Source organism: Heterodontus francisci, chromosome 1 (assembly GCF_036365525.1).
Source record: "Heterodontus francisci isolate sHetFra1 chromosome 1, sHetFra1.hap1, whole genome shotgun sequence".
Classification (NCBI taxonomy): Eukaryota; Metazoa; Chordata; class Chondrichthyes; order Heterodontiformes; family Heterodontidae; genus Heterodontus; species Heterodontus francisci.
This window is the reverse complement of record NC_090371.1, coordinates 29,530,503-29,602,591: the sequence shown is the minus strand read 5'-3', so window position 1 is coordinate 29,602,591 and position 72,089 is coordinate 29,530,503.

Genomic DNA, 72,089 nt, shown 5'->3' with positions numbered 1-72,089 from the left:
TGTTCCCATGCATCTGCTGCCCTTGAGATAGAGGTCACAGGTTTGGAAGATGCTGTCGCAGTAGGCTTGGTGAGTTGCTGCAGTGCATCTTGTTTATCTTGTTGGAGATGGTCATTGTCTTACACTTGTGTGGCGCAAATGTTACTTGCCATTTATCAGCCCAAGCCTGAATATTGTCTAGATCTTGCTGCATTCAGGCATGAACTCTGCAGATTAACACTGGCAAATGGAGCTTGACTTTTTACCATTTGAAATAATGATTCAAAAGTGCTGTGCCTTAAAGATATCACAGTCATTACCTTGCAGAACTTGCTACGACGTGTAGTTGAGGCGAATGGCGAATGGATACATTTAAGGGGAAGCTAGGTAAGTACCTGATGGGGAAATAAATACAAGGTTATACTGATACTATTAGATGAAGGAGGCTTCTATGGAACATAAACACTGGCACAGACCTGTTGCACAAAATGGTTCCTTCTGTGCTGTAAATTTTATATACCTCATTCAGTTCTTTCTATCGTAACACCAAAGTGACCTTAGTATGTTAGAAACAGTGTACAGGAAAGTCACAGAGAATGCTCTTGCAAAGGAAAGACAACCACACTCACAGTCATGCAGGCCCCCATCTGCCAAGAATGAGGCACATTGGTTTCATCATACGAAACATTGATTTTGAACTGTTGCTGGAGCGAGGAAATGACTTGTTGAACAGATCAGCCGTGGCTAGGAAAAACATTTGCATACAAACAGACAGTGCTTGTGTAGACAAAGGACCATTCCCTGACATATTCAACCCACAATGGATGTTGATCACTGGACTGTGAGGAGGTGGGGAAGTGCATTCCAAGGCCTGCTGGAGTGATGCAATCCACAGGGGCCAGAAGTGGTTGGACCAGCTGGTCATATGACTAACTGGCTATTCCAGGGTTTTTTGAACTAGCCACAGAGAGTTTGGGCAGAAAGAATGTTTGCTCCTGGACTGAGAAGATCTCTCCTGTCTGCTCCCATATCTTTCTCACAAGCCTCTAAATCCACTGAAGACACATAAACCCCAAAAGAGAAAAGTCTCCTACAGTGAACAAGGTTTAGGAAGAATACTGGGCTCCAACGAAAAGCAAGATCTATCTACAATCAAGGTGATCTTGAAGACCCATAACAAAAATTCTTCAGATCTTGCCTCGAACTTTTCCACTTTAGTTTTCTTCTGCATTTTTCTGTCTCTATTTGTATGTGTATATCACGTATTCATGCTAGCGTGGGCGTGTCGTCTAGCCGTAGTTGTCTTCCGAATTAGAGTTTAAGTTTTTTAAATTTCAACTTTTCTTTGAACCTGAGAAAACCTGTTTGTGCTGGTTTCTTTGTCTTATAAGTGAAAAGCGGTGAACAAGGATTCACCAAGGGGGAGCTAAAAACACAGTGTGTTTAAAATTAAACCCTGTTACGGTAAGACCAGGTGAAGGCTGAGAGGGACCCCGAGACACCTTTCCCACCAGGTCATGAAAGTCACCAATGAAAAAAAGAGTCAGAGCAGATTTTATCGTGACTTTGAAACTAATGAGAGAAGACGATCAAGCAGAAGTGAATAAATTCTTTAATTAGAGAGGGAATTCAGGACATGGCACTATGCTTTTAGAAATAAGAATCTATAAATTAATCACGCATTCAGAAAGAATTTCCTCTTTATGTTGGTTTATTAACTGTTTAATGAGTTGTACCATGTCTAGATCTGTGTGTTCCCTCAGGAAAGGGCCTCTTCAAGTTTCTGTACATAAAACCATAAGAAAAAGGAACAGGAGTAGGCCATTCATCCCTTGAACCTGCTCCACCATTCAACAAGATCATGGCTAATCTGATGGTGGCCTTAACTCCACTTTCCTGTCTGTCCCCATAACCCTTTGACTCCCTCAGAGATCAAAAATCAGTCCAACTCAGCCTTGAATATATTCAATGATCCAGCCTCCACTGCTCTCCGGGGAAGAGAATTTCAAAGATTAGAATCACAGAATTGTTACAGCGCAGAAGACCATTCGGTCCATCATATCTGCACCAGCTGTCTGAAATTAGCGACCCACTGAGCTAAGAAATTCCTCCTCATCTCTGTCTTAAATGGGAGATCCCATATTTTGAAACTGTATCCTCTAGTTCTAGAGTCCCCCACAAGGGGAAACATCCTATTAGCATCAACCCTATCAAGCCCCCTCAGAATCTTATATGTTTCAATAAGTTCACCCCTCATTCTTCGAAACTCCAATGAGTATAGGCCCAACTGCTCAGCCTTTTCTAATAAGACAACCCCTTCATTCCAGGAATCAGCTTCGTGAACCTTCTCTGAACCACTTCCAATGCATTGTTTTAAAATTATTTCCTCCTTTCTTACCTAGAGTTTGGAGCCCCATATAAGAACTGCACTGTGGACTTCTCTTTCCCTTCCCTACATACTGGTATTAAAGGGCTCAGGTTTTTATTTCATAGGCTGGGGGTGAGGCTGAGTACATGCATGCAACTGCTACATGCCCTGTTTTATTTATTACATTTACTTTTTCCTGAGTTCCCATTCCTCTTCTGTCATCATCACCGTTTGCTCCTCCTCACCTCTACATGTGACTCACCCTGGTACCACCTGCTGAAGCTTACTGACTTCACCTTATGGCATACGCATAGCCTTGTTTGTGTTCACAGGATGCTGTGAGGTGTTGTCTTGCCTTGTCTACTGCTGGAAGACTTCTGTTAGCTGTGACTCAGCTGATCGGATGCTTGCCTCTGAGTCAGAAGGTGTAGTTCCACTCCAGAGACTTGGATACAAAAAATTTAGACTGGCATTTGAGTGCAATACTGAAGTAGAGCTGCATTGTTGGAAGAAGATCATGGGAGTTCTCTCCAGTGTTCTGGCTAATGTTTATCCTTCAAACAATATTGTTTAAAAAAAGATGATCTAGTCAGATTGATATTTGTGGAATCTTGCTGTGCATTACAACAGTGACGACGCTTCAAAAGTATTTCATTGGTTGTAAAGTACTTTAGGACACCCTGAGGTTGTGAAAGGCACTATAAAATTGCAAGTCTTTCTTTTCTCCAGACTTATAATAAGAGTAACAGTACAAAACACACCTTCCAACAGCCTTGCATTACAAGTTACTGACTATCTGTGGTGTTTATGTGATTTTTTGTGGGAGTGAGTGAGAAAGAACTGGATGATGTTATCCCTGACCTTATGGGAGACCTGCAGCCTCACCTTTTCCATCCTTTGATGTACAACAATGAGCAACATGACCTTCCCCAAGTAAATATGAGCTTTGTCATTTCTGAGCCCTCCTTCAGTTTGGGTCCATACTGTCATGCAGGCATAAAGATAGTTCTGAGGTGTTATATCCTGAAGAACATGCACAGTGACAATCCTGCATCCAAACTCCAGCTCATCCTGCCTCATGCTGCTAGTTTTCAATTCTCTCGTTTTATGTGTGAATCTTTTAGAAGGTGAAATGTATCAAGGACTTCAATTGTAAGTCGCAGCTTGAATGTCTTTCCTGTTGAATTACAGTCAGCAATAAAAGAGCTGCAAAGTTGCATGAGGGTATAACTTGGGCGAGCAGTAAATGGAAGCAGGTTGGCAGATAACGCTTGTGCCATGCATACTTGGAAGAGGAACATGTTAAATGTTCCTTAAGACGCACACGGCCATAGACGTAACTCCAGGATGGTATGTTGGCTCCCTGGTGCCAGGAGGATGTCACAGAGAGGCTGCACGACATTCTTAAGGGACAGGATAAACAGCCAGAGGTTGTGGTTCATATTGGTAGGAACAACATAGTAGAAAGAGGGATGAGGTCCAGAAAGCAGGTTTTAGGAAGCTAGGTAACATATTATAAAGCAGAACCTCAGAGGTAGTAATCTCTGGATTACTTTCAGTGCCACATGCTGGTGAACATAGACATAGGAGGTTAGAGCTGATGAATGTGCTGCTGGAGAGATAGTGCAGGAGGGAGGGCTTTAGATTCCTGGGGCATTGGGATTGGTTCTGGGGGGAGGTGGGTCCTGTACAAGTAGGACGGTTTGTACCTCAATGGGGCCTGGACCAATATCCTTGCCGGGAGGTTTGCTAGTGCTTTGGGCAGGGAGATGGGAACATGAGGATAGACTCAGATGAGGCAAAATCAGAAATAGAAATGGAAGGCAGAAAATTAATGCGTAATTCTGGAAGGCAGAGGAAACAGAGGATAGAACATTTTTAAAAAAGAGTTTGGCAGTGCTCAAGGGTATATACTTCAATGCAAGGAGTATAGCAAATAATGCAGACAAGTTGAGGCAAAGATAGAAACATGACAGTATGATATCAAAGTTATTACAGAAACATGGCTGAAAGAGGTTCGGGAATGGCATCTGAATGTTCCTGATTACAGGGTTTTCAGACAAGATAGAGAGGAGGATAAAAAGAGATCGGGGTGGTAATTTTGGTTAGTGAAGCAATTACAGCTATGAGGAAGGGTGATATGTTCGGAGGATCATTAATTGAGGCCATATGGGTTGAGATAAAGAACAAAAAAAGGGGCAATCACACTACTGGGAGTGTACAATAGACCCCCGAACAGTCAGAGGGAGATAGAAGAATATAGGAGAATATGTAGGCAAATCTTTGAGAAGTGCAAAAATAGTGTAGTAATAGTAGTGGTTTTAACTACCCCAATATAGGGTGGCACAGTGGTGCAGTGGCTAGCACCACAGCCTCACAGCTCCAGTGACCTGAGTTCGATTCTAGGTGCTGTCTGTGTGGAGTTTGCAAGTCCTCCCTGTGACCATGTGGGTTTCTGTTGGTGATCCAGTTTCCTCCCACGGCCAAAGACTTGCAAGTTGATAGGTAAATCAGCCATTGTAAATTGTCTCTAGTGTAGGTAGGTGGCAGGAGAATTGTGGGGATGTGGTAGGGCATATGGGTTTAATGTAGAATTGGTATAAAATGGGGGGTTGATGGTTCACACAGACTTGGTGGGCTGAAAGGCCTATTTCAGTGCTGTATCTCTAAATAAATATTAACAGGGATAGTTTTAGTGTGAAAGGAATGGAGTGAACATTATTCTTAAGGGGCATTCAAGAGATCTATTTTGGCCAGTATTTAGCAAATCCAACAAGAGAGGGCACAGTTCTTGACTTGGTTTTAGGTAATGCAGCTGGGCAGGTGGAAAGAGTGGCACTGGGATAGCATTTTGGTGGTCATAGAAAGATACAGCACTGAAACAGGCCCTTTGGCCCACTGAGTCAGTGCTGACCAACAACCACCCATTTATACTAATCCTACATTAATTCCATATCCCCTACCACTTCCCCACCATTCTCCTACCACTTACCTACACTAGGGGCAATTGACAATGGCCAATTTACCTATCAACCTGCAAGTCTTTGGCTGTGGGAGAAAACCGAAGCACCTGGTGGAAACCCATGCAATCACAGGGAGAACTTGCAAACTCTGCACAGGCAGTACCCAGAACTGAACCCAGTCAACTGGAGCTGTGAGGCTGCAGTGCGAACCACTGCACCACTGTGCCACCATGTGCCATGCCACTATGCCACCCCACTGTGGCAGTGATCATAATTCAGTTAGTTATAACATAATTATGGAAAAGGACAGATAGAAGTTAAAGTTCTCAATTGGGGCAAGGCCAATTTTACTAAGCTGAGAAGTGATTTAGTGAAAGTGGACTGGAAACAGCTACTTGAAGGTAAATCAGTGTCAGAGCAGTGGGAAGCATTCAAAGGGGAGATTCAAGGGGTTCAGAGTAAACATCTTCCCACAAAGAAAGAGGGTGGTAAGGCCAAATCTAGAGCCCCATGGATGTCAAGGATCTTACAGGGTAAGATAAAGCAGAAAAGGAAAGTTTATGTCAGACACTGAGAACTCAATACTGCAGAAAGCCAAGAGAAGTATAGAAAGTGAAGGGGTGAAACCAAAAAGGAAATTAGGAAAGCAACGAGAGTGCATGAAAGGATATCGGCAAGTAAAATCAAGGTGATTCCAAAGATGTTTTAACAATACATTAAGATTAAGAGGATAACTAAGGAGAGAGTAGGGCCCGTAAAAGACCAAAAAGGTAACCTATGTGTGGAGGTGGAAGATATTGGTATGGTTCTTAATGAATACTTTGCATCTGTCTTCACAAAAGAGGGAGACAATGCAAACATTGTAGTTAAGGAGGAGACGTGTGAAGTATTGGATGTGATAAACATAAGGAGAGAGGGAGTATTAAGAGGATTAGCATCCTTGAAAGTTGATAAATTGCCAGGGCCGGTTGAAATGTTCCCCAGGCTGTTAAAAGAAGCCAGAGAGGAAATAGAAGAATGTCTAACCATCATTTTCCAATCCTGGATACAGGTGTGGTGCTGGAGGCTGAAGGTCTGCTAACGTTGTACCTCTATTTAAAAAGAGAGCAAAGGATTGACCAAATAATTACAGGCCAGTCAGTCTAACCTCAGTAGTGGGCAAATTATTGGAATCAATTCTGAGAGACAGGATAAACAGTTACTTAGAAAGGCATGGATTAATCAAGGACAATCAGCATGGATTTGTTAAGGGAAGGTCATTTCTGACTAACCTCATTAATTTTTTGAGGAAGTAATAAGGAGGATTTATGAGGGTAGCGCAGTTGATGTGATCTACATGGATTTTAGCAAGGCTTTTGACAAGGTCCCACATGGCAGACTGATTAAAAAAATAAAAGCCTGTGGGATCTAGGGGAATGTCGCAAGCTGGATACAAAATTGGCTCATTGGCAGGAAACAAAAGGTCATTGTTGACGAGTGTTTTTGCAATGGAAGGCTGTTTCCAGTGGTGTTCCACAGGGCTGCTTTTTGTGGTAGACATTAATGATTTGGACATTAATGTAGGGGGCATGATCAAGGAGTTTGCAGCTGATACAAAAATTGGCCGTATGGTTCATAGTGAGGAGGATAGCTGTAGACTGCAGGAAGATATCAATGGGTCGGTCAGGTGTGCAGAAAAGTGGCAAATGGAATTTAACCCAGAGCAGTATGAGATGATGCATTTGGGGAGGTCAAACAAGGTAAGGAATACACAATAAATGGAAGGATATTGAGAAGTGTAGAGAAAGTGAGGGACCTTGGAGTGAATGTAAACAGATCCCTGAAGGTAGCAAGACAGGTCCAAAAGGTGGCTAAGAAGGCCAATGGAATTCTTTCCTTTATTAGCCGAGGTATAGAATATAAGAGTAGGGAGGTTATGCTGGAACTGTATAAAACATGAGTTAGGCAACAACTTGAGTATTGTGTGCAGTTCTGGTCATCTCATTACAGAAAGGATGTAGTTGTACTAGGGAGATTACGGAAGAGATTTATGAGGGTGTTTCCAGGACTGGAATTTTGCAGCTATGATGAAAGATTGTACAGGCCGGGTTGTTCTCCTTGGAACAGAGAAGGCTGAGGGGAGATCTGGCTGAGATGTACAAAATTGTGAGGGACCTGGATCGAGTGGCTATGAAGGACCTATTCATCTTAGCAGTGGGGTTAGTGACTGTTCTTTAACCTCCTTGTCTCGAGAGACAATGGGTAAGCGCCTAGAGGTGGTCAGTGGCTTGTGGAGCAGCGCCTGAAGTGGCTAAAAAGGCCAAATCTAGAGCGACAGACTCTTCCACAGGCGCTGAAGATAAAATTGGTTGTCGGGGCTGTTACACAGTTGGCTCTCTCCTTGAACTTCTGTCTTTTTTCCTGCCAACTGCTAAGTCTCTTCAACTCGCCACTCTTTAGCCATACCTTTATGGCTGTCCGCCAGCTCTGGCAATCACTGGCAACTGACTCTCACGACTTGTGCTGAATGTCACAGGACTTTCTGTCGCGTTTGCAGACGTCTTTAAAGCGAAGATATGGATGGCCGCTGGGTCTGATACTGGTGACGAGCTCGCTGTACGATATGTCCTTGGGGATCCTGCCATCTTCCATGCGGTTCACATGGCCAAACCACCTCAAGTGCCGCTGGCTCAGTAGGGTGTATATGCTGGGGATGTTGGCCGCCTCAAGGACTTTTGCGTTGGAGATACGGTCCTGTCACCTGATGCCGAGGATTCTCTGAAGGTAGCGAAGATGGAATGAGTTGAGACGTCGCTCTTGGCTGACATACGTTGTCCAGGCCTCGCTGCCATAGAGCAAGGTACTGAGGACACAGGCTTGAAATACTCAGACTTTTGTGTTCCGTGTCAGTGCGCCATTTCCCACACTCACTTGGCCAGTCTGGACATAGCAGTGGAAGCCTTTCCCATGTGCATGTTGATTTCTGCAGCGAGAGACAGGTTACTGGTGATAGTTGAGCCTAGGTAGGTGAACTCTTGAACTACTTCCAGAGCGCGGTCGCCGATATGGATGGATGGAGCATTTTTGACGTCCTGTCCCACGATGTTTGTTTTCTTGAGGCTGATGGTTAGGCCAAATTCGTTGCAAGCAGCCGCAATCCTGTCGCTGAGTCTCTGCAGACACTCGTCTGTGTGTGATGTTAATGCAGCATCGTCAGCAAAAAGAAGTTCCCTGATGAGGACCTTCCGTACTTTGGTCTTCGTTGTTAGATGGGCAAGGTTGAACAACCTGCCATCTGACCTTGTGTGGAGGAAAATTTCTTCTTCTGCAGACTTGAATGCATGAGAGAGCAGCAGGGAGAAGATCCCAAACAGTGTAGGTGCGAGAACAGACCCCTGTTTCACGCCACTCAGGATAGGAAAGGGGTCTGATGAGGCGCCGCGATGCTGAATTGTGCCTTTCATATTGTCATGGAATGAGGTGATGATACTTAGTAGCTTTGGTGGACATCCGATCTTTGCTAGTAGTCTGAAGAGACCACGTCTGCTGACGAGGTCAAAGGCTTTGGTGAGATCAATGAAAGCAATGTACAGGAGCATCTGTTGTTCAAGGCTTTTCTCCTGTAGCTGGCAAAGGGAGAACAGCATGTTAATGGTGGATCTCTCTGCTCGAAAGCCGCACTGTGCCTCAGGGTAGACATGCTCAGCCAGCTTCTGGAGTCTGTTTAAAACAACTCGAGCGAAGACTTTCCCCACTATGCTGAGCAGGGAGTTTCCACGGTAGTTGTTGCAGTCACCGCGGTCATCTTTGTTTTTGTAGAGGGTGATGATATTGGAATCGTGCATGTCCTGTGGTACTGCTCCCTCATCCCAGCACAGGCAAAGCAGTTCATGGAGTTCTGAGAGTATAGCAGGCTTGGCACTCTTGATTATTTCAGGGGTAATGCCGTCCTTTCCAGGCGCTTTTCCACTGGCTAGAGAATCAATGCTATCACTGAGTTCCGATTTTGTTGGCTGTTCGTCCAGCTCATCCATGACTGGCAGAGACTGGGCTGCATTGAGGGCGGTATCAGTGAAACATTTTCCCTGGAGTACAGTTCAAGGTAGTACTCCACCCAGCGGTCCATTTGCTTGCGTTGGTCAATGATCGTTTCTCCTGATTTAAACTTGAAGGAAGCGATCTTCTTGATGGTTGGCCCAAAAGCTCTCTTAGTGCCATCATACATTCCTCTGATGTTTCCGGTGTCGGAGGCTAGCTGAGTACGACTGTATAGGTGTTGCCAGTAGTCATTTGCACAGCGCCTGGCTGTTCTTTGCGCAGCGCTTCTGGCTACTTAAAGTGCTATGGATGTTAACTCGCTGGGGGCTTTCTTGTCGTTCAACAGTGCAGTGCGCTTAACGGCTATGACAGGTTCCAGCTCTTCAAAGTGAGATTGAAACTAGTCTGCATTCTGCTTCTCACGTTTGCCAAAGGTGGTCATTGATGAGTCATAGATGGTGTCTCTGATGGGGGCCCACTTGGTATCTGCATCCCATGTGGGAGTGTTTTGAAGGCCTTTTTCAAGTGAATTTAGAAACTTATGTAACAGCTGTGGATAAGAAATTCTGTTAGTGTTGATGGGCGAGTGGCCCTTCTGCTTGGAGTGATGTAGCTTCTTTGTTTTGAGTCTAACTTTACTGCACACCAGGGAGTGGTCAGTGTCGCAGTCCGCACCGTGGAAGCTGCGTGTGATTTGGACACTGTTTGTAGAGGCTCGCCTTGTGATGATGAGTTCCAGCTGGTGCTAACACATGATCTTGGGTGTCTCCATGAAACCTGGTGACAGGGTTTAGTATGAAAGAACGAGTTGGTGAAGCAGAGGTTGTGATAGATACACAACTCCAGCAGTCTCTGTCTATTCTCATTCATCCTTCCAATGCCATAGCGCCCAAGGCAGAAGGGGCCATGAGTCATGGTCGGCCCCAAACCTGGCGTTAAAGTCCCCCAGCAGGAACAAATGTTCGGTATTAGGAATGCTACTAATGATATTATGGAGTTCCTCGTAGAACTGGTCTTTCACTTCCGGTGGGGAGCAGAGTGTTGGAGCATAGATGCTGAGTAGGTGTACTGGGCCAGAGGCAGTGAACAGTCGGATGGACAGTATGCGTTCTGAGCTATTTGAAGATGGCTCTATCATGCTGAGCAAAGAGTTTCTGATGGCGAAGCCCACTCCATGCTGTTTTGGTTCTTCAGGATCCCTACCCTGCCAGTAGAAGGTGTAGTCTTGCTCGCTTAGAGATCTGCTCACAGGGAGGCGTGTCTCCTGAAGTGCTGCAATGTCCAAATTGAGTCTACTGAGCTCGTTGTTAATGATGGCAGTCTTCTGAGAATCATTGATTTGTGTAAGGTCTTCTGACAGGCCAGGACTCATAGTTCTGATGTTCCAGCTTGCAAAACGAAGGGCTGGTACCTTCTTTCCTTTTTTTATCATGCTGTTTGGTGCGGTGTTGCAGTCCACTTGCTGGGCAATGACCCTGAGCTCCAAGCACCCATTGAAGTAGGTGGACTGTGGCGGGACAGAACCTTTCTGACCGGAGGCTGCCCGGTTTGAGGCAGGTGGTAGCTGTCCAGTGAGATGTGATGACCTCTTCCACAAACAAAAACAACCCATGGCACCCAATCTCTACGCCAATTGAGCTGGACTTATAACGCGTAACTGCTGCCTTCCGTGCTGTTTTGGTCGCTGTGAGGCGACTATGGTGTGACCTCTCCATGGCACATGCCTGGGTGGAGTGTATGGGCATTGTGAGTTGCCCAAGCGTCAAAACTCCCCTCTCGGCCTTCCTAGTGGGGTCCAAAGGAGTGCAGAACATGACGTTTGGCACTGATGTGGTTGCAGAAACTGCTGGAAACATGCCAAAGATGACACATGACCGCCTTAGTGGTTCTGCTCTCGATTTTCTGTTAGGGTTTACTCCCTTAGCCATGGTGTCTCCCGGGATGCCCACAAGGCAGTTGGGTTGTTAGCTCCTATCCCTGAGCAGGGGCCCTAACAAATAAATTGTGCCACTACATGGAGGGCGAGGGAAGGGGGGAGGGGGTGTGAGGAGGGAGGAGGAGCGGGGGGGGGGGGGGTGGTGGGTGTGAGGGGGAGGGGGTGGGGGGAAGGGGGTGCGAAGCAGAGGGGTGCTGGGGGAGGGGCTGTGGGTGGAAGGGGGTGCAGAGTGGAAGAGGGTGTGGAGGGGTGCGAGGGGGGAAGGAGGTGCGAGGGGGGAAGAAGGTGTAGGGGGAAGGGGGAGGGGTTGGGGGGAAGGTGGTTGGAGGGGGGAGGGGCTATGGCCGGTTGCGATGTGGAGCTTCTTCTCACGGGATCCGATCAAGGATTTTCTGTAAGAGACTTGTGGGGGCGGGGGGTGGGGGGGTGGGGGGGTTCGAGGCCTCGCTGGGCCTTTGGCATGCGCTCTCCGTCGCCCCAGTCATGAAGGATCTATTTATCTTAGCAGTGAGGTTAGTGACTAGGGAGCATAGACTTAAAGTGATTGGTAGAAGGATTAGGGTGTTGGGGGCCTGGAACTCGTGGCCTGAAAGGGTGGTAGAGGCAGAAAACCTCATCTCATTTCAAGGTTGCCTGGATGTGCACCTGAAGTGCTGTAACCTGCAGGGCTAGGAACCAAAAGCTGGAAAGCAGGATTAGGCTGGCTGGCTTTTCTTTTGGCCAGCAGGATGCGCCAAGTGGCCTCCTTCTGTGCCATAACTTTCTATGATTCTACGTGTCATTGTCTTTTGCCTCTGATTCCAGGTCATGCCAATAATGCATAGAGCTTTGAATTAGACCACTTGCTGAGGATACACCACTGCTGTCACCTAAGAGGGTGCTGTGGACAGAGACACCAGACAGAGCAATCCTCCTCACTCTAACCTTAAGGAGCAATGCCTATACTTTGCTACCCATCAGCAGGAGATTTAGGGACTGTGATACTCACAGACACAATTTTTTGCCTCCATGTTATCAATGGAGTTTGGAACAGACTTTTCCACCCCTCCAGCCTTTTTACAGCAAAAACAAAACTATGTGTATGCTGGAAATTTGAAATTAAAACAGAAAATGCTGGAAACACAGTCAGCAGGTCAGGCAGCACCTGTGGGGAGAGAAACAATTAATGGGCTGAATTTTATAAAATCGGCGGTGGGTGAAAAAATGGCGAAAAGTGTTCTGCCTTGTTTCCCCAGACGGGGATCCGAATGTGCGGCAATGCCAGCTGCCAGGCTGAAGATCGCGACTGGACATCAGGAGGCAATGTGAGATTAATTAATTCACTTACTTTAATTTATTTGAATATTTAAATTGCAGTCCTGTCACCGAGCGGTGGTGGGGGGGCCACCATGAGGCCTCACCGCCACCGGCAATATCAGGTCGGACCTTTCCGACGTCGAGATCCGTGGTGGGCCTCATCCGAGGAAATCGTCAAGCCCCCCGTTTCCATGGATCCCGAAATCGAGGGCTCCTTAAAATCCAGCTCAATGTTTCAGGTTGTCAGAACTGAAGACCTTGGATCTTGGGTTTGGCATATTCTTCTGGGAAGCTCTTCAGCTTGTGTAGACCACAGGCCTGTTGACAGGACTACAGCAGAAATCGTACATGAGCTTTTGTTTTCAGATGACTGAGTGACAGAGGCATACACTTAGGAAGGTGTGCAGTACATTACCAAATATTTTGTCACAGCACCAAATGACTATTGCCTCGTCATAATTCTGAAAGATGAGTTTCTGTATCAGCCATCCCCAGGAAAGTGATACACCAAATCAACCATCATCATTGATAAGTAAATAATCTTAGTTTATATATCTGGGTAGAATGCATCAAACAGTATAAATGTTGAAGTGCGAGTTGAAATCAGGAGCATTAGCTCTGCCATTTGAAAAAGTAAAAAAGACATGTTTGGACCAGTTCAAGCTCCCAATATCAAGGCCTTGGAGAGGGTGCAGAACAGATTTGCAGTTACGGTATCTGGGAAGAGGGACTTCAGATATGTGGAGAGACTGGAGAAACTGGGATTGCTCTTGTTAAAGCAGAGAAGCTTAAGGGGTGATTTAATAGAGATCTCAACATTATGAGGGTCAGTTACCAGAAGCCACAGATTTAAGGTAATTGTCAAAAGAACCAAAGAGGGGAGATGAGAATTTTTATGCAGTGAGTTATTATGATCAGGAATGCAGTACCTGAAAGGGTGGTGGAGGCAGATCCAAAAGTAGCTTTCAGGAGAAAATTAGATGAAGGGGAGAATATTTGCAGGTCTATGGAGAAAGAGGAGAGGAGTGGAACTAATTGGATAGCTCGGTATAGGCACAATGGGCTGAATGGACCCCTTCTGTGCTATGTAATTTTATGATTCCAATAAAGCTGATAGGGCATCACGTTATTGCCATCGTAACTCTTTTATGTGGAACAAGTGGTGAACATGTTACTGCCATCACGTTGAGCAGCTTGATAAGTTCTACCTCAAATATTTAAGATTCATCAAGTGCATCAAGCGCCAGGACAGATTGATCAACTGCCAGAACCTCAAGCATGCCAAGACCATTGGCATTGAGGCCATAGTAGTGGCGCAGCGGTTAGCACCGCAGCCTCACAGCTCTAGTAACCTGGGTTCAGTTCTGGGTACTGCCCGTGTGGAGTTTGCAAGTTCTCCCTGTGACCGTGTGGGTTTCCATCGGGTGCTCTGGTTTCTTCCTGCAGCCAAAGACTTGCAGGTTGATAGGTAAATTGGCCATTGTAAATTGCCCCTAGTGTTGGTAGGTGGAAGGAGAATTGTGGGGATGTGGTAGAGAATATGGGATTAATGTAGGATTAGTATAAATGGGTGGTTGATAGTTGGCACACACTTGGTGGGTGAAAGGCCTGTTTCAGTGCTATATCTCTCTATGACTCTATATTGATAGCAGAACAGCTGCACTGGTCAGGACATGTCATTCAGAAGGAAAACTCCAGAATGCCACACACAAAGGGGAAAGGGCAACTGTATTTAGAGCCATTTACGGCACAGAAGATGGCCATTTGGCCCATTGAAACCATGCTGGATCTCCATGGAGCTATGCAGTCAGTCCCACTCCCCAGCTTGATCCCCATAGTCCTCCAAGTCTATTTTTTTCAGGTGGCCATTCAACTTTGTCTGAAGTCATCGAGCATCTCCATTTCCACCACCCTTGTGGGCAGCGAGTTCCAGGTCATTACCACACGCTGCATAAAAAAGTGCTTCCTCATATTCCCAATGCATCTTTTGCCCAAAACTTTCAATCTGTGTCCCCTAGTCCTTGTACCATCAGTTAATGGGAAGAGATTTTCCTTATCTAACTTATCTGAGCCTGAAATAATTTTGTACACTTCTATTAAATCTCCCCTCAATCTCCTGTGTTCCAAGGGGAACAAACACAGCTTTTCCAACCTAAGCTTGTAACTAAAAGAAGGGTCACTGACCCGAAACGTTAACTCTGCTTCTCTTTCCACAGATGCTGCCAGACCTGCTGAGTGGTTCCAGCATTTCTTGTTTTTATTTCAGATTTCCAGCATCTGCAGCATTTTGCTTTTATTTAACTAAAATTCTCCACCTAGTATCCTGAACTCTTACTGCCTGTGGGATGACCACCTCCTGGAAAGTACGATCCAGGAAACTCTCCTGCTCCCGGATGCTCTGCAGTGATTCCAATTGCCCCTCAAGCTCAGAAATCCTGAGCTTGAGCTGAAGGAGCTGGAAACACTTCCTACACACATGGTCACCCAAGGCACATGAAGTTCCCAAATGGCACAGGAATTGCAAGGAACAGGTCTCAGCTGGCCATCCATGATCAAAAAATAACTCTATTCCCTCTTTTAGAATCTATTTGGTACCTTGTTTGAATTATTAATTTCAAGTAATGCCTGTAGACCTGCTCTGTGCAAGTATTCTTAGTAATTCACTCACTGCTCTACGCATCCTGATTGAGGTAACACATTTCTTGGCTCCTAATTTCAAAACTGCCATAGTTTCGAGAAGTAACAAGAGAAATACTCAGCAACCAATCACTTATCTGCTTTCCTGTGATGTCACACTATGATTTTTGTTTCTTGGTTTCCTCTGGCAGTGCTCTCTCTCTCTCTCTCTCTCTCTTTCTGTCTCCGTCTACCGTTGATTTATCCCCACTGTGCTCTCACGCCTTCAGCTGTTCTGACAGTGCTCTCTCTCTCTCTCTCTCTCTCTTTCTGTCTACCGCTGCTTTATCCCCACTGTGCTCTCGGATCTTCCATGCTCTTATCACAGTTCTGTGTTTTAATGAAGGATCTCTCTGTCTTCTGATGGATGTCCCTCTTTTCTGCTCAGAATAGCAGGTGAAGATCAGATCTCATGGGCAGGCAGGAGGATTGGTGAGGATGAGTTTCATGGGCCATTCTGCCTGCTTTCCGCTGAGTGGGCAGGGTTAAAATTGACCCTATCGTTTTGGAGGTAGTCTACAGTGATAAGGGTCCAAAGTTGGTGCACAATGCCCTGTTTGATACATATATTTTGACATAAAAAGACACATTGTCACTCTTTTAGCCATTTGCCCCACAGAGAGTAATTATTATACTTGATATTCTTTGGAAATGATTGAATGAGTAAGTACTATTTCATGATCTGGCACTTAATACCAACCCGTCTCTGTAGCCTCCAACATATCCAATTTAGAGCCACTTAATACTGTCACGAACTGCTCTGAAAGTAAAATTCCACTCTTCATTATCAAGTCAATCAATCAAAGACACAATGAGCTCACAGAAATGAAATGAGCTCATACTATATTAAGTAATGGTTTCTGGATTGCTTTAAATATAAATTAGGTTGCATGAAGAATTTTGGAATCTTTATCTGATCTGCTCCTTGACTGCATAGTATCACTCTTCCTCTGAGACCTGGCAAGTCTCAATTCTTTTCAGAAGGGTCTGTGAATCGTTTGTGTATATATGTGTATGTGGCATGAAGGAGGAGGACTAAATCAGTGAGCATGAGAGCAGGTGATTCAACCCAACACTCTGTCTATAGCCTGTGTACAATCTTTTCTATCATAGACTCCAAGTCCTACTACTTAATCTGAGGGTATGATGAGTGTTGCTCACTCTGGTTAGAAGGTGATGTTGGTCACGTGCTACTTGACTATGTGATGTTTGATCACTTGGCATCTACAAATGATATTGCATCTACCTTTTAAAGGTTGGATCCCCTGTAGTTGAGCATCTTTGCCTGTGCCAATGTACGAGAAGTTCTGAGAACCAGGAGGCCACCCGTGAGCAGGAGGAGAGGGAAAACCAAGGGTGGGAGGAGGGGAGACCAAATGTGAGAGAGCAATCATGGAGGAAAAGCGGAGGTGAGAGGAACTTTGATTCCACCAGCTAGTAATAGTAACTCACCGAAATTGCACTGGTAACGAAGTAATACTAGTAGCACTCCGATTCCCATCAGAGCCAACAACAATACAACAGCTCACTGATCGTCGAAACATAACTTTACAAATTTAAAAGGGATTCCGGGGCAGAGAGACCTGGGGGATTATATACACAAATCTTTGAATGTGGCAGGACAAATTGGTAAGAGTTTATAGGATCCTTGGCTTTATAAATGAAGCATAAAGTGCGAAAGCAAGGAAATTATGTTTAACCTTAAAACTTAATATGTTAAACCAGGTTCTGCTGAGGGAATATGAACAGCTAGGGGCTAAATTAAAAAGCAGAACCTCAAAGGTAGTAATCTCTGGGTAATTACCTGAGCCACGAGCAAATTGGTGTAGGCTAAATAAGATTACAGAGTTAAATGTGTGACTGAAAGATTGGTGTGGGAGAAATGGGTTTGATTCATGGAGCACTGGCACCAATACTGGGGAAGATTATGGAGTTAGGTAGTAAGTTAAAAAACAGGACCTCTAGGGTTGTAATCTCGGGATTACTCCCTGTGCCACATGCCAGTGAGGCTAGAAATAGGAAGATAGTGCAGCTAAACATGTGGCTGAGCAGCTGGTGTAGAAGGGAAGGTTTCAGATATCTGGACCATTGGGCTCTCTTCAGGGACAGATGGGACCTATACAAGGACGGGTTGCATCTAAACTGGAGGAGCACCAATATCCTGGCTGCAAGGTTTGCTAGTGTCACTCGGGAGTGTTTAAACTAGTGTGGCAGGGGGGTGGGAACCAGAGCAGTAGGACAGCTAATGAAATAAATGAGGAGGACATAGTAAATAAGGCCAGAAGGACTAAGAGGAAGAGCAGGCAGGGAGATGTTGCTGAGCACAGCGGGACTGGTGGTCTGAAGTGCATTTGTTTCAATGCGAGAAGTATAACAGGTAAGGCAGATGAACCTAGAGCTTGGATTAGTACTTGGAAATATGATGTTGTTGCGATTACAGAGACTTGGTTGAGGGAAGGGCAGGATTGGCAGCTAAATGTTCCAGGCTTTAGAAGCTTTAGGCGGGATAGAGGGGGATATAAAAGGGGTGGGGGAGTTGCATTACTGGTGACAGTTACAGTTGTACTGTGGGAGGACACCTCAGAGGGGTCATGCAGCGAGGCAAGATGGGTGGAGCTCAGGAATAGGAAGGGTGCAGTCACGATGTTGCGGGTTTACTACAGGCCTCCCAACAGCCAGCAGGAGGCAGAGGAGCAGATATGTAGACAGATTTTGGAAAGATGTAAAGGTAACAGGGTTGTGGTGGTGGGTGATTTTACCTTCCCCTATATTGACTGGGACTCACTTCGTGCTAGGGGCTTGGATGGGGGAGAATTTGGAAGGAGCATCCAGGAGGGCTTCTTGAAACAGTATGTAGATAGTTCAACGAGGGATGGGGCCATTCTGGACCTGGTATTGGGGAATGAGCCTGGCCAGGTGGTCGAAGTTTCAGTGGGGGAGCATTTCGGGAGCAGTGACCATAATTGCATAAATTTTAAGGTACTTGTGGATAAGGATAAGAGTAGTCCTCGGGTGAAGGTGCTAAATTGGGGGAAGGCTAATTATAACAATATTAGGCAGGAACTGAGGAATTTAGATTGGGGGCGGCTGTTTGAGGGTAAATCAACATCTGACATGTGGGAGTCTTTCAAATGTCAGCTGATTAGAATCCAGGACCAGCATGTTCCTGTGAGGAAGAAAGACAAGTTTGGCAAGTTTCGGGAAGCTTGTATAACGCGGGATATTGTGAGCTGAGTCAAAAAGAAAAAGGAAGCATTTGTAAGGGCTGGAAGGCTAGAAACAGACGAAGCACTTGAGGAATATAAAGACAGTAGGAAGGAACTTAAGCAAGGAGTTAGGAGGGCTAAAAGGGGTCATGAAAAGTCATTGGCAAACAGGATTAAGGAAAATCCCAAGGCTTTTTATACATATATAAAGAGCAAGAGGGTAACCAGGGAAAGGGTTGGCCCACTCAAGGACAGAGATGGGAATCTATGTGTGGAGCCAGAGGAAATGGGCGAGGTACTAAATGAGTACTTTGCATCAGTATTCACCAAAGAGAAGGACTTGGTGGATGATGAGCCTAGGGAAGGGAGTGCAGATAGTCTCAGTCATCTCATTATCAAAAAGGAGCAGGTGTTGGGTGTCTTACAAAGCATTAAGGTAGATAAGTCCCCAGGGCCTGATGGGATCTACCCCAGAATACTGAGGGAGGCAAGGGAGGAAATTGCTGGGGCCTTGACAGAAATCTTTGCATCCTCATTGGCGACAGGTGAGGTCCCAGAGGACTGGAGAATAGCCAATGTTGTTCCTTTGTTCAAGAAGGTTGGCAAGGATAATCCAGGAAATTATAGGCCGGTGAGCCTTACGTCAGTGGTAAGGAAACTATTAGAGAGGATTATTCGGGACAGGATTTACTCCCATTTGGAAACAAACGAACTTATTAGTGAGAGACAGTATGGTTTTGTGAAGGGGAGGTTGTGTCTTACTAATTTGGTTAAGTTTTTTGAGGAAGTGACGAAGATGATTGATGAAGGAAGGGCTGTGGATGTTATCTATGTGGACTTTTGTAAAGCCTTTGACAAGGTCCCGCATGGCAGACTGGTACAAAAGGTGAAGTCACACGGGATCAGAGGTGAGCTGGCAAGATGGATACAGAACTGGCTCGGTCATAGAAGACAGAGGGTATCAGTGGAAGGGTGCTTTTCTGAATGGAGGGATGTGACTAGTGGTGTTCCGCAGGGATCAGTGCTGGGACCTTTGCTGTTTGTATTATATATAAATGATTTGGAGGAAAATGTAGCTGGTCTGATTAGTAAACTTGCGGACAACACAAAGGTTGGTGGAGTTGCGGATAATGATGAGGATTGTCAGAGGATACAGCAGGATATAGATCGGTTGGAGACTTGGGTGGAGAAATGGCAGATGGAGTTTAATCCGGACAAATGTGAGGTAATGCATTTTGGAAGGTCTAATGCAGGTGGGAGGTATATATTAAATGGCAGAACCCTTAAGAGTATTGATAGGCAGAGAGATCTGGGCGTACAGGTCCACAGGTCACTGAAAGTGGCAACGCAGGTGGATAAGGTAGTCAAGAAGGTATACGGCATGCTTGCCTTCATCGGTCAAGGCATAGAGTATAAAAATTGGCAATTCATGTTGCAGCTGGACAGAACCTTAGTTAGGCCACACTTAGAATATTGTGTGCAATTCTGGTCGCCACACTCCCAGAAGGACGTGGAGGCTTTGGAGAGGGTGCAGGGGAGGTTTACCAGGATGTTGCCTGGTCTGGAGGGCATTAGCTATGAGGAGTGGTTGGAAAAACTTGGATTGTTTTCACTGGAACGACGGAGGTGGAGGGGCGACATGATAGAGGTTTACAAAGTTATGAGCCGGATGGACAGAGTGGATAGTCAGAAGCTTTTTCCCAGGGTGGAAGAGTCAGTTACTAGGGTACATAGGTTTAAGGTGTGAGGGGCAAAGTTTAGAGGGGATGTGCGAGGCAAGTTCTTTACACAGAGGGTGGTGAGTGCCTGGAACTTGCTGCCAGGGGAGGTGGTGGAAGCAGATACGATAGCGACGTTTAAGAGACATAGAACATAGAACATAGAACATAGAACAGTACAGCAAAGTACAGGCCCTTCAGCCCACGATGTTGTGCCGAACCTTTAACCTACTCTAAGATCAAACTAACTACCTACCCTTCATTCTACTATCATCCATGTACCTATCCAAGAGTCGCTTAAATGCCGCTAATGTATCTGCTTCTACTACCACCGCTGGCAGTGCATTCCACGCACCCACCACTCTCTGTGTAAAGAACCTACCTCTGACATCTCCCCGAAACCTTCCTCCATTCACCTTAAAATTATGCCCCCTGGTGATAGCCCTTTCCACCCTGGGAAAAAGTCTCTGACCATCCACTCTATCTATGCCTCTCATCATCTTGTATCCCTCTATCAAGTCACCTCTCATCCTTCTTCGTTCCAATGAGAAAAGCCCTAGCGCCCTCAATCTTTCTTCGTAAGACATGCCCTCCAGTCCAGGCAGCATCCTGGTAAATCTCCTCTGCACCCTCTCTAAAGCTTCCACATCCTTCCTATAATGAGGCGACCAGAACTGAACACAATATTCCAAATGTGGTCTAACCAGGGCTTTATAGAGCTGCAGCATAACCTCGCGGCTCTTAAACTCAATCCCCCTGTTAATGAAAGCCAACACACCATACGCCTTCTTAACAACCCTATCAACTTGGGTGGCAACTTTGAGCGATCTATGGACATGGACCCCAAGAATCCTGTCTTTAAGCCTGCATTCTGCATTCAAATTCGACCTTCCAAAATGAATCACTTCACACTTTTCCAGGTTGAACTCCATCTGCCACTTCTCAGCCCAGCTCTGCATCCTGTCAATGTCCCGTTGCAACCTACAACAGCCCTCCACACTATCCACAACTCCAGCAACCTTCGTGTCATCGGCAAACTTGCTAACCCAGCCTTCCACTTCCTAATCCAAGTCATTTATAAAAATCACAAAGAGCAGAGGTCCCAGAACAGATCCCTGTGGAACACCACTGGTCACCGAGCTCCAGGCTGAATACTTTCCATCTACTACCACCCTCTGTCTTCTATGGGCCAGCCAATTCTGTATCCAGACAGCCAACTTTCCCTGTCTCCCTTGCCTCCTTACTTTCTGAATGAGCCTACCATGAGGAACCTTATCAAACGCCTTGCTAAAATCTATATACATCACATCCACTGCTCTTCCTTCATCAATGTGTTTTGTCACATCTTCAAAGAATTCAAGAAGGCTTGTGAGGCATGACCTGCCCCTCACAAAGCCATGCTGACTGTCACTAATCAAACTATGCTTTTCCAAATAATCATAAATCCTGTCTCTCAGAATCCTCTCCAATAATTTGCCCACCACTGACATAAGACTGACTGGTCTATAATTCCCAGGGTTATGCCTATTCCCTTTCTTGAACAAGGGAATAACATTTGCCACCCTCCAATCATCTGGTACTACTCCAGTGGACAGTGAAGACGCAAAGATCATCACCAAAGACGCGGCAATCTCTTCCCTCGCTTCCCGTAATATCCTTGGGTATATCCCGTCTGGCCCCAGGGACTTATCTGTCCTCCTGTCTTTCAAAATTTCCAGCACATGCTCCCACTTAACATCAACCTGTTCAAGCATATCAGCCTGTTTCACGCTGTCCTCACAAACGACCAGGTCCCTCTCACTAGTGAATACTGCAGCAAAGTATTCATTTAGGACCTCCCCTACCTCCTCCGACTCCAGGCACAAGTTCCCTCCACTATCCCTGATCAGCCCTACCCTCACTCTGGCCATCCTCTTGTTCCTCACATCAGTGTAGAACGCCTTGGGATTCTCCTTAATCCTACCCGCCAAGACTTTTTCATGTCCCCTTCTAGCTCTCCTAAGTCCATTCTTCAGTTCCTTCCTGGCAACCTTGTAACCCTCTAGAGCCCTGTCTTCCTTGCTTCCTCAACCTTAAGTAAGCTTCCTTCATCCTCTTGACTAGCTGTTCCACATCTCTTGTCATCCAAGGTTCCTTCACCCTCCCATCCCTTCCTTGCCTCATCGGGACAAACCTATCCAGCAGTCGCAGCAAGTGCTCCCTAAACAACCTCTACATTTCTGTCGTGCATTTCCCTGAGGACATCTGTTCCCAATTTATGCTCCCCAGTTCCTGCCTAATAGCATTGTAATTCCCCCTCCCCCAATTAAATATTTTCCCATCCCGTCCCTCTCCATGACTATAGTAAAGGTCAGGGAGTTGTGATCACTTTCACCGAAATGCTCTCCCACCGAGAGATCTGCCACCTGCGGAAAATAAAAGCATAGGGAGTAGCATATTGGCATGGATAGAATATTGGCTCGCTAACAGGAAACAGAGAGTAGGCATAAATGGGTCATTTTCTGGTTGGCAAGTTGTAATGAGTGGTGTGCCACAGGGATTAGTGCTGGGGCTTCAACTTTTTACAACTTGGATAAATGACTTAGATGAAAGGACCAAAGGTCTGGTTGCTAAATTTGCTGATGACACAAAAATGGGTAGGAAAGTAAGTTGTGAAGAGGAAATATGGAGGCAAAAAAGGGATATAGATAGGTTAAGTGAGTGGGTAAAGATCTGGCAAATGGAGTATAATGTGGGAAAATGTGAAATTGTCCATTTTGGCAGGAAAAATAAAATGAAGCATATTATCTAAATGGTGAGAGATTGCAGAGCTCTGAGATGCAGAGGGATCTGGGTGTACTAGTGCATGAATCGCAAAAGGGTAATATGCAGGTACAGCAAGTAATTAGGAAAGCTAATAGAATTTTATGATATATTGCGAGGGAAATTGAATACAAAAGTAGGAAGGTTATCCTTCAGTTATCCAGGGGCATTGGTGAGACCACATCTGGAGTATTCTGTGCAGCATTGGTCTCCATATTTAAGGAAGGATGTAAATGCATTGTAAGCAGTTCAGAGAAGGTTTATGAGACTAATGCCTGTAATGGGAGGATTGTCTTACAAGGAAAGGTTGGAAAGGCTAGGCTTGTATCCGTCAGAGTTTAGAAGAGTAAGAGGCAACTTGATTGAAACATATAAGATCCTGAGTGTCTTGACAGGGTGGATATGGAAAGGATGTTTCCTCTTCTGGGAGAATCTAGAACTCGGGGTCACTATTTAAAAATAAGGGGTCGCCCATTTAAGACAGAGATAAGGAGAATTTTTTTCTCTGTGAGGGTTGTGAGTCTTTGGAACGCTCTTCCTCAAAAGGTGGTGGAAGTAGAGTCTTTAAATATTTTTAAGGCATAGGTAGAAAGATTCTTGATAAGCAAGGTGCTGAAAGATTATCAGGAGTTGGCAGGAATGTGGACTTGAGGTTATAATCAAATCAGCCATAAACTTATTGAATGATGGAGCAGACGCGAGGGGCCATGCGGCCTATTCCTACTCCTTATTCGTATTTTCATATGTATGTATGTTCATATAACTCTTCAGTTTGATTAGATTAGATTAGAGATACAGCACTGAAACAGGCCCTTCAGCCCACCGAGTCTGTGCCGAACATCAACCACCCATTTATACTAATCCTAGATTAATCCCATATTCCCAACAAACATCCCCACCTGTCCCTATATATCCCTACCACCTACCTATACTGGTGACAATTTATAATGGCCAATTTACCTACCAACCTGCAAGTCCTTTGGCTTGTGGGAGGAAACCGGAGCACCCGGAGAAAACCCACGCAGACACAGGGAGAACTTGCAAACTCCACACAGGCAGTACCCAGAATCGAACCCGGGTCCCTGGAGCTGTGAGGCTGCGGTGCTAACCACTGCACCACTGTGTTATTGTATTTTCAATTGCTGCACTTCACGTGAGCATAAAACTTTTGTCCCTTATTTTAATTTAAACTTTAACCTCTTTCAAATAAAAAGGTAACCACTTCCATTAGAATGGGTATTCAGGGGGAGTTGATGCAGAGGTGCGCAGCATTCATACAATAACACCACAGTTTCATTTTGAGCTAATTGTTCCTGAAAGCTGTGATGATATGAATTGAAAGTACATCTGTACGAAAAATCTACTTGGTTTTCCATTTTCTTCTCTCTTCGTCATGCAGTGCTTTCATTACAGTGGGACATGGCCATTTCTGTAACCTTTGGCACCTCTCTCAACTTCTGATTGGCTCGAGAATATAGTACAGCTTGTTCCCACCGTTCTCTGTTATCCAGTTCTTCAAATTAGTTTTCTGTGCAGGTACAGGGTTTTGTATTTACCAAATAAATTCGTTGTGCTGTACCTTCAGTTAGAGATTCATTACTTTCAAAGTGGGACCAATCTGTTCGAGCATTTGCTTCTAAGTGAAATGCTGAACTGTGAAGTCTGGCACAGAGTGGTAGTTGGGGAAAATGCACAATATCAAATGAAGAAAAGGGATTCCATTATAACTAAAATAAAAGCAAAATATTACAGATGCTGGAAATCTGAACCAAAAACAGAAAGTGCTGGAAATACTCAGCAGGTCTGCTGGCATCTGTGGAGAGAGAAGCAGAGTTAACGTTTCAGGTCTGGAACCTTTTGCTTTTATTTTAGTGTTTAATTCACTACCACTTCTCTTCCAGGAATGCCTACCTTGAAGAAGTTCTGCTCTTCTCTCTGACGGGATTTTCATTTGATTCTTCAGGACAGGATTTACTCCCATTTGAAAACAAGCAAACTTATTAGCGACAGGCAGCATGGTTTTGTGAAGGGGAGGTCGTGTCTCACTAATTTGATTGAGTTTTTTGAGGAAGTGACAAAGATGATTGATGAAGGAAGGGCAGTGGATGTTAAGAACAAAGAACAAAGAACAAAGAAAATTACAGCACAGGAACAGGCCCTTCGGCCCTCCAAGCCTGCGCCGATCCAGATCCTCTATCTAAACATGTCGCCTATTTTCTAAGGGTCTATATCTCTTTTCTTCCTGCCCATTCATGTATCTGTCTAGATACATCTTAAAAGACACCATCGTGCCCGCATCTACCACCTCCGCTGGCAACGCGTTCCAGGCACCCACCACCCTCTGCGTAAAGAACTTTCCACGCATATCCCCCCTAAACTTTTCCCCTTTCACTTTGAACTCGTGTCCTCTAGTAATTGAATCCCCCACTCTGGGAAAAAGCCTCTTGCTATCCACCCTGTCTATACCTCTCATGATTTTGTACACCTCAATCAGGTCCCCCCTCAACCTCCGTCTTTCTAATGAAAATAATCCTAATCTACTCAACCTCTCTTCATAGCTAGCGCCCTCCATACCAGGCAACATCCTGGTGAACCTCCTCTGCACCCTCTCCAAAGCATCCACATCCTTTTGGTAATGTGGCGACCAGAACTGCACGCAGTATTCCAAATGTGGCCGAACCAAAGTCCTATACAACTGTAACATGACCTGCCAACTCTTGTACTCAATACCCCGTCCGATGAAGGAAAGCATGCCGTATGCCTTCTTGACCACTCTATTTACCTGCGTTGCCACCTTCAGGGAACAGTGGACCTGAACACCCAAATCTCTCTGGACATCAATTTTCCCCAGGACTTTTCCATTTACTGTATAGTTCACTCTTGAATTGGATCTTCCAAAATGCATCACCTCGCATTTGCCCTGATTGAACTCCATCTGCCATTTCTCTGCCCAACTCTCCAATCTATCTATATTCTGCTGTATTCTCTGACAATCCCCTTCACTATCTGCTACTCCACCAATCTTAGTGTCGTCTGCAAACTTGCTAATCAGTCCACCTATACTTTCCTCCAAATCATTAATGTATATCACAAACAACAGTGGTCCCAGCACGGATCCCTGTGGAACACCACTGGTCACACGTCTCCATTTTGAGTAACTCCCTTCTACTGCTACTCTCTGTCTCCTGTTGCCCAGCCAGTTCTTTATCCATCTAGCTAGTACACCCTGGACCCCATGCGCCTTCACTTTCTCCATCAGCCTGCCATGGGGAACCTTATCAAACGCCTTACTGAAGTCCATGTATATGACATCGACAGCCCTTCCCTCATCAATCAACTTTGTCACTTCCTCAAAGAATTCTATTAAGTTGGTAAGACATGACCTTCCCTGCACAAAACCATGTTGCCTATCACTGATAAGCCCATTTTCTTCCAAATGGGAATAGATCCTATCCCTCAGTATCTTCTCCAGCAGCTTCCCTACCACTGACGTCAGGCTCACCGGTCTATAATTACCTGGATTATCCCTGCTACCCTTCTTAAACAAGGGGACAACATTAGCAATTCTCCAGTCCTCCGGGACCTCACCCGTGTTTAAGGATGCTGCAAAGATATCTGTTAAGGCCCCAGCTATTTCCTCTCTCGCTTCCCTCAGTAACCTGGGATAGATCCCATCCGGACCTGGGGACTTGTCCACCTTAATGCCCTTTAGAATACCCAACACTTCCTCCCTCCTTATGCCGACTTGACCTAGAGTAATCAAACATCTGTTCCTAACCTCAACATCCGTCATGTCCCTCTCCTCGGTGAATACCGATGCAAAGTACTCGTTTAGAATCTCACCCATTTTCTCTGAGTCCAAGCATAACATTCCTCCTTTGTCCTTTAGTGGGCCAATCCTTTCTCTAGTTACCCTCTTTCTCCTTATATATGAATAAAAGGCTTTGGGATTTTCTTTAACCCTGTTTGCTAAAGATATTTCATGACCTTTTAGCCCTCTTAATTCCTCGTTTCAGATTGGTCCTACATTCCCGATATTCTTTCAAAGCTTCGTCTTTCATCAGCCGCCTAGACCTTATGTATGCTTCCTTTTTCCTCTTAGCTAGTCTCACAATTTCACCTGTCATCCATGGTTCCCTAATCTTGCCATTTCTATCCCTCATTTTCACAGGAACATGTCTCTCCTGCACGCTAATCAACCTCTCTTTAAAAGCCTCCCACATATCACATGTGGATTTACCTTCAAACAGCTGCTCCCAATCTACATTCCCCAGCTCCTGCCGAATTTTGGTATAGTTGGCCTTCCCCCAATTTAGCACTCTTCCTTTAGGACCACTCTCGTCTTTGTCCATGAGTATTTTAAAGCTTACGGAATTGTGATCACTATTCCCAAAGTAGTCCCCTACTGAAACTTCAAACACCTGGCCGGGCTCATTCCCCAACACCAGGTCCAGTATGGCCCCTTCCCGAGTTGGACTATTTACATACTGCTCTAGAAAACCCTCCTGGATGCTCCTTACAAAATGTTATCTATATGGACTTCAGTAAAGCCTTTGACAAGGTCTCTCATGGCAGACTGGTACAAAAAGTGAAGTCACACGGGATCAGAGGTGAGCTGGCAAGATGGATACAGAACTGGATCTGTCATAGCAGACAGAGGGTAGCAGTGGAATGGTGCTTTTCTGAATGGAGGGCTGTGACTAGTGGTGTTCCGCAGGGATCAGTGCTGGGACCTTTGCTCTTTGTAGTATATATAAATGATTTGGAGGAAAATGTAGCTGGGCTGATTAGTAAGTTTGCGGACGACACAAAGGTTGGTGGAGTTGCGGATAGTGATGAGGATTGTCAGAGGATACAGCAGGATATAGATCGGTTGGAGACTTGGGCGGAGAAATGGCAGATGGAGTTTAATCCGGTCAAATGTGAAGTAATGTATTTTGGAAGATCTAATGCAGGTGGGAAGTATACAGTAAATGGCAGAACCCTTCGGAGTTTTGACAGGCAGCGAGATCTGGGCTTACAGGTCCACAGGTCACTGAAAGTGGCACGCAGGTGGATAAGGTAGTCAAGAAGGCATTTGGCATGCTTGCCTTCATCGGTCGGGGCATAGAGTATAAAAATTGGCAAGTCATGCTGCAGCTGTACAGAACTTTAATTAGGCCACACTTAGAATATTGTGTGCAATTCTGGTCGCCACACTACCAGAAGGACGTGGAGGCTTTGGAGAGGGTACAGAAGAGGTTAACCAGGATGTTGCCTGGTCTGGAGGGCATTAGCTACGAGGAGAGGTTGGATAAACTCGGATTGTTTTCACTGGAACGACAGAGGTGGAGGGGCAACATGATAGAGATTTACAAAGTTATGGGCGGCATGGACAGAGTGGATAGTCAGAAGTTTTTTCCCAGGTGGAAGAGTCAGTTACTATGGGACATAGGTTTAAGGTGAGAGGGGCAAAGTTTAGAGGGGATGTGCGAGGCAAGTTCTTTACACAGAGGGTGGTGAGTGCCTGGAACTTGCTGCCGGGGGTGGTGGTGGAAGCAGATGCGATAATGACGTTTAAGAGGCATCTTGACAAATACATGAATAGGATGGGAATAGAGGAATAAGGTCCCCGGAGGTGCAGAAGGTTTTAGTTTGGGCAGGCATCAAGATCGGCGCAGGCTTGGAGGGCCGAATGGCCTGTTCCTGTGCTGTTCTTTGTTCTTTGTTCTTTGACCTTGTTCACCTTCATTGCTTTCTACTTCCCTCCTGCTGTTTGATAAAGTGTCTACTAAAACTCATTTTCACAGCCACATCTCCTTCCTCAGTGACTGTCTCTGATTCCAACTTATTCCACGTGGATTCCAACTGAAGTTTCATCCTTCATGTTTTGAATCCACCCAGGATTACAAGTATCTCCGAGTAATACAACGTTCCTCGGACTGCTGCTCTCGCTGCATCCTGAGATCCACACTCAGTGCCATGCGCCACCACATGTGCACACTGGAGCACTCTTTCCAGAAGCACCGCTTCACCTTATCACAAATCTGTTCTGCTCCGCAGTTTCATTTCATCCTTCGTCTTATCTGACGCATTAACAAAAAACATTTTTTCTTTCTTTCAGGTATTAAGGAACGCAATCTCCAGCAGCTGATGGGTACCAATGCCCCTCCAGATCCTTCTCCCCCTTCACTTCCCTCTGACCCCATCCCTTCTGATCTAACCCCTTGCCGTGTATTCACTATACCCTCTGATCTTCCCCTCTCTGATGCTGAACGATGTGTACTCAGCAAATGACTCAGTTTTATCCCCTTACACACCCACCTGAATGAATTTCGCACTCGGCATGATGTTGTGCTCCTCTTCCGTTGCCTTCGCCTCTGGGCTCACTTCGTTGACCAGGAGTCCTCCCCCGACCAGCAGACCCATTCACGCACCTCCAGCATTCTCCCTCCACCTGGACCCCTCCCTCTGGCCTGTTACCCACTCTTGATCTTTTCATTGAGAACTGTTGGCGAGACATCAGCCTTCTCAAATTCTCTGCCCCTCACTCACGCTAACCTGTCTCTCTCTGAACTTGTTGCACTCCGTTCTCTCAGGTCTATCCCCGACATTGTCATCAAACCTGCAGATAAGGGTGGTGCTGTTGTTTGGCTTACTAACCTCTACCTTGCAGAAGCTCAACGCCAATTCTCAGACACTTCTTCCTACCTCCCCCTGAACCATGACCCCACCACCGAACATCAAGCTACTGTCCACAGGACTGTCACTGACCTCATCTCCTCTGAAGATCTTCCCTCTACAGCTTCCAACCTCATAGTCCAACAACACTGGACAGCTCGCTTCTACCTCCTTCCTAAAATCCACAAACAGGACTGTCCTGGCAAACCCATTGTGTCACCCTGTTCCTGCCCCACTGAACTTATTTCTTCCTATCATGACTCTATCTTTTCTGCCCTGGTCCAGTCTTTTCCCACGTCATTTTGACATTTTCCAGTTTCCTGGCCCTTACCGCCTCCTCTTCATTGTGGACGTCCAATCTCTCTACACCTCCATCTCCCACCAGGACGGTTTGAGGGCTCTATGCTTCTTCCTTGAACAGAGGCCCAACCAGTCCCATCCACCACCACCCTCCTCCACCTGGCTGAACCTGTTCTCACATTGAACAACTTCTTCTTTAACTCCACTCACTTCCTTCAAGCAAAAGGTGTTGCTATGGGTACCCGCATGGCTCCTAGTTATGCCTATCTTTTTGTGGGATATGTCGGACATTCCTTATTCCAGTCCTACTCAGGCCCCCTTCCCCAACTCTTTCTCCGGTACATTGATAACTCTATCGGTGCCGTTTCCTGCTCCCGCCATGAACTGGAAAACTTTATCAACTTTGCTTCCAATTTCCACCCTTCTCTCACCTTTACATGGTCCATCTCTGACACTTCCCTTCCCTTCCTCGACTTCTCCGTCTCCAACTCTGGGGATAGGCTGTCTACTAATATTCATTATAAGCCCACCGACTCCCACAGCTACCTCCACTATACTTCTTCACGCCCTGCCTCCTGTAGGGTCTCCATTCCATTCTCCCAGATTCTCTGTCTCCGACACATCTGCTCTGACGATGCAAACTTCCACAACAGCGTCTCTGATATGTCTTCTTTTTCTTCAGCCGAGGATTCCCCTCCGCTCTGCTTGACAGGGCCTTCAACCGTGTCCAGCCCATTTCCCGCACCTCTGCCCTCACTCCTTCCTCTCCCTCCCAGAACCGCAACAGGGTTCCCCTTGTCCTCACTTTCAACCCCACCAACCTCCACATCCAGAGGATCATAGTCCGCCATTTCCGCCACCTTCAGCATGATGCGAACTTACGAATTAGGAGTTGGACCCCTCAAGCCTGCTTCGCCATTCAATAAGTTCATGGCTGAACTGATTACTCCATATTTCCACCTACTCCCGATAACCTTCCAGCCCCTTGCTTCGCAAGAATCTATCTACCTCTGCCTTAAAATATTCAACGACTCTGCTTCCACTGCCTCTTGATGAAGAGAATTCCAAAGACTCACGACCCCACCAAACACATCTTCCCCTCTCCTCCACTGTCAGCATTCCGAAGGGATTGTTCCCTCCGTGACACCCTGGTCCACCCTCCATTACCCTCAACACCTCGTCCCCTTTCCATGGCACATTCTCATGCAATCGCAGGAGGTATAATGCCTGACCATTTACCTCCTCTCTCCTCACTATCTCCACACTCCTATCAGGTGAAGCAGCGATTTACTTGTATTTCTTTCAATTTAGTATACTGTATTTGCTGCTCACAATGCAGTCTCCTCTACACTGGGGAGATCAAATGCAGACTGGGTGACTGTTTTGCTGAACACCTCCACTCAGTCCGAAGGCATGACCCCGAGCTTCCGGTCGCTTGCCATTTCAACACTACCCGCTGCTCTCATGTCAACATTTCTGTCTTTGGCCTGCTCCAGTGTTCCAGTGAACATCAACGCAAGCTCGAGGATCAGCACTTGATATTTTCAATTAGGCACTCTACAGCCTTGCGGACTGAACATTGAGCTTAATAACTTCAGAGCATGACTGGCCTTTTTTATATTTTATTTTTAATCCATGTGCCTGTTTTTGTGCATTCAGAGCTGCTCATTATTCCACTATTAACACTCTCTCTGCACTAATGCTTTGTCTTTCACCGCAAGCATTAACACACGCTTTGCCTTTGTCCTTAATCTTTCCTGCCCTATCAAACACCTTCCCCTTTGTTCACTCCCCTTCACTTTTTTTTAATTCATTCAAGGGATGTGGGTGTCACTGGTCAGGCCAGCATTTATTGCCCATCCCTAATTGCCCTTGAGAAGGTGGTGGTGAGCTGCCTTCTTGAACTGCTGCAGTCCATGTGGGGTAGGAAGGGAGTTCCAGGATTTTGACCCAGTGACAGTGAATAAACAGTGATATAGTTCCAAGTTAGGATGGTGTGTGTCTTGGAGGGGAACTTGCAGGTGGTGCTGCTCCTATGCATTTGCTGCCCTTGTCCTTCTAGTTGGTAGACGTCACGGGTTTGGGAGGTGCTGGTTAAGGAGCCTTGGTGTGTTGCTGTAGTGCATCTTGTAGCTGGTACACACTGCTTCCACCATGCGTCAGTGGTGGAGGGAGTGAATGTTTGTGGATGGGTTGCCAATCAAACGGGCTGTTTTGTCCTGGATGGTGTCAAGTTTCTTGCGTGTTGTTGGAGCTGCACCCATCTATCTCACTCCTGACTTGCAGATGGTGGACAGGCTTTGGGGAGTCAGGAGATGTGTTACTCGCCTCAGGATTCCCAGCCTCTTACCTGCTCTTGTAGCCACGGTATTTATATGGCTACTCCAGTTCAGTTTCTGGTCAATGGTAGCCCTAGGATATTGATAGTGGGGGATTCAGCAATGGTAGTGGCATTGAATGTCAAGGGGAGATGGTTAGATTCTCTCTTGTTGGAGATGGTCATTGCCTGGCACTTGTGTGGCCTGAATGTTATTTGCCACTTATCAGTCCAGCCTTGTTGCATTTCTACACGGACTGCTTCAGTATCTGAGGAGTCACAAAAAGTGCTGAACATTGTGCAATCATCAGTGAGCATCCCCACTTCTGACCTTATGATTGAAGGAAGGTCATTGAGGAAGATGGTTGGGCCTAGGACACTACCCCGAGGAACTCCTGCAGCTCAGATGATTGACCTCCAACAACCACAATCATCCTCCTTTGCACTAGGTCTGAGTCCAACCAGCAGAGAGTTTTCCCCCAATTCCCATTGACTTCACTTTTGCTAGGGCTCCTCAATTACATACTCAGTCAAATGCTGCCATGATGGCAAGGGCAGTCGCTCTCAACTCAGCTTTTTAAAAAAAATAGATACAGCACTAAAACAGGCCCTTTGGCCCACCAAGTCTGTGCCAGCCAACAACCACCCATTTATACTAATCCTACATAGGGACAGGTGGGGATGTGGTAGGAATATGGCATTAGTATAAATGGGTGGTTGATGGTCGGCACAGACTCGATGGGCCGAAGGGCCTGTTTCAGTGCTGTATCTCTAAACTAAACTAAACTAAACTACATTACTCCCATATCCCCTATCACATCCCCACCACCCTCCTGCACTAGGGGCAATTTACAATCGCCAATTTACCTATCAACCTGCAAGTCTTTGGCTGTGGGAGGAAACCGGAGCACCTGGCGGAAACCCAAGCGGTCACAGGGAGAACTTGCAAACTCCGCACAGACAGTACCCAGAACCAAACCCAGGTCGCTGGAGCTGTGAGGCTGTGGCGCTAACTGCTGCGCCACCGTGCCGCTACTTTTGTCCAAGGTCATAATGAGGTCAGGAGCTGAGTGGCCCTGGCGGAACCCAAACTTATTGTCATTGAGAGGTTATTGCTAAGCAAGTGCTGCTTGATGGCACTATTGATGACACCTTCCATCACTTTACTGATGATTGAAAGTAGGCTGATGGGGCGGTAATTGGCCGGGTTGGACTTGTCCTGCTTTTTGTGTACAGGACATACCTGGGCAATTGTCCTCATTTCCGGGTCGTTGCCAGTGTTGTAACTGTACTGGAACAGCTTGGCTAGGGACGCAGCAAGTTCTGGAGCACAGGTCTTGAGTACTATTGCCGGAATGTTGTCAGGGCCCATAGCCTTTTCAGTATCCAATGCCTTCAGACATTTCTTGATATTACGTGGAGTGAATCGAATTGGCTGAAGTCTGGCCTCTGTGATGCTGGGGACTTCAGAAGGAGGCCATGATGGATCATCAACTCAACACTTCTGACTGAAGATTGTTGCAAATGCTTCAGCCTTATCTTTCGCACTGATTTGCTGGGCTACCCCATCATTGAGGATGGGGATATTTGTGGAGCTACCTCCTCCAGTTAGTTGTTTAATTGTCCACCATCATTCACGGCTGAATGTGGCAGGACTGCAGAGCTTAGATCTGTTCCATTGGTTATGGGATCGCTTTGCTCTGTCTATCACATGCTACTTATGCAATTTTGCATGCAGATAGTCCTGTGTTGTAGCTTCACCAGGTTGACACCTCATTTTGAGGTATGCCTGGTGCTGCTCCTGGCATGCCCTCCTTCACTCTTTATTGAACCAGGGTTGGTCTCCTGGCTTGATGGTAATGGTAGAGTGGGGAATATCCCGGGCCATGAGGTTACAGATTGTGGTTGAGTACAATTCTGCTGCTGCTGATGGCCCATAGCACCTCATGGATGCCCAGTTTTGCATTGCTAGATCTGTTTGAAATCTATTCCATTTAGCACGGTGGTAGTGCCACACAACACGATGGAGGGTATGTTCAATGTGAAGGCGGGATGTCGTCTCCACAAGGACTGTGCGGTGGTTACTCCTACCAATACAGTCATGGACAGATGCATCTGCGGCAGGCAGATTGGTGAGGATGAGGTCAAGTATGTTTTTCCCTCGTGTTGGTTCCCTCACCACCTGCCGCATACCCAGACTAGCAGATATGTCCTTTAGTACTCGGCCAGCTCAGTCAGCTGTGTTGCTACCGAGCCACTCTTGGTGATGGACATTGAAGTCCCCCACCCAGAGTACATTCTGTGCTCTTGCCACCCTCGGTGCTTCCTCCAAGTGCTGTTCAACATGGAGGAGTACTGAGTCATCAGCTGAGGGAGGGCAGTAGGTGGCAATCAGCAGGAGTTTTCCTTGTCCATGTTTGACCTGATGCCATGAGACTTCATGGGGTCCAGAGTCGATGTTGAGGACTCACAGGGCAACTCCCTCCCGACTGTATACCACTGTACCATCACATCTGCTGGGTCCGTCCTGCCGGTGGAACAGGACATATCCGGGGAATGTGATGGCAGTTTCTGGGACATTGTCTGTAAGGTATGATTCCATGAGTAGGACTATGTCTGGCTGTTGCTTGACTAGTCTGTGGGACAGCTCTCCCAACCTTGGCACAAACACCCAGATGTTAGTAATGAGGACTTTGCAGGGTCAACAGGGCTGGGTTTGCCATTGTCATTTCCGGTGCCTAGGTCGATGCCAGGTGGTCCATTCGGTTTCATTCTTTTTTATTGACTTCGTAGCGGTTAGGTACAACTGAGTGGCTTGCTAGGCCATTTCAGAGGGCATGTAAGAGTCAACCACATTTCTGTGGGTCTGGAGTCACATGTAGGCCAGTCCAGGTAAGGACAGCAGATTTTCTTCCCTAAAGGACATTAGTGAACCAGATGGGTTTTTACAACAATCGACAATGGCTTCATGGCCATCATTAGACTAGCTTTTAATTCCAGATTTATTAATTAAAATTCAAATTCTACCATCTGTTGTGATGGGATTTGAGCCCATGTCCCCAGAGCAATACACTGGGTCTCTGGGTTACTAGTCCAGTGACCATGCCACCGACTCCCCACTTGCTTAAAACCTAATTCTTTTCTAACCTTTGTCAGTTCTGAAGAAGGGTCACTGACCTGAAACTTTAACTCTGCTTCTCTCTCCAAAGATGCTGCCAGACCTGCTGAGTTTTTCCTGCAACTTCCTTCCTGTCCTCCCTTTCTTTCCTTCCAAAATATATCGACATTTTATTTATTGCTTTAATATAGACTAAATAAAATCTTGTCCTAGGTGCTCTGTAAGTACCAGTGTGTTCCATTGCTCCTTATGACAAATAGATATCTAACAATATATTTTCGACCTGGAGAAAAATATGTTTAAAAAATACCCATTCAGTTGCCATCGTATGTATAAAAGCAATATTGGAACTATTAATTCCGCTAAGGCCCCACTGGGAAAAAAATTGGATAAAGCTCAAACCACATGTGTGGGGATCGAGGTGCGCGATTAAACAGCAAACTCAAACTTCATACTGCCTGGTCATTTAAATGATAGTGGCGTGAGCTCAGAGCTCAGTGCACTATTAAGTGGCTGCAAGCCACAGCAGGGGGCTCATGTATGTGTGAGGCTAGCATCACTTAAAGTCAGCGAGCACCTAAAGGGGAGGTGAATTCTGGCTGCAGCAGGCACTGGAAGGAGTAGGAAGAACACTGACTAATGGTGCAACAGGGCAGACAGCGTGCTCCACAGTTCTCAGTTGCAATACTGGAAGTCTTGGTGGAGGAGGTGGACAGAAAGGGATAGGTCTTCTATCCATAGGGAACTAGGAGGCCTCTAGACAAACACTGCAAAGACAGTGGAAACTGATAACCATTGCAGTCAATGTCTGCAGTGTTGGAACCTGGATGCATGCAGGAAGAAGTTTAAAGACCTCACATGAGTGGTCAAGGTCAGTGAATCCATCCTCAAATGCCATCCTTACAACTGAAACACTAGCCTCACATACTTCTCCATTCACCATCCCCCATTCACTCACCTACGAACGATTTCTACGACTCATACCTCGCATCATAGCTTTGCCTCACTCTAACACACTTTGCACTGCTGCAAGCCTTACACCCACACTTCACACACTGAGATCTGAACAATTATGACAGGCACATCACCCAAACAGATTGCACCCCACTTACTGATATACTTCCCTCTCTCTCATATGACAATGTGACAGATAACCACAGGCTGCAACACCTAACCGGCAGGGAACAGGTATGTCTGCACGTCCTCACCCCCAATGCACGAGACTGTGGTCGCCATCATTGGAACAGCCACGAATGAGGCCATTGCCAGTAGCAGGGCTGAAGCTATAGTATAAGGGCCTGAAAGGGTTAAGGCTTGAGACAGTGAGAGTAAACTCCTCCCACTGTACTGATGATGATGCAATAGTCACATGCGTATTAGGGTGCTAAGAAGCTAGAAGCAACACAAGAGGTGTGCTGGCTAGACAGGCTTGTGGAGAGTGTAAATAGTTACATATGTAGGTAATAAATGGGTTATTCTTTAGCCCTATAAAGACTCTGAGACTTCAGTAGACAACACTCGATCTACGCTACAACAATACACAACAGAAACCATTGAAGAAGATGGTATGTTCCTACCTAGTCCTCTGTCTCACTTCTCCATCATCCCACCATCTCTTCTAATATACAAGCTGCAGATAGAATAAACATGCAGCTATTGCTTGCCTCACACCCCTTCCCTCATCGCAATCATACCCTTGTGCCTTTCTTCTTTCAGGTACCCTAGAACTGCCACCTGATCAGGCAGCGGTGTGGGAGTATGAAGTGCAAGGGGACCAAGAGACTAATGCTGATGAAACACCATCACTTGATCTCACACTCACAACCACTGAGGCCCTATCAGGTGGATATAAAGTATCCTATGTCACTATTTTGAAGAAGAGCAGGGGAGTTTTCCTGGCTAGCATTTATCCCTTAAACAACAACGCAAAAACACATTATCTGGTCATTACCACATTGCAGTTTGTGGGAGCTTGCTATGCACAAATTAGTTACTGTGTTTCCTACGATACAACAATGACTACACTGCAAAAGCACTTCATTGGCTGTAAAGTATTTTAGGATTTCCTCAGGTTGTGAAATGCAAGTACCTCTTTCTAACTCTGCTTTTCGCTCCACAGATGCTGGCTGATTTTTTCTGTTTTTATTTTAGATTTGCAGCATCTGCAGCATTTTGCTTTGAGTGGGCGTATATTAACCAAAGCACTTGGATTTATATTCAAAAACACATCTCAATGCATCTAAGGAATTGCAACAGTGACCAGCATTTATGTAGCAAATTTAACATGGCAACATGGCTATCCCTAGAAGTGTAAGAATGATACTGAGCCAAAGTGGGTTTCGGGAGAGATGGCTAAAAGCTTGGCTAAGGAGATGGGTTTTAAGGATATTGGCCAGAACACTGGGGATAACTCCCCTGCTCTTCTTCACAATAGTGCTATGGAATTTTTTGCATCCACCTGACAGAGGAGCACTGGAGTGTCAGCCTAGATTTTTCTTTAGGGAAGGAAATCTGCTGTCCTTACCTGGTCTGGCCTACATGTGACTCCAGACCCACAGCAATGTGGCTGACTCTTAAATGCCCTCTGAAATGGGCAATTAGGGATGGGCAATAAATGCTGGCCTAGTCAGAGATGCCCACATCCCATAAAACGAACTAAAAAAAAAATTGTGCTCAAGTCCCTACCCACAAGCGCTAGACGGGGTTAGAGAAATAGGGTGGGGTTCACAATATTTCAAGTTTCATATCACCTGCAAATTTTGAAATTGTGTCCTGTACACCAAGGTCTAGGTCATTAATATATATCAGGAAGAGTGGGCAGGTACGGAGGTTGTGGAGGGATTTAAACAAGAGGAAGAGAAATTTAAATTTGAGATGTTGACCGGCCAGGAGCCAATGTTGAACAGGAAACAAGAGTTAAATGAAAGAAGTGAGTGATATTAGCAGGAGACAATAGGAGGCATAATGAAAGAAAGAAAAAAATTAAAGACATTTGCGAAATACTGAGTGCATGAGTGCTGAAGAAAGTGTAATAAGGCAGGTAGAAATGAAAGCACAATAAACTGGCAAAGGGGAACAGATTCCAGCTGCCTTAGGAGCCTGAAAGAAGAGAAAGCAGATCAATACGAAAGGAGCAGGCAGTCCGATCAGCATGGTGTTCTGACATAGAGGGCTGAATTTTCGCTTTGGGGACGGGGAACTGGAGCCGGGACTGTTTCTGGAGGGATACAGTCACTCACTGGGATTTTGACCAGGGCATTCTCTTAATTGGCATGGAGACAGGTTCCCTGCCCAATTAAGGGAGGCGGGTCGGCTCTTGAAGCTGGAGGGCCAATCAGAGGCCTTCCAGCTTGAGAGGAGCAGCAGGCTGGAACGAATAGTAAATAACTGAGAGGGTGCTTCAGCATGAAGGTGCCCACTCAGCACTTATTAAAAAATGCTATTAAAAAATGGAGAAAGCAGCCAGGTCACGCCACCATTGTGAAACCCTCTACAGAACAGCCTTGGGCTGCACCCCCACCCATGCAGGCAGAGAGGGACTGGCGGCCTGCCTGGAGCACTGGACCCCAGCCTGCACCTGAGTGCTTGCCTCCAGGTGCTTGACGTGCTCCCCATCGGCCTCCTTTAACAAGGCTGTTAATGAGCCTAATTGGCTGCCCTGCTTGTGGGGGCTGACAGCCCTTTCAGCCCCAAAGCCCCCTCAGCCAAAATGGCTGACGCTGGGACCTGGGTCGGGAAATCCGCATGGAATTTTGCAGGCCCTGTCCGTCACCATTCCAGATCTTGTCGGGGCCCGAGAATCCTGCCAGAGTCTCTACTCCAAGCACCAACCTGCTTCCTTCAGTCCCACCTCCTCACACCTTCCATTTACAGCGTGTAAATTCAGGGAGGCTGTGACTCTTACAGTCACTGACAGCCTGGTGCCTGTGATGAAGGTAGACTAAAGGGCAGATTGCAGTCTGTGATATCACACTCACAGCTTCTTCTGTAAAGTAAGCTTCGCAGTCACTGCTGTTCAGACAGATGCAGGTATTTGTGTGTGTGCCTGTATATAACTGTGTGAACAGCACCAGTGGCATGACTTGCTAAACAGGAACAGCAATGCTCTTCTGAAAGCCCCCTATGTAACTATGGGCTGGATTTTCTGGTCCTTTGGGGACTTCTGAGAGGCGGGAGGGGTTGGAATAACGTGACGGAAGATGTCGCCCAACTGGCCGACTGCTCCGCCTGTTGGCAGTTAATTGGCCAGCTGACACAGAATTCCGAACTCCCGGATGCCCCTCGTCCGAGTGGGAGCGGCTCCTGCTCCTGGTCCTGACGGCGGGACCTCGGGACTTGCTGTAAAGTTCAGCCCTATACCTCTTGGTACATGTTTAGGTAAAGGTATAGACTTGCAAGCTAACAGGAGCTACTGAGAAACAATTTGGACTATTTCCACATCCTAAGTTATAAAGACCTGTCTCATTTTTAACAATAACTTTTCACGTTTCAAAATTTTGTACAAGATAAATCTATGTCTTTTGTACTATTTCAACAGCCTGTTCACAGAATCACAGAATCACAGAATAATACAGTGCAGAAGAGGCCCTTCTGTCCATCGAGGCTGCACCGATGCATTAAAACACCTGACCTGTCTACCTAATCCCATTTGCCAGCACTTGGCCCATAGCCTTGAATGTTATGACGTGCCAAGTGCTCATCCAGGTACTTTTTAAAGGATGTGAGACATCCCGCCTCTACCACCCTCCCAGGCAGTGTATTCCAGACCGTCACCACCCTCTGGGTAAAAAGGTTCTTCCTCAAATCCCCCTTAAACCTCCCTCCCCTCACCTTAAACTTGTGACCCCTCGTAACTGATCCTTCAACTAAGGGGAACAGCTGCTCCCTATTCACCCTGTCCATGCCCCTCATAATCTTGTACACCTCGATCAGGTCACCCCTCAGTCTTCTCTGCACCAGCGAAAACAACCCAAGCCTTTCCAACCTCTCTTCATAGCTTAAATGTTCCATCACAGGCACCATCCTGGTGAATTGCCTCTGCACCCCTCCAGTGCAATCACATCCTTCCTATAATGTGGCAACCAGAATTGCACACAGTACTCCAGCTGTGGCCTTACCAAAGTTCTATACAACTCCAACATGACCTCCCTGCTTTTGTAATCTATGCCTCGATTGATAAAGGCAAGTGTCCCATATGCCTTTTTCACCACCCTATTAACCTGTCCTTCTGCCTTCAGAGATCTATGGACAAACACACCGAGGTCCCTTTGTTCCTCGGAACTTCCCAGTGTCAGGCCATTCATTGAATACTTCCGTGTCACATTACTCCTTCCAAAGTGTATCACCTCACACTTTTCAGGGTTAAATTCCATCTGCCACTTTTCTGTTAATCCCTCCAATGCTGGTCCTCTTTAAAAAATGGGAATTTCAATGGGAAACCGGGGTATAAAAGGAGCGGAGAGCGAGGCCCGAGACCAGAAGTGGCGGCGTTGAGAGTCGCTTTGTTCTGTTCAGTGGAACTACTTGACGAGTAGAAAATTGAAGTGTGACGTCACAGGAGGGTTGGTAAGTGATTGGTGCATATTTATTTAGTTTTAATTTAGTTTAGAGATACAGCACTGAAACAGGCCCTTTGGCCCACCGAGTCTGTGCTGACCATCAACCACCCATTTATACTAATCCTGCACTAATTCCATATTCCTACCACATCCCCACCTGTCCCCATATTTCCCTACCACCTACCTATACTAGGGGCAAATTTTATAATGGCCAATTAACCTATCAAACAGCAAGTCTTTGGCATGTGGGAGGAAACTGGAGCACCCAGAGGAAACCCACGCAGACACAAGGAGAACTTGCAAACTCCAAACAGGCAGTACCCAGAATTGAACCCGGGTCGCTGGAGCTGTGAGGCTGCGGTGCTAACCACTGCGCCACTGTGCCGCCCTTCTTCTTCTTCCATGTCTCGTGTTGTTTTTTCGTGCTTTTTTATTGGTTTTAGCCAAGTAATTTAAATCACGCGATGTCATTACAGGTTAAGAGTACACTTAAATAGTATTTTTTTTCTTAAATACTGTGATCCAAATTAATTAATTAAATAGAATAGAGATGGCTGGGCAGGCGATGTGTTGCAGCTGCAGTATGTGGGAGCTGGTGGACGCCGGTGCAATCCACGGTGACCACATCTGCAGCAAGTGTTGGTTGCTCGAGGAACTTCGGCTCAGAGTTGATGAGCTGGAGTCCGAGCTGCGGACACTGCGACACATCAGGGAGGGGGAGAGTTACCTGGACACTGTGTTTCAGGAGACAGTCACACCCCTTAGATTGATTACATCTAATCTGGACCATGGTCAGGGATAGGAGGGTGTGACTGCGAGTGAGGCAGGTATGGGGATCCTGAATTTAGCTTTGGAGGAGCCTCAGCCAGTGCCTTTATCCAATAGGTACGAGGTTCTTGCTCCTGAAGTGGACAAGGGTACAGACTGCAGGGAGAATGAGCAAACTGACCGCAGCACCATGGTTCAGAGTGCCATTCAAGCGGGGGGAGAAAAGAGAAATGTAGTATTAATAGGGGATAACATAGTTAGGGGAATAGATACTGTTCTCTGAAGCAAAGATAGAGTCCCGAAGTAAAAACAAGAAATGCTGGAACCACTCAGCAGGTCTGGCAGCATCTGTGGAAAGAGAAGCAGAGTTAACGTTTCGGGTCAGTGACCCTTCTTCGGAACTGGGTTCTGTCCAAACACAGACAAGGTGACCGCTTTGCAGAACACCTCCGCTCAGTCCGAAAGCATGACCCTGAGCTTCCGGCTGCTGGCCATTTCAACACTCCCCCCTGCTCTCATGCTCACATCTCTGTCCTGGGATTGCTGCAGTGTTCCAGTGAACATCAACGCAAGCTCGAGGAACAGCATCTCATTTACCGATTAGGGATACTACAACCTGCCGGACTGAACATTGAATTCAATAATTTCAGAGCATGATGGGCCCCCCATTTTACTTTTATTTTTAGTTCTTTTTTCTTTTCTCTTTTAAAAAATTTTTTTTTGTTTATTTTGTTTCATCCCAGTTTGTTCAGTTTGCTTACCCACTGTTTTTTTTCATGTTTGTACCTGCGGCTGTTCAATTTACAGTCTGTTAACACCCTATCTGTACAAATGTTTTGTCTTTCAACACACCATTAACATATTGTTTGCCTTTGCTCCATGACCTTCTGGTCAGCTATTCTGTGACCTTGTCCTGTCTACACATTCTCCTCTGCTATCTTTTGCCCGGCCCCCGCTTTACTTGCATAAAACCTTTCACATTTCTAATATTTGCCAGTTCTGAAGAAGGATCACTGACCTGAAATGTTAACTCTGCTTCTCTCTCCACAGATGCTGCCAGACCTGCTGAGTATTTCCAGCATTTCTTGTTTTATATTTCAGATTTCCAGCATCTGCAGTATTTTGCTTTTATTTTAGTGTTTAATTCTCTTCCAGGAATGCCTACCTTGAAGAAGTTCTGCTGTTTTCTCCAACGGGATTTTCGTTTGTCTCTTTTACCTTATTCACCTTCATTGCTTTCTATTTCCCTCCTGCTGTTTGATAAGGTGTCTACCAAAACTCGTTTTCACAGCCACATCTCTTTCCTCAGTGACTGTCTCCGGCTCCAACTTATTCCATGTGAATTCCAACTGAAGTTTCACCCATCATGTTTTTAATCCACCCAGGATCACAGGTATCTCCGAGAAATACAACATTCCTCGGACTGCTATTCTCGCCACATCCTGAGATCCACACTCAGTGCTATGCGCCGCCACATGCACACACTGGACTTCTCTCTCCAGCAGCACCGCCTCAACTTATCTCAGAGCTGTTCTACTCCTCAGTTTAATTTCATCCTTCGTCTCATCTGACGCATTAACAAAAAACTTTTTTTCTTCCTTTCAGGTGCTAAGGAACGCAAGGTCCAGCAGCTGATGGGGACTAATGCCCCTCCAGATCCTTCTTCCCCTTCACTTCCCTTTGACCCCATCCCCTCTGATCTGACCCCTTGCCATGTATTCACTATACCCTCTGACCACGCCCCCCACTCTGATGCTGAACGTTCTGTACTCAGCAAAGTTCTCAGATTTATCCCCTTACGCCCCCCACCTCAATGAATTTCGTGCTCGGCATGACGTTGAGCTCTTCTTCCCTCGCCTCCGCCTCCAGGCTCACTTCTTTGACCAGGGGTCCTTCCCATGATCAGTAGACCATCCGCCTCCAGTATTCTCCCTCTACCTGGACCCCTCCACCTGGCCTCTTACCCGCTCTTGAGCTTTTCATTGAAAACTGTTGATGAGACATTGGTCATCTCAATTTCTCTGTCCCCCTCATTCACTCTAACCTGTCCCCCTCTGAACTTGAGGCAGTCCGTTCTCTCAGCGCTAACCCGACATGGTCATCAAACCTGCAGATAAGGGTGGTGCTGTTGTTGTTTGGCTTACTAACCTCCACCTTGCAGAAGCTCAAAGCCAATTCTCAGACACTTCTTCCTACCTCCCCCTGAACCATGACCCCACCACCAAACAGCAAGCTACTGTCCACAGGACTGTCACTGATCTCATCTCCTCGAGAGATCGTCCCTCTACAGCTTCCAACCTCATAGTCCCGCAACCCGGACAGCTCGCTACTACCTCCTTCCCAAAATCCACAAACAGGACTGTCCCGGCAAACCCATTGTGTCAGCCTGCTCCTGCCCCACTGAACTTATTTCTTCCGAGCTTGACTCTATCTTTTCTTCGCTGGTCCAGTCTCTTTCCACCTACATCCGTGACTCTTCTGACGCCCTACATCATTTTGACAATTTCCTGTTTCCTGGCCCCAACCACCTCCTCTTCATTGTGGACGTCCAATCTCTCGACACCTCCACCCCCCACCAGGATGGATTGAGGGCTCTCCGCTTCTTCCTTGAACGGAGGCACAACCAGTCCCCATCCATCACCACCCTCCTCTGCCTGGCTGAACTTGTTCTCACATTGAACAACTTCTCCTTCACTCACTTCCTTCAAGTAAAAGGTGTTGCTATGGGTACCCGCATGGGCCCGTATTATGCCTGTCTTTTTGGGGGATATGTCAAACATTCCTTGTTCCAGTCCTACCCTGGCCCCCTCCCCCAACTCTTTTTCCAGTACATTGATGACAGTTTCGGTGCTGTTTCCGGCTCCCGCCCCGAACTGGAAAACTTCATCAACTTTGCTTCTAATTTCCACACTTCTCTCACCTTTACATGGTCCATCTCCGACACTTCCCTTCCCTTCCTCGACTTAGAACATAGAACATAGAACAGTACAGCACAGTACAGGCCCTTCGGCCCACGATGTTGTGCCGACCCTTTATCCTACTCTAAGATCAAACTACCTACATACCCTTCATTCTACTATCATCCATGTACCTATCCAAGAGTCGCTTAAATGTCCCTAATGTATCTGCTTCTACTACCACCGCAGGCAGTGCATTCCACGCACCCACCAATCTCTGTGTAAAGAACCTACCTCTGACATCTCCCCGAAACCGTCCTCCAATCACCTTAAAATTATGCCCCCTGGTGATAGCCCTTTCTGCCCTGGGAAAAAGTCTCTGGCTATCCAATCTATCTATGCCTCTCATCATCTTGTACACCTCTATCAAGTCACCTCTCATCCTTCTTCGCTCCAATGAGAAAAGCCCTAGCTCCCTCAAACTTTCTTCATAAGACATGCTCTCCAGTCCAGGCAGCATCCTGGTAAATCTCCTCTGCACCCTCTCTAAAGCTTCCACATCCTTCCTCTAATGAGGCGACCAGAACTGAACACAATATTCCAAGTGTGGTCGAACTAGGGCCTTATAGAGCTGCAGCATAACCTCGCAGCTCTTAAACTCAATCCTCCTGTTAATGAAAGCCAACACACCATACGCCTTCTTAACAACCCTATCAACTTGGGTGGCAACTTTGAGGGATCTATGGACGTGGACCCCAAGATCCCTCTGTTCCTCCACACTGCCACGAATCCTGTCTTTAAGCCTGTATTCTGTATTCAAATTTGACCTTCCAAAATGAATCACTTCACACTTTTCCAGGTTGAACTCCACCTGCCACTTCTCAGCCCAGCTCTGCATCCTGTCAATGTCCCGTTGCAACCTACAATAGCCCTCCACACTATCCACAACTCCAGCAACCTTTGTGTCATCAGCAAACTTACTAACCCAGCCTTCCACTTCCTCATCCAAGTCATTTATAAAAATCACAAAGAGCAGAGGTCCCAGAACAGATCCCTGCGGAACATCACTGGTCACCGAGCTCCATGCTGAATACTTTACATCTACTGACACCCTCTGTCTTCTATGGGCCAGCCAATTCTGTATCCAGACAGCCAAATTTACTGTATCCCATGCCTCCTTACTTTCTGAATGAGCCTACCATGGGGAACCTTATCAAATGCCTTGCTAAAATCCATATACATCACATCCACTGCTCTTCCTTCATCAATGTGTTTTGTCACATCCTCAAAGAATTCAATAAGGCTTGTGAGGCATGACCTGCTCCTCACAAAGCCATGCTGACTGTCTCTAATCAAACCATGCCTTTCCAAATAATCATAAATCCTGTCTCTCAGAATCCTCTCCAATAAGTTGCCCACCACCGACGTAAGACTGACTGGTCTATAATTCCCAGGGTTATCCCTATTCCCTTTCTTGAACAAGGGAATAACATTTGCCACCCTCCAATCATCTGGTACTACTCCAGTGGACAGTGAAGATGCAAAGATCATCACCAAAGGTGCGGCAATCTCTTCCCTTGCTTCCTATAATAACCTTGGATATATCCTGTCTGGCCCCGGGGACTTATCTATCCTCATGTCTTTCAAAATTTCCAGCACATCCTCCTTCTTAACATCAACCTGTTCAAGCATATCAGCCTGTTTCACGCTGTCCTCACAAATGTCTAGGTCCCTCTCACCAGTGAATACTGAAGCAAATTATTCATTAAGGACCTCCCCTACCTTCTCCGACTCCAGGCACAAGTTCCCTCCACTATCCATGATCGGCCCTACCCTCACTCTGGCCATCCTCTTGTTCCTCACATAAGTGTAGAACGTCTTGGGATTTTCCTTAATCGTACCCGCCAAGACTTTTTCATGTCCCCTTCTAGCTCTCCTAAGTCCATTCTTCAGTTCCTTCCTGGCTACCTTGTAACCCTCTAGAGCCCTGTCTGATTCTTGCTTCCTCAACCTTAAGTAAGCTTCCTTCATCCTCTTGACTAGCTGTTCCACATCTCTTGTCATCCAAGGTTTCTTCACCCTACCATTCCTTCCTTGCCTCATCGGGACAAACCTATCCAGCAGTCGCAGCAAGTGCTCCCTAAACAACCTCCACATTTCTGTCGTGCATTTCCCTGAGAACATCTGTTCCCAATTTATGCTCCCCAGTTCCTGCCTACTAGCATTGTAATTCCCCCTCCCCCAATTATATATTTTCCCATCCCGTCTGCTCCTGTCCCTCTCCATGACTATAGTAAAGGTCAGGGAGTTGTGATCACTATCACCGAAATGCTCTCCCACCGAGAGATCTGCCACCTGGCCTGGTTCGTTGCCAAGCACCAAATCCAACATATCCTCCCCTCTAGTCGGCCTATCTACATATTGAGTCAGGAAACCTTCCTGGACACACCTGACAAAATCTGCTCCACCCAAACTATTTGCACTAAGGAGGTTCCAATCAATATTAGGGAAGTTGAAGTCACCCATGACAACAACCCTGTTACTTCTGCACCTTTCCAAAATCTGCCTCCCAATCTGTTCCTCTGTGTCTCTGTTGCTATTGGGGGGTCTATAGAAAACTCCCAATAAAGTGACTGCTCCTTTCCTGTTTCTGACTTCCACCCATACTGACTCAGTAGACAAACCCTCCTCGACGACCTCCCTTTCTGCAGCTGTGATACTATCCCTGATTAGCAATGCCACTCCCCCACCTCTTTTACCTCCCTCCCTATTCCTTTTGAAACATCTAAACCTCGGAACATCCAACATCCATTCCTGCTGCTGTGATATCCAAGTCTCCGTAATGGCCATAACATCATAGCTCCAACTACTGATCCATGCTCTAAGTTCATCACCCTTATTCCTGACACTTCTTGCGTTAAAATAGACACACTTCAACCCATCATACTGGCTGCAACTTTGCCCTGTCAACTGTCTAACCTTCCTCACAGACTCTCTGCACTCGGTATCTGCCTGTTCAACAGCTACCCCCATCCACTGATCCGTGGCTCCGGTTCCCATCCCCCTGCCAAACTAGTTTATCCCCTCCCGAAGAGCTCTAGCAATCCTCCCGCCCAGGATATTGGTGCCCTTCCAGTTCAGATGCAACCCATCCTTCTTGTACAGGTCCCACCTTCCCCAGATGGTATTCCAATGATCCACATATCTGAAGCCCTCCCTCCTACTCCAGCTCTGTGGCCACGTGTTCAGCTGTACTCGCTCTCTGTTTCTAGCCTCACTAGCACGTGGCACCGATATCAATCCTGAGATTACTACTCTGCTCGTCCTGCCTTTTAGCTTCCAACCTAACTCCCTATATTCGCTTTTCAGGTTCTCATCCCTTTTTCTAGCTGTGTCATTGGTACTGATATGTACCACGACCTCTGGCTGCTCCCCCTCCCCCTCCCCCTTAAGTATCCTGTAGATTCGATCCGAGACATCCCTGACCCTGGCACCCGGGAGGCAATATACCATCCGGGAGTCTCGTTCGCGACCACGGAATCTCCTGTCTGTTCCTCTAACCATTGAATCTCCAATCACTGTCGCTCTCCTATTCTCCCCCCTTCCCTTCTGAGCTGCAGAGCCAGGCTCAGTGCCAGAGATATGGCCACTGTGGCTTTCCCCTGGTAGGTTGTCCCCCCCCAACCGTATCCAAAACGGTATACTTATTATTGAGGGGAATGGCCATAGGGGATCCCTGCACTGTGCGCCTATTCCCTTTCCCTCCCCTGACGGTCACCCAGCTACCTTTATCCTGTAACTTAGGTGACTTCTCCGTCTCCATCTCTGGGGATAGGCTGACTAATAATATCCATTATAAGCCCACCGATTCCCACAGCTACCTCGACTACACTTCTTCACACGCTGCCTCCTGTAAGGACTCAATTCCATTCTCTCAGTTTCTCTGTCTCCGACGCATCTGCTCTGATGATGCTACCTCCTTTGACAGTGATTCCTTTTTCCTCAACCGAGGACTCCCCCCTGCTCTGGTTGACAGGGCCTCAACCGTGTCCGGCCCATTTCCCGCACCTCTACCCTCACCCCTTCCCCTCCCTCCCAGAACCACGACAGGGTTCCCTTTGTCTTCACTTTCCACCCCATCAGCCTCCATTTCCAAAGGATCATCCTACGCCATCCTGGGCGGCACAGTGGCGCAGTGGTTAGCACCGCAGCCTCACAGCTCCAGCGACCCGGGTTCAATTCTGGGTACTGCCTGTGTGGAGTTTGCAAGTTCTCCTTGTGTCTGCGTGGGTTTCCTCCGGGTGCTCCGGTTTCCTCCCACATGCCAAAAACTTGCAAGTTGATAGGGAAATTGGCCATTATAAATTGCCCCTAGTATAGGTAGGTGGTAGGGAAATATAGGGACAGGTGGGGATGTGGTAGGAATATGGAATTAGTGTAGGATTAGTATAAAATGGGTGGTTGATGGTCGGCACAGACTCGGTGGGCCGAAGGGCCTGTTTCAGTGCTGTATCACTAAAACTAAAACATTTCCGCCAGCTCCACCGTGATGCCACTACCAAAGGCATCTTCCCCTCCCTTCCCCTGTCAGCATTCCGAAGGGATCATTCCTTCCATGACAATCTGATTCACTCCTCCATTACCCCCACCACCTCGTCCCCTTCCCACGGCACCTTCTCCTGCAATCGCAGGAGGTGTATTACCTGCCCATTTACCTCTTCGCTCTTCACTATCCCAGGCCCCAAACACTTCTTTCAGGTGAAGCAGAAATTTACTTGTACTTCTTTCGATGTAGTATATTGTATTCGCTGTTCACAATGTGGTCTGCTCTACATTGGGAAGACCAAAAGCAGACTGTGTGACCGCTTTGCAGAACACCTACGCTCAGTCCGAAAACATAACCCTGAGCTTCCGGTTGCTTGCCATTTCAACACGCCCCCCTGCTCTCATGCTCACATCTCTGTCCTGGGATTGCTGCAGTGTTCCAGTGAACATCAACGCAAGCTCGAGGAATAGCATCTCATTTACCGATTCGGCACACTGCAGCCTGCCGGACTGAACATTGAATTCAATAATTTCAGAGCATGACGGGCCCCCCATTTCAATTTCATTTTTAGTTATTTTTTATTTTTTATATATTTGTTCTGTTTATTTTATTTTATTTCATCTCAGTTTGTTCAGTTTGCTTACCCACTGTTTTTTTTTCATGTTTGTACTTGCAGCTGTTCAATTTACAGCCTGTTAACACCCTATCTGCACTAATTCTTTGTCTTTCAACACACCATTAAAGTATTGTTTGCCTTTGCTCCATGACCTTCTGGTCAGCTATTCTGTGACCTTGTCCTATCTATACCTTCTCCTTTGTTATCTTATGCCCCGCCCTGCTTTACTTGCATAAAACATGTCACATTTCTAATATTTGCCAGTTCTGAAGAAGGGTCACTGACCTGAAACGTTAACTCTGCTTCTCTCTCCACAGGTGCTGCCAGACCTGCTGAGTATTTCCAGCATTTCTTGTTTTTATTTCAGATTTCCAGCATCTGCAGTATTTTGCTTTTATTCACTTGAACCATGCTGGGACCAGTGTCCTGGCGAATCGTATATCTTGGGTTGTCGATAAGGCTTTAAACTAAATAGTGGGGGGGGAGGGTTCAATTGAAAGGATGTTTGAAAAGTTGAAAAGTAATGAGAGAGCAGAGGTGCAGGGTAGTGAAGGAGCATACATTAATCAGAGAGTGACAGGAAGGGACAGAGAATACAAACACAAGAGTACAGCAGAAATTCGAACCAGAGTAGGTAAAACTGGCAAAAAGTCAAAGCTTAAGGCTCTTTATCTGAATGCACGCAGCATTTGTAACAAGATATATGAGCTGACGGCGCAGACAGAAATAAATGAATTTGATTTGATAGCTATCACTGAGACGTGGTTGCAGGATGACCAGGACTGGAATCTATACGTTCAATTATATGTTCAACATTCCGGAAGAGTAGGCAGAAAGGAAAAGGAGGTGGGATAGCTTTGCTATGAAAGGAAGGGATCAGTGCAGTTGTGAGTCATGATATAGGTGTAATAGATCATGATGTAGAATCAGTTTGGGTGGAAATAAGGAATAGCAAGGGAAAGAAATCACAGGTGGGAGTGGATATGGGCCCCCGAAGAGTTGCCTCTCTGTAGGACAAGATATAAATCAGGAAATAATGGAGGCGTGTAAGAAGGGCACTGCAATTATCATGGGTGATTTTAATCTGCATATAGACTGGACAAATCAAATTGGCAAGGGTAGCATGGAAGGCGAATTTGTAGAGTGCCTCAGAGATTGTTACTTAGAGCAATATGTTGCAGAACCTACCAGGGAACAGGTTATTTTGGATTTGGTGTTGTGTAATGAGGTAGGATTAATAAGAGATCTCATAGTTAAGGATCCTTTAGGGGGAAGCGATCATAACATGGTAGAATTTCAAATTCAGTTTGAGGGTGAGCAACTTGATCTCAAACCAATGTCTTCACCTTAAACAAGGGCAATTACAGAATCATAGAGTCATAGAGTCATACAGCATAGAAACAGGCCCTTTGGCCCACGGCGTCCATGACAACCATAATGTCTATCTATACTAATCCTACCTGCCTGCATTAATTTCATATCCCTCTATGCCTTTCTCATTCAAGTACCTGTCCAGATACATCTGAAATGTTGCTGCTGTTCCTGCCTCCTCCACCTCCTCTGGCAGCTCATTCCAGATACCTACTATTCTTTGTGTGAAAAATTTACCCCTTTGATCCCCTTTAAACCTCCTCCCTCTGACCTTAAATCTATGCCCTCTAGTGTTAGTCACCCCTACCATGGGAAACAGACTCTGGCTATCTGCCCTATCGATGCCTCTCATAATTTTATATACTTCTATCATGTCCCCTCTCAGCCTCCTTCGCTCCAGGGAAAACAGACCCAGCCTATCCAATCTATCTTTATAACTCAAGCCCTCCAAACCAGGCAACATCTTTGTGAATCTTTTCTGCACCCTCTCTAGCATAATCACATCTTTCCTGTAGTGCGGCGACCAGAACTGCACACCGTACTCCAAATGCAGCCTAGCCAACGTTATGTACAACTGTAACATGACCTCCCAACTGTTGTACTCAATGCCTCGGCCGATAAAGGCAAGCATGCCAAATGCCTTCTTCACCACCCTGTCTACCTGTGTTGCCACTTTCAGGGAACTATGTACTTGCACCCCAAGGTCTCTCTGCTCAAGAACACTCCCCAGTGCCCTGCCATTCACTGTATATGTCCTGTCCTGGTTTAATTTCCCAAAATGCATCACTTCACACTTGTCTGCATTAAATTCCATTTGCCACTCCCTTGCCCACTTTCCCAGTTTATCTATATCCTGTTGTAACCTTAGACAACCTTCTTCACTGTCTACTATACCACCAATTTTGGTGTCATCTGCAAACTTACTAACCATGCCCCCTACATTCACATCCAAGTCATTAATATATATGACAAACAACATAGGGCCCAGCACCGATTCCTGCGGCATACCACTGGTCACTGGCCTCCAATCTGAAAAGCAACCCTCCACTACCACCCTCTGCCTCCTATCGCCAAGCCAATGTTGTATCCAATTGGCTAGCTCACTCTGGATCTCATGTGTTCAAACCTTCCAGACCAGCCTACCATGCAGGACCTTGTCAAAGGCCTTGCTAAAGTCCATGTAGACAACATCCATCGCCCTGCCCTCATCAATCCTCTTGGTCACCTCCTCAAAAAACTCAATCAAATTCGTGAGACATGATTTCCCACACACAAAACCATACTGACTATCTCTAATCAGACCTTGCCTTTCCAAATGCATATCAGTCCTGTCTCTCAGAATCCCTTCCAATAACTTTCCCACCACTGATGTAAGGCTCACCAGCCTGTAGTTCCCTGGCTTATCCCTGCTGCCCTTCTTAAATAAAGGCACAACATTAGCTATCCTCCAGTCTTCCGGTACCTCACCCGTGGCTAACGATGATACAAAAATCTCTGCCAGGGCCCCAGCAATCTCTTCCCTTGCTTCCCATAGCATCCTAGGATACACCTGGTCAGGCCCTGGGGATTTATCCACTTTAATGCGCCTTAAGGTATGAAGAAAAAGTTGTCCAAAGCAGGCTGGGAAAATAGACTACAGGGGAAGTCAGTGGATGAGCAGTGGCAGACTTTTAAGCCAATATTTCATAACATTCAGCAAACATTTATTCCAGTCAGAAGGAAGGACTGGAAGAGAACGATGAACCACCCGTGGCTAACAAAGGAAGTTAAGGAGAGTATCAAATCAAAAGCAAGGGCGTACAATACGACGAAAACGAGTGGTAGACCAGAGGATTGGGAAGTTTTTAAAAAACAGCAGCGGATGACTAAAAAACTAACAAAGAGGGAGAAAATTGATTATGAGAGTAAATTGGCAAGAAATATAAAAACAAACAGTAAGGGTTGCTAAAGTAAGTGTGGGGCCCTTACAGGTTGAGATAGGGAATTAATAACAGGGAACAAGGAAATGGCCGATAACTTAAACCAATATTTTGCATCAGTCTTCACAGTGGAGGACACTATAAACATCCCAACAATAATAGATGAACAAGGTGTAAATGGGAGGGAGGAACTTGTAGCAATCTGTATCATGAGGGAAAAGGTGCTGGACATACTGATGGGACTAAAGGCAGACAAGTCACCAGGACCTGACAGTCTGCACGCAAGGGTTTTAAAAGAAGTGGCTGCAGAGATAATGGAGGCATTGGTCATAATGTACCAAAACTCGCTGGATTCCGGAAGGGTAGCAGTGGATTGGAAAACCGCTACGGGCGGCACAGTGGCGCAGTGGTTATCACCGCAGCCTCACAGCTCCAGCGACCCGGGTTCAATTCTGGGTACTGCCTGTGTGGAGTTTGCAAGTTCTCCTTGTGTCTGCGTGGGTTTTCTCCGGGTGCTCCGGTTTCCTCCCACAAGCCAAAAGACTTGCAAGTTGGTAGGTAAATTGGCCATTATAAATTGCCACTAGTATAGGTAGGTGGTAGGGAAATATAGGAACAGGCGGGGATGTGGTAGGAATATGGGATTAGTGTAGGATTAGTATAAATGGGTGGTTGATGGTCGGCACGGACTCAGTGGGCCGAAGGGCCTGTTTCAGTGCTGTATCTCTAAACTAATGTGACACCCCTATTCAAGAAAGGAGGGAGGCAGAAAGCAGGAAACTATAGACCAGTTAGCTTAACATCAGTCATTGGGAAAATGCTTGAGTCGATTATTAAGGAAGAAATAGCAGGACATTTAGAAAAACATAATGCAATAAAACAGAGTCAACATGGTTTTATGAAAGGGAAATCATATTTGACAAATTTGTTAGAATTCTTTGAGGATATAACAGGCAGAGTGGATAAAGGTGAACCAGTAGATGTTGCGTATTTGGATTTTCAGAAGGCGTTTGATAAGGTGCGACATAAAAGGTTATTGCACAAAATAGGAGCTCAGGGTATTGGGGGTAATGTGTTGGCATGGATTGAGGATTGGCTAGCACACAGAATGTAGAGACTCAGGATTAATGCTTTTTTTTCAGGTTGGAAAGCCGTAACTAGTGGGGTGCCACAAGGGTCGGTGTTAGAACCTCAGCTATTTACTATCTACATTCATGACTTAGAGGAAGGGACAGAGTGTAGTGTATCCAAATTTGCTGATGATACAAAAATAGGTAGGAAGGCATGTTGTGATGAGGACACAAAGAATCTGCAAAGGGATATAGATAGGTTAAGTGAGTGGGCAAAAACTTGGCAGATGGAGTTCAATGTGAGAAAGTGGGAGGTCATCCACTTTGGTAGGAAGTATAAAAAGGCAGATTTTATTATTTAGATGGAGAAAGACTACAAAATACACCAGTACAAAGGGATCTGGGTGTTCTTGTGCATGAAACACAAAAGGTTAGCATGCAAGTCCAGCAAGTAATTAGGAAGGCAAATGGAATTTTGGCCTTTACTGCGAGGGGGTTAGAGTTTAAAAATAGGGAAGTCCTGTCACAACTGTACAGGGTGTTGGTGAGGCCACACCTGGAGTACTGCGTTCAATTTTGGTCCCCGTATTTAAAGAAGGATATACTAGCATTGGAGGCAGTTCAGAAAAGGTTCACTAGGCTGATTCCTGGGATGAAGGGGTTGTCTTATCAAGAACGGCTATTCAAGTTAGGCCTTTATTCATTGGAGTTTAGAAGAATGAGAGCTGATCATATAGAAACATATAAGATTTTAAGGGGGCTCGACAGGGTAGATGTTGAGAAGATGTTTTCACTGGTGGGGGAATCTCGAACTAGGGGAGATAATTCCATAATATTGATTGGAACCTCCTTAGTGCAAATAGTTTGGATGGAGCAGTTTTTGTCAGGTGTGTCCAGGAAGGTTTCCTGACTCAATATGTAGATAGGCCGACTAGAGGGGAGACTATGTTGGATTTAGTGCTTGGCAACGAACCAGGCCAGATGGCAGATCTATCGGTGGGAGAGCATTTCGGTGATAGTGATCACAACTCCCTGAACTTTACTATAGTCATGGAGAGGGACAGGAGCAGACAGGATGGGAAAATATTTAATTGGGGGAGGGGAAATTACAATGCTAGGCAGGAACTGAGGAGCATAAATTGGAAACAGATGTTCTCAGGGAAATGCACGACAGAAATGTGGAGGTTGTTTAGGGAGCACTTGCTGCGACTGCTGGATAGGTTTGTCCCGATGAGGCAAGGAAGGGATGGTAGGGTGAAGGAACCTTGGATGACAAGAGATGTGGAACAGCTAGTCAAGAGGAAGAAGGAAGCTTACTTAAGGTTGAGGAAGCAAGGATCAGACAGGGCTCTAGAAGGTTACAAGGTAGCCAGGAAGGAACTGAGGAATGGACAGGAGAGCTAGAAGGGGACATGAAAAAGTCTTGGCGGGTAGGAATAAGGAAAATCCCAAGGCGTTCTACATTTATGTGAGGAACAACAGGATGGCCAGTGTGAGGGTAGGGCCGATCAGGGATAGTGGAGGGAACTTGTGCCTGGAGTCGGAGGAGGTAGGGGAGGTCCTAAATGAATACTTTGCTTCAGTATTCACTAGTGAGAGGGACCTGGTCGTTTGTGAGCACAGCGTGAAACAGGCTGATATGCTCGAACAGGTTGATGTTAAGAGGGAGGATGTGCTGGAAATTTTGAAAGACATGAGGACAGATAAGTCCCCGGGGCCAGACGGGATATACCCAAGGATATTACGGGAAGCGAGGGAAGAGATTGCCACGCCTTTGGCGATGATCTTTGCGTCCTCACTGTCCACTGGAATAGTACCAGCTGATTGGAGGGTGGCAAATGTTATTCCCTTGTTCAAGAAAAGGATTAGGGATAACCCTGGGAATTATAGACCAGTCAGTCTTACGTCGGTGGTGGGCAAATTATTGGAGAGGATCCTGAGAGACAGGATTTATGATTATTTGGAAAAGCATAGGTTGATTAGTGACAGTCAGCATGGCTTTGTGAGGAGCAGGTCATGCCTCACAAGCCTTATTGAATTCTTTGAAGATGTGACAAAACACGTTGATGAAGGAAGAGCAGTGGATGTGGTGTATATGGATTTTAGCAAGGCGTTTGATAAGGTTCCCCATGGTAGGCTCATTCAGAAAGTGAGGAGGCATGGGATACAGGGAATGTTGGCTGTCTGGATACAGAATTGGCTGGCCCATCGAAGACAGAGGGTGGTAGTAGATGGAAAGTATTCAGCCTGGAGCTCGGTGACCAGTGGTGTTCCGCAGGGATCTGTTCTGGGACCTCTGCTCTTTGTGATTTTTATAAATGACTTGGATGAGGAAGTGGAAGGCTGGGTTAGCAAGTTTGCCGATGACACGAAGGTTGCTGGAGTTGTGGATAGTGTGGAAGGCTGTTGTAGGTTGCAACGGGACATTGACAGAATGCAGAGCTGGGCTGAGAAGTGGCAGATGGAATTCAACCTGGAAAAGTGTGAAGTGATTCATTTTGGAAGGTCGAATTTGAATGCAGAATACAGGCTTAAAGACAGGATTCTTGATAGTGTGGAGGAACAGAGGGATCTTGGGGTCCATGTCCAAAGATCGCTCAAAGTTGCCACCCAAGTTGATAGGGTTGTTAAGAAAGCGTATGGTGTGTTGGCTTTCATTAACAGGGGGATTGAGTTTAAGAGCCCCTCAAACCTGCCCCGCCATTCAATAAGATCATGGCTGATCTGTCCCAGGCCTCAACTCCTCTTTCGGGCCTGCTCCGCATGACCCTCGACTCCCCGAGATTTCAAAAATCTATCTACCTCCTCCTTAAATACATTCAGTGATCTAGCCTCCACAACTCTCTGAGGTAGAGAATTCCAGAGATTCACCACCCTCTGGGAGAAGAGCAGCAACATAGTTCTAAGTCAGGATGGTGTGTGACTTGGAGGGGAAGTTGCAGGGGTGATGTTCCCATGTGTCTGCTGCCCTTCTCTTTCTAGGTAGTAGAGGTCACGGGCTTTGAAGGTGCTGTTGAAAGCTTGGCAAGTTACTGCCGTGCATCTTGTTGATGGCACACACTACTGCCACTCTGCACTGGTGATGGAGGGAGTGAGTGTTTAAGATGGTGGATGGGGTGCCGATCAAGCTGCTTTGTCTTGAACGATGTTGAATTTCTTGAGTGTTGTTGGAGCTGCACTCATTAGGCAAGTGGAGAGTATTCCATCTCACTCCTGACTTGTACTTTGTAGATGGTGGACAGGTTACTGAGAGTCAGGAGGTGAGTTACTCACTGCAAAACTCCCAGCCTCTGACCTGCTCTAATAGCCACAGTATGTATATGGCTGATCCAATTAAGTTTCTGGTCAATGTTAACTCCCAGGATATTGATGGTGGGGGATTCAGTGATAGTAATGCTGGTGAATGTCAATGACAGATGGTTAGGCTCTCTCTTGTTGGAGATGATCATTGCCTGGCACTTGTGTGACGTGATTGTAACTTGCCACTTATCAGCCCAAGCTTGGATGTTGTCCAGGTCTTGCTGCATGCAGGCACAGACCGGGTCAGTATCTGAGGCATCGCAAATGGTATTCAACACTGTGCAATCATCCACAAACATCCCCACTTCCAACATTATATTGGAGGGCAGGTCAGTAATGAAGCAGCTGAAGATGGTTGGGCCTAGGACACTATCCTGAAAAAAAACTCCTGCAGTGATGTCCTGGGGCTGAAATGATAGGCCTCCAACCACCACAACCATCTTTGCACTAGGTATTTCTCCAAAAAGTGGAACGTTTTCTCCTGACTTTCATTGACTTTAATTTTGCTATATTGCTTCAGTCTTGTCTTTTGCACTGACCTATTGGGCTTCCCCATCATTGAGGATGGGATGTTCATGGAGCCTCTTCCTCCGGTCAGTTGTTTAGTTGTCCACCACCATTCACAACTGGATGTGTCAGGACTGCAGAGCTTAGATCTGATCCGTTGGTTGTGGGATCACTTAGCTCTGTCTACAGCATGCTGCTTCCACTATTTATCATGCATGCAGTCCTGTCTTGTAGTTTCACCAGGTTGGCATCTCATTTGTGGGTATGCCTGGTATTGCTCTTAACATGCCCTCCTGCACACTTCATTGAACCAGGGTTGGTCCCCCAGCTTAAATTAATGGTAAGGTGGGGGATATGCTGGGCCATGAGGTTACAGATTGTGGTTGAGTACAATTCTGCTGCTACTGGTGGTCCACAGCACCTCATGGATGTCCAATTTTGAGCTGCTAGATTTGTTCTGTATCTATCCCATTTAGCATGGTGGTAGTGCCACACAACACGATGGAGAGTGTCTCAGTGTGAAGATGGGTCTTTGTCTCCACCAGGACTGTGCAGTGGCCACTCCTACCAATACTGTCATGGACAGATGCATCTAAGACAGGTAGATTGTTGAGGATGAGGTCAAGTAGGTTTTTCACTTGTGTTCACCTGCTGCAAGCCCCGTCTGGCAGATATGTCCTTTAGAGTTCAGCTAGCTCTGTCATTATTCGTAATGGACATTGAAGTCCAACACCAAGAGTACATTCTGTGCCCTTGATTGCCTCAGTGCTTCCTCCAAGTGGTATTCAACATGGAGCAGTACTGATTCATCAGCTGAAGGAGGGCAGTAGGTGGTAATCAGCAGGAGGTTTCCTTGCCCGTGTTTGCCTGAGACTTCCTGGGAACTGGAGTCAATGTTGAGGTCTTCCAGGGCCAATCCCTCCTGACTGTATACCATTCTGTCGCCACCCCTAGTGGGTCTGTCATGCCGGTGGGATAGAACATACCCAGGGATGGTGATGGAGCAGTCTGGGACATTGGCTGTGACGCACAATTTGATGTGCCTTTGTCATTTCCGGCGCCTAGGTCGATGCCAGGTGGACCATTCGGTTTTCCTCCTTTTAACTTTTCTGTAGCAGTTTGATACAACTGAGAGGCTTGCAAGGCCATTTCAGAGGGCAGTTAAGAATCAACCACATTTCTGTGGGTTTGGAGTCACATATAGGCCAGACTGGATAAGGACTGCTGATTTTTTCACCTGAAGGGCATTAGTGAACCGATGGGTTTTTATGACAATCGATAGTTTCATGATCACCATTACTGAGACTAGCTATTTAGTCATTGAGTCATCGAGTCGTACAGCATAGAAACAGGCCCTTCGGCCCACCTCGTCCATGCCGACCATAATGCCTATCTATACTAATCCACCTGCCCGCATTAATTTCATATCCCTCTATACCTTGCTCATTCAAGTACCTGTTCAGAAGCCTCTTAAATGTCGCTACTATTCCTGACTCCACCACCTCCTCAGGCAGCTTATTCCAGATACCCACTATTCTTTGTGTGAAAAATGTACCCCTTTGATCCCCTTTAAACCTCCTCCCTCTTACCTTAAATCTATGCCCTCTAGTTTTAGTCACCCCTATCATGGGAAACAAGCTCTGGCTATCTACCCTATCTATGCCTCTCATAATTTTTATTCCAGTTTTATGAATTAATTTGACTTAAATTCCCCCAGCTGCCATGGTATAATTTGAATTTATGTCTCCAGAGCATTAGTTCAGGCCTCTGGATTACTTGTCCAGTACTATTCCCAGTAAATAGTTGAGAAGAGAACAAGAGAAATGTCACTTTCCATCATTGCAAGGAAACTCCCAAAATAAAAAGGTGATTTTTGTTGTTGATTGACACTTGTTCCAATTATTTATGATGTTCATAACACCCTATCTCACGTACTGTGTGCACTTCTGCTCTCCTTACCTAACACTTATAGAAGGTGCAACAAATGTTCACTAGATTGATTCTTGGGATGAGGGGGCTGTCCTATGAGGAGAGATTGAGTAGAATGGGCCTATATTTTCTGAAGATTAGAAAAATAAAATGTGATCTCCTTGGAACGTCTAACATTGATAGAGGGCTCCACAGGGTGGATGCTGAGACACTGTTTCACCTGGCTGGAGAGGCTCGAACTAGGGGTCATGGTCTCAGGGTAAGGGGTCAGCCATTTAGGACTGAGTTGAGGAGAAATTACTTCACTCAGATAGTTGTGAATCTTTGCAATTCCCAGAGTGCTCTGAGCCTGCTCAAGACAGATTAGATTTTTGGACGCTAAGGGAATCAAGGGATATGGGATAGGGTGGGAAAGTGGAGCTGAGTAGAAGATCAGCCATGAGCTTATTAAATGGTGGAGCAGGCTCAATGGTTCCTATTGGCTATTCTTGCTCCTATTTCTTATGTCCTAATGTTCAATTGACATGGAAGGAGAAAAAGTTCAATAGATTTGTTCCTGGGTAAAGGTTCGTTATATTGTTTTCTGGGATGACAGAGTTGTCCTATGATAAGAGGGTGAATAAATTGGGCCGATACTCTTTCAGAAGGTTGTGAATCTTTGAAATTCTCTACCCCAGAGAGTTGTGGATGCTCCATCATTGAATGTATTTAAGGCTGAGGTAGACAGACATTTGGTCTCTCAAGTAAATAAGGGAAATGGGGAGCAGGTGGGAAAATAGAGTTGAGGCAGAAGATCAGACTTGATTGCATTGAATGGCGTTGTGGGCTTCAGGGGCCATATGGTCTACTCCTGCTCCTATTTCTTATGATCTTATGTTCCTATTGGCCGGATGCAAAATTGAGCCAGCATCGACGTTGTGAGGAAGGACATGACTAAGGAGAAAAGCCTGTAAGATACTATCGCTGATTGGAGGCCAAGTATGTTTGAATTGCTTGCAGTGTCAATCTAGGATTATTTCCTTCTCCATGGATGATGGGATTCCCTCAACAGCTAACAGCACACAGATGTGACTGCAGAACGGTTTTACATTGACTGATGAGACAGAGAGAGAAAGAGAGCATCCTTTATCTTCAGGGTTTAAATTAATGTGTATTTCATCAGCTGTCTGCTAACTCTGACACTGGCCAAAGACTATTACTCTATACCAACTCTCTGGTGTCTCAAACTTGAAGATGCTGTGCCTTTAACTTATGTGAAGTGCATAAAATAAGTGGGTTTAACTTTCTCTGTCTGCAATTTTGATTTCACTAATGAATGTATTTGCATTAAATTTCTGATTGTGCTATTTCACACAATAATTTGCATTTAGATAGCACCTGTAATGCAGCAAAATGTCCCACAGCACTTAATTCATTTTACGCATGCTAGTCACACTGCACAGAGAAAAGTGAACCCAAGGATCTTTGTTATGTTCAAACATGATACGAGCTTTGGGACGTTTCACAATGCTGAAGACCCTAGATAAATGCAAGTTATGTTCATTGTTATGTGAAAGGAACAGCAGGGCAGTAATTCTCCTCTTTTGCAAGACAATGTCACTGTCAAACATAAACATATATGAAGATGGTGCTTAACAGATGCTGCACATTATAACTGAGTAACTGTGCTCCTTTCATCCTGCGCCAAGCATGTGACAAATGTAAGGTTAAACTGAACGTAGCCAAGTGTAAATAGGTTATGGTCTGCACAGGGGATGAGCGAATTGCGAGTACATCAAAACAGATGTTATTGTAAGTTAGAACATAGAACATTAGAACATTACAGCGCAGTACAGGCTCTTCGGCCCTCGATGTTGCGCCGACCTGTGAAACCATCTGACCTACACTATTCCATTTTCATCCATATGTCTATCCAATGACCACTTAAATGCCCTTAAAGTTGGTGAGTCTACTACTGTTGCAGGCAGGGTGTTCCACGCCCCTACTACTCTCTGTGTAAAGAAACTACCTCTGACATCTGTCCTATATCTATCATCCCTCAACTTAAAGCTATGTCCCCTCGTGTTTGCCATCACCATCCGAGGAAAAAGGCTCTCACTATCCACCCTGTCCAACCCTCTGATTATCTTATATGTCTCTATTAAGTCACCTCTTCTCCTCCTTCTCTCTAACGAAAACAACCTCAAGTCCCTCAGCCTTTCCTCATAAGACCTTCTCTCCATACCAGGCAACATCCTAGTAAATCTCCTCTGCACCTTTTCCAAAGCTTCCACATCCTTCCTATAATGCGGTGACCAGAACTGCACGCAATACTCCAGGTGCGGCCGCACCAGAGTTCTGTACAGCTGCAGCATGACCTCGTGGCTCCGAAACTCGATCCCCCTACTAATAAAAGCTAACACACCATATGCCTTCTTAACAGCTCTATTAACCTGGGTGGCAACTTTCAGGGATTTATGTACCTGGACACCAAGATCTCTCTGCTCATCTACACTACCAAGAATCTTCCCATTAGCCCAGTATTCTGCAATCCTGTTACTCCTTCCGAAGTGAATCACCTCACATTTTTCCGCATTAAACTCCATTTGCCATCTCTCAGCCCAGCTCTGCAGCCTATCTATGTCCCTCTGTAACCTACAACATCCTTCGGCACTATCCACAACTCCACCGACCTTCGTGTCATCCGCAAATTTACTAACCCACCCTTCTACACCCTCATCCAGGTCATTTATAAAAATGACAAACAGCAATGGCCCCAAAACAGATCCTTGCGGTACACCACTAGAAACTATACTCCAGGATGAACATTTACCATCAACCACCACCCTCTGTCTTCTTTCAGCTAGCCAATTTCTGATCCAAAGCACTTCTTTTCTTTCTTTTGGGCCTCCTTATCTCGAGAGACACCTTCAATCCCATACTTCTGTATTTTCTGCAATAGCCTACTGTGGGGAACTTTATCAAACGCCTTACTGAAATCCATATAGACCACATCCACGGCTTTACCCTCATCCACCTGTTTGGTCACCTTGTCAAAAAACTCAATAAGGTTTGTGAGGCACGACCTACCCTTCACAAAACCGTGCTGACTATCTCTAATGAACTTATTCTTTTCAAGATGATTATAAATCCTATCTCTTATAACCTTTTCCAACATTTTACCCACAACCAAAGTAAGGCTCACAGGTCTATAATTACCAGGGCTGTCTCTGCTCCCCTTCTTGAACAAGGGGACAACATTTGCTATCCTCCAGTCTTCCGGCACTATTCCTGTCGACAATGACGACATAAAAATCAAGGACAAAGGCTCTGCAATCTCCTCCCTGGCTTCCCAGAGAATCCTAGGATAAATCCCATCTGGCCCAGGGGACTTATCTATTTTCACACTTTCCAAAATTGCTAACACCTCCTCCTTGTGAACCTCAATCCCATCTAGCCTAGTAGTCTGTATCTCAGTATTCTCCTCGACAACATTTTCTTTCTCCACTGTAAATACTGACGAAAAATATTCATTTAACACTTCCCCTATCTCCTCCGATTCCACACACAACTTCCCACTACTATCCTTGATTGGCCCTAACCTATCTCTAGTCATTCTTTTATTCCTGATATACCTATAGAAAGCCTTAGGGTTTTCTTTGATCCTATCCGCCAATGACTTCTCATGTCCTCTCCTTGCTCTTCTTATCTCTCCCTTTAGATCCTTCCTGGCTAGCTTGTAACTCTCAAGCGCCCTAACTGAGCCTTCACGTCTCATCCTAACATAAGCCTTCTTCTTCCTCTTGACAAGCTCTTCAACTTCTTTAGTAAACCACGGCTCCCTCGCTCGACAAGTTCCTCCCTGCCTGACAGGTACATATTTATCAAGGACACGCAGTAGCTGCTCCTTGAATAAGCTCCACATTTCGATTGTGCCCATCCCCTGCAGTTTCCTTCCCCATCCTACACATCCTAAATCTTGCCTAATCGCATCATAATTTCCTTTCCCCCAGCTATAATTCTTGCCCTGCTGTATATGCCTGTCCCTGCCCATCGCTAAGGTAAACCTAACTGAATTGTGATCACTATCACCAAAGTGCTCACCTACATCTAAATCGAACACCTGGCTGGGTTCATTACCCAGTACCAAATCCAATGTGGCATCGCCCCTGGTTGGCCTGTCCACATACTGTGTCAGAAAACCCTCCTGCACACACTGGACAAAAACAGACCCATCTAAAGTACTCGAACTATAGTATTTCCAGTCAATATTTGGAAAGTTAAAGTCCCCCATAACCACTACCCTGTTACTCTCGCTCCTGTCAAGAATCATCTTTGCTATCCTTTCCTCTACATCTCTGGAACTATTTGGAGGTCTATAGAAAACTCCCAACAGGGTTACCTCTCCTCTCCTGTTTCTAACCTCAGCCCAGACGACCTCAGTAGACGAGTCCTCAAACGTCCTTTCTGCCGCTGTAATACTTTCCTTGATTAACAATGCCACACCCCCCCCTCTGTAACCATCTTCTCTGTTCTTAGTGAAACATCTAAATCTCGGAACCCGCAACATCCATTCCTGCCCCTGCTCTACCCACGTCTCTGAAATGGCCACAACATCGAGATCCCAGGTACCAACCCATGCTGCAAGCTCACCCACCTTAGTTAAAGCTGTGCCCAGCAGGGTGAATCTAAATGGCTGGTAGCACAGCGTGTGCTTCTGATTGTACACCAAGTGAATCACCTAGAGTCATAGAGTTATACAGCACAGAAACAGGCCCTTCAGCTCATCGTGTCCATGCCTGCCATCAAGCACCTATCTATTCTAATCCCATTTTCCAGCACTTGGCCTGCAGCCTTGTATGCTATGGCGTTTCAAGTGCTCATCTAAATACTTCTTAAATGTTGTGAGGGTTCCTGCCTCTACCACCCCTTCAAGCAGTGCATTCCAGATTTCAATCACCCTCTGGGTGAAATTCCTTTTCCTTAAATCCCCTCTCAACCTTACCTTAAATCAATGCCCCCTGGTTATTGACACCTCTGCAAAGGGGAAAGGTTTCTTCCTATCTATGCCTCTCATAATTTTGTATACCTCAATTATGTCCCCTTCAGCCTTCTCTGCTCTAAGGAAAACAACCCTAGCCTATCCAGTCTCTCTTCATAGATGAAATGCTCCAGCCCAGACAACATCCTGGTGAATCTCCTCTGCACCCTCTCCAGTGCAATCACATCCTTCCTATAGTGTGCCGGCCAGAACTGTACACAGTACTCCAGCTGTGGCCTAACTAGGGTTTTATACAGCTCCATCATAACCTCCCTGCTCTTATATTTTATGCCTCAGCTAATAAAGGCAAGTATCCCATATGCTTTCCTAAACATCTTATCTACCTGTGCTGCTGCCTTCAGTGATCTATGGACAAGTACACCAAGGTCCCTCTGACTCTCTGTATTTCCTAGGGTCCTACCACCCATTGTATATTCCCTTGCCTTGTTAGTCCTCCCTAAATGCATCACCTCACACTTCTCAAGATTAAATTCCATTTGCCACTGCTCCACCCATCTTACCAGCCCATCTATTTCATCCTGTAATCTAAGGCTTTCCTCCTCACTATTGACGACACCACCAATTTTCATGTCATCTGCGAACTTACTGATCATACCTCCTATATTCACTTCTAAATCATTAATGTACACTACAAACAGCAATGTTCCCAGCACCGATCCCTGCGGTACATCACTGGTCACAGGCTTCCAATCACAAAAAGAACCCTCGACCATCACCCTCTGCCTTCTGCCACTAAGCCAATTTGGATCCAATTTGCCAAATTGCCCTGGATCCCATGGGCTCTTACCTTCTTAACTAATCTCCCATGTGGGACCTTATCGAAAGCCGTACTGAAGTCCATGTAGACTACATCAACTGCTTTACCCTCATCTACACACCTCGTCACCTCCTCGAAAAATTCATTCAAATTTGTTAAACATGATCTCCCCCTGACAAAGACCTGCTGACTATCCCTGATTAATCCCTGCCTCTTCAAGTGGTGATTAATCCTGTCCCTCAGAATTTTTCCAATAATTTCCCAACCACTGATGTTAGACTCACTGGCCAATAATTACCTGTTTTATAACCACTACCGTTCTTGAATAATGGTACCACATTCACTGTCCTCCAGTCCTCTGATACCTCTCCTGTGGCCAGAGAGGATTTGAAAATTTATGTCAGAGCCCCTGCAATCTCCTCCCTTGCCTTCCATAGCAGCCTGAGATATATCTCCTCTGGGCCTGGGGATTTATCCACTTTTAAGCCCGCTAAAACAGTTTATACTTCCTCCCTTTCAATGCTAATTTGTTCAAGTATATCACAATCTACCTCCCTGATCTCTACACCTACATCGTCTTTCTCCATAGTGAACACAGATGAAAAATAATCATTAAAATTTCACGTACGTCCTCCGGCTCCACACACAGATTGCCACTTTGGTCCCTAATAGGCCCTACTCTTTCCCTGGTTATCCTCATGCCCCTAATATACATATAAAATTCCTTGGGATTTTCCTTTATCTTGCCCGCCAGTGTTTTTTCATGTCCTCTCTTCGCTCTCCTAACTGCTTTTTTAAGTACCCCCCTACACAGTCGGGCCTCCGCTGTTTTCAGCGCTCTGAATCTGCCATAAGCCTCCTTTTATTTCCTTATCCAATCCTCTATATCCACTGACATCCAGGATTCCCTGAACTTATTGGTCCTACCCTTCACCTGTTTATCTCCTTGCCCAATAAATTGCTTTTTCTGTATTAATATCTGTCTGTTTCACAACATGTGAGCTTCACAGGTCGGAGAAGGCTAATGACGAGCACAAGCGGTGGTACCAAAGACTGGTTTGGACCAAAGAGGTGCCCTCAGCTATAAGCTACAGGGGACCTTAATCTAAATGTTCTTGTCCCTTGTCTGCAAATTTCATTACTTTGTTCCTTGTGTGATTTTTGACTGTTAAATTGGGTCTCCACCTGTGCCTGTGCTCCAGGAAACTCTTTGCACATTGCAAGGATTCTATTTTGAGAACTAACGGTGAAGGATTAATCAGGTCTATGGAACATGAAGCCACGCTAGCAGAATCTGTGCAGTTTGCCCTTCAATAGACTTATTCATTACTGTAACCGTGGCTACCGCACGGGATGGTGATTCTTTTTTGATTCTTTTCCATCTGTGAATTTGCTTTCATCATTGAATGTAAAAATTCACCCACGGAGACCTGCATACAGCAGCAGTCAGGTAAGGTAAATGGAAAGTTCATGGAAAAGTAACAGATGACTAGCTGCCCATTCAGTTAAATCAATCACCTTGCCCTTCTTTTTTTCCAAACTTATTTATGACATCTTCAAATGTTTATATCTTCTCTCAAGTATAAATAGTTTTAATTGTTTTAAGATAGAGGGGGTTATTTTGGCCAAAGAGTGAAAACAGGCTCTCAATAGGTGCAGTACTAATAAGGCTAGCCTTTTTGAAATCTGGATTTAGCACATAATTTTATTAATCCTAATTGCTAATTACCATAATTTAATCTTCCCTGGAGATCCTAAACTAGAAACTTTCAGGTTTAGCACTCAAGTGCTGATTACATGTAATTTTTGTGGAGCAGTATATGTGGGCTCCTTGCACCCACTTCCACTGAAGGTGTGGAGTGCTCTGGCTGACACACAGTGGCACATTGCAGGATGGCTCAGGGCGCACAGGATCTTGAATGTGGTAATGGAGATCCTGGTGGAGGAGGTCCAGAGGAGGAGGGATGTCATGTACCCGCAGTGGGGAAAAATGCCACCTGGCCCCTATGCCCCTCTCTTCTGCAACAGCTGGTTCTGCCCTGCCTGGCCCCATGTCATCCTCCCATTCCAGACCAAGGGAGACCCTTAGCAAGATGCCCATAAGCAAGCACTCCCTTTCTTCTGGTGACTCTTATAAAGTGTCCTAGACGGTGGAGTAGCACAGCACTTTAGGGGAGATCCTCAGAGAATTTTGAGAATAGATGTTGCTCGAGTGTTGGTGAAATCTAACAAAGTGCCCCAGAAAGTTTAGAGGTCGTCTTCACAGCTCCAGCAGCAATGAACATGAAATGGTGTGTGTCCCTTTAAGTGGTGAGTGTCCCCTTACGTCACACTTAACATCCACATCAAAATTGTGTTTACTCCAAAACAGCTGGCCACTGCTAGGAGAGGGTGTTAGCTGAAGTGCTGGCCACCACAATGCTGTGCAGCTTCTTTAATTTTTAAAAATTTGTTCTTGGGATATGAGCATCACTGGCAAGACCAGCATTTATGAATTGCCCTTGAGCAAGTAGTGGGTGAACCACCCACAACTGTGTGGCTCATTAGGCATTTCAAAGGGCACTTAAGAGTCAACCAACTTGCTGTTGATCTGGTGTCACATAGAGGTCAGACTGAGCAAGGACAGCCGATTTCCTCCCCGAAAGGGTATTAGTGAACCTGATGGATTTTTAATGACAATCAGATAGTTTCATGATCATTATTAATGCGACTAGCATTTTATTTCAGATGTATTAGTTAATTGAATTTAAATTCCTCCAGCTGCCACGGTAAACTCATGGCTCTAAAACATTAGTCCAGGCCTCTGGATTACTAGTCCAGTAACAGTACCATTATGCTACCATCCCCCTAATGACTGCTAATAGGCAATTTAAGTGGCAATCAGTTGTTTAACAAGCGGCTGTTCCTAGCGCAGCATTCAAACCCTTTACTAAGATAACATTTTGCACCAAACGTGGGCTAAACTGGTGTCTTAGCTTAAGACTGCATCTTAGCCACCTCGTAAATTATTTAGTGCCTTAAGAATTCAGTGAAAAATGCCCCCAGCATATTAGGTGACACAGTCTAGATTTTTTTGAATGTATGGAAATCATGAGGAAGGATAAGGGGCCAATCGTTCAGGACTGCGATGAGGAGAAATTACTACACTCAAAGGGTTGTGAATCTTTAGAACTCACTACCCCAGAGGGTTGTGGATGCTCCATCATTGAATATATTTAAGGCTGGGATAGATAGATTTTTGGTCTCTCAGGGAATCAAGGGATAAGGGGAGTGGGCAGTAAAGTGGAGATGAAACCCAAGATCAGCCAAAATTGTATTGAATGATGGAGCAGGCTCAATGGGCCATATAGTCTACTTCTGCTCCTATTTCTTGTGTTCTTGTGAAGGGTGGAAGGTGATAGCACAATGCTAGGCATTGTCCACTTTTCATTTCAGTGTCATCTTCAAGGGGTGGGGGGGGGGGAGGTGGTAAATGAGGACAGGAAGTGTCTAGGTAAATCATGTTGTAATTTAATTTAAATATTAAAATGCAGACTAGAGTGCAATGCAAATCAATTCCTCATTTCCATGTATAACTACATCATGTGAAACAGATATTCAGCATTGCTAGGTAATGGTGAGTGAACCTTATTGAATGGATGCAATAATGTGTATGTAAGTGGATTATGTTTTTTTCTGCTTGCAATTGGTTACTCATGAGCCTTGATGCTGCATCATTTTTGTTTGTCATCAGCACCATTTTTGTCAATGAGAATCTCCCATCTGACCTTTTGGAGGAAGAAGATGAAGAACAAAGAAGGGATGGCCAGCAGGTCAGGCCACACCAGAGGTGTAGTGTGCCACCTGCCTTTACCTGAACTCCCATTTATGAATATACGAACAAAAATGGATAGGAGAAGATCCTATGGTCCATTCGGCCTGCCCTGCACAATTGTGACCTTGTGCATCACAATAAGTATATTTGTTTTATTCATTCCTGGGATGTGGGCATCACTGGCTAGGCCAGCATTTATTTCCCATCCCTAACTGCCCTTGAGAAGGTAGTGGTGAGCTGCCGTTTTGAACCACTGCAGTCCATGCGGTGTAGGTACACCCACAGCGCTGTTAGGAAGAGAGTTCCAGGATTTTGAGCCAGTGACAGAAAGGAATGGCCATATAGTTCCAAATCAGGATGGTGTGTGGCTTGAAGGGGAACATGTGGGTGGTGCTGTTCCCATGCATCTGCTGCCCTTGTCCTTCTAGGTGGTAGAGGTCGCGGGTTAGAAAGCTTCTGTCTAAGGAGCCTTGGTGCATTGCTGCAGTGCATCTTGTAGATGGTACACACTGCTGCCACTGTGCGCCGGTGGTAAAAGAGGGAGTGAATGTTTCTAGATGGGGTGCTAATCAAGCGAGCTGCTTTGCCTGGATGGTGTCGAGCTTCTTGAGTGTTATTGGAGCTGCACCCATCCGGGCAAGCGGAGAGTATTCTATCACACTCCTGACTTGTGCCTTGCAGATGGTGGACAGGCTTTGGGGGGGGTCAGGAGGTCAATTACTTGCTGCAGGATTCCTAGCCTTTGACCTGCTCTTGTAGCCACGGTATTTATATGGCTACTCCAGTTCAGTTTCTGGTCGATGGTAACCCCCAGGATGTTGATAGTGAGGGATTCAGCAATCGTAATGCCATTGAAGGTCAAGGAGAGATGGTTGGATTCTCTCTTGTTGGAGATGGTCATTGCCTGACACTTGTGTGGCAGAAATGCTACTTGCCACTTATCAGCCCAAGCCTGGATATTGTCCAGGTCTTGCTGCATTTCTACACGGACTGCTTCAGTATTTGAGGGGTCATGAATGGTGCTGAACATTGTGCAATCATCAGCAAACATCCCCACTTCTGACCTTATGATTGAAGGAAGGTCATTGATGAAACAGCTGAAGATGGTTGGGCCTAGGACACTACCCTGAGGAACTCCTGCAGTGATGTCCTGGAGCTCAGATGATTGACCTCCAACAACCACAACCATCTTCCTTTCCTATACCCTCCCCAGCAAGCCCAAAACCGTAGGATTCCCTGAGACAAGTAAAAAACCAGATAACAACCCTAGTCAATTTGGGAAAAATAAATCTAAGAACTTTCCAACCCTCTTAGGCGTTTGAAAGGATCAATCTAGCCCACTGAAGTACATATATCTTACTTTGGGATACGATTAAGAAGCTAGAACCTGTGTTTATATAGCACCTTTCAAAATCTCAAGACATCTCAAAGCCCTTTACAGCCAATGAAGTACATTTGAAGTGTAGTCATTGTTGTAATCCAAGAAATTAATGTTTGCAGAGGCTCCTACCACGAAGAAGCTTGGATAGCAGACCAGATGGCACAATCAAGATATCCGACTGTTTGATTAATCACAATGCTGGATTCTTTCTTGGAAGCACCCCAATCACAGTGTGTCATGCTTTCAGACTTATGTTTGCCTATTCTACTTTTGTTCCCTTCATTTTTGCCTGACACTCATTAACTGTCTTTATCTTAAACCATGTCAAAGACAATCAATTGGTTGAAATATCTTCTTATTCTTTGCTAAGGCTGTATGGGATTTTTTCTCCAATCCTGACTCTTCCCTTTAATTGTGTACATCACTTTAAATTTCATTTTCACTCCAGCTTTCACTCTCAGCACATGTCCAAATGTGCACCTGACGCCACAGAAAATTGAGACGGCTGAACACACAGAATTTGGCACACAGAGTAACACCCACACCAAACTCTTCATATATAAATTTCATCCATATTTATTGGACATATACCTGCAAGTCTTTGGCTGTGGGAGGAAACGGGAGCACTTAGTAGAAACCCACATAGTCATAGGGAGAACTTGCAAATTCCGCACAGATAGTACCCAGAACTGAAGCCAGGTCACTGGAGTTGTGAGGCTGCTGGTGCTAATCACTGCACCACCCAAAGCCCTTAGAAAGGCCTGCAGCCGGGAGATAAAAAGGGTGTAAGGATAAGCCCAGCAAATCGAGGCCGATCAGTTTAACCTCGGTGGTGGGAAAGCTTTTAGAAACAATAATTTGGGACAAAATGAACAGTCACTTGGACAAATTGTTTGGATGGATTTGTTCAGGGCAAATTATGTTTAACTATCATGATTCAGTTTGTTGATGAGGGAATGGAGAGGGTTAATGAGGGTAATATGTTTGATGTGATGTACATGAACTTCCAAAAGGTGTTTGATAAAATACCACATTATAGACTTATCAGAAAAATGGAACAAAAACGACAGTAACAACATGAGCACGAAGTTGGCTGAGAGACAGGAGAGGGAGAGTAGTGGTGAACAATTATTTTTCAGACTGGAGGAGGGCATATATTTGGGTGTACAGGACACAATTTCAAAATTTGCAGATGACATAAAACTTGGAAACATAGTGAAGTGTGAGAGGATCGTGATAGTCTTCAAGAGGACTGGTGG